This window comes from Amphiura filiformis, chromosome 13, assembly GCF_039555335.1.
Source record: "Amphiura filiformis chromosome 13, Afil_fr2py, whole genome shotgun sequence".
In the NCBI taxonomy this organism is placed as follows: Eukaryota; Metazoa; Echinodermata; class Ophiuroidea; order Amphilepidida; family Amphiuridae; genus Amphiura; species Amphiura filiformis.
This window is the reverse complement of record NC_092640.1, coordinates 16,572,031-16,644,119: the sequence shown is the minus strand read 5'-3', so window position 1 is coordinate 16,644,119 and position 72,089 is coordinate 16,572,031. Positions and strand designations below refer to the sequence as shown.

At 36.8% G+C, this 72,089-nt stretch overlaps 2 protein-coding genes across 2 annotated transcripts; one reads left to right on the top strand and one right to left on the bottom strand.

The window, feature by feature from the left end:
- Nucleotides 1–46,925: 46,925 nt before the first annotated feature.
- Nucleotides 46,926–70,518, bottom strand: LOC140168055 (fatty acyl-CoA reductase 1-like). Its single transcript, XM_072191359.1, has 14 exons — nt 70,397–70,518; nt 63,258–63,478; nt 62,699–62,874; nt 60,959–61,031; nt 60,202–60,308; nt 58,007–58,184; nt 56,880–56,924; nt 54,875–54,993; nt 53,521–53,588; nt 52,309–52,387; nt 50,918–51,007; nt 50,335–50,464; nt 49,662–49,789; nt 46,926–48,802 (listed from the first exon to the last, which is right to left on the bottom strand). The coding sequence occupies exons 2-14, from the start codon at nt 63,444–63,446 to the stop codon at nt 48,643–48,645; spliced, it is 1,542 nt and encodes a 513-aa protein (XP_072047460.1). The 5' UTR covers nt 63,447–63,478; nt 70,397–70,518; the 3' UTR covers nt 46,926–48,642.
- LOC140167450 (uncharacterized) lies at nt 63,738–65,968 on the top strand. The gene is made up of 3 exons (XM_072190756.1): nt 63,738–63,754; nt 64,866–65,329; nt 65,370–65,968. Exons 1-3 carry the CDS (start codon nt 63,738–63,740, stop codon nt 65,966–65,968), a joined length of 1,080 nt encoding a protein of 359 aa, XP_072046857.1.
- Nucleotides 70,519–72,089: the final 1,571 nt, after the last annotated feature.

Sequence of the window (72,089 nt, the reverse complement as noted above, 5' to 3'; positions counted from 1 at the left end):
ACAGTGATTTGCAGAACCAAAAAATAAAATTAATCAAAATTTAGAATTTTGGAACGAGCACAGATATGCATCTGAAGCTGAAAATGGCAAACGTGAATACAGTTTGATAAATCGGACTTAAAAATGAAGATTATAATAAAATATTGAATTTGGCATGATATCTCACTACATGTAGCAATATACACCGACTATAGCCACTTTCACTTTCAGAGCGGGTTATTTATTATTTTTTATGAAATAGACAACATATTATTGTAATCAATTTGGCCTATTTCTAAACACCTACCAGTAAGCAAAGTACCCCACTTAATGAATGACCATTGTTCCAAAACGGTTTTCGTATGCCACGACATATATTTGTGTTTCTTCGGTGTTTCATTATGTTGTTTATGCATATATTTGGTGATGCGAGGACACAGGATAGGCATTCATTATTATTAAAATTTATTGTTGAAACTTCAATTCAAGTGTGCTAGTCTGTTTGTAACGTATGTTTGCTTAAAACATGGCATTTTGAATCTTGCTTTACCACTGAAAGAACAACTTGCAATTGCAGGCCCTCCTGTTGGTCAGAAAAATTATTGAAACATTCTTGTTTTAATTTGAAATTACGTGAATAATGATCACAGATGTGAATAATGACATTGTTAATGATTAGCACATGTTTTGATCCACCAATTGAATGAAATAAAAAATGACAATCCAATGAGAGCTGACAGATTTCATTCAATGGATACTGAATACAAGGCAATGGGATTTTACTGCAACTGTTAGACAAAATGTGTTATAAAGAGAATCACTGACAAAACTTTTTATTTATGTCAACAACTTGTATAAAGACACAATCATTGATTCACTAAATCAGACAATATAAAGAGGTATAGGCCTATATAATGTGCTAGCTTAAAGGCAAGTTATGAGGTTAAAAATACAATTAAGGTTAACATTTGCCAGTCAATTTTGAAGGTTTTTGTCCATACCAACAATTACAGCATCACATAATTAAATAGAGCTTGACTGCTTCTTCAATAGCACTGGACTTTTTCGTCAATTTTTCCCATGAAAAAGTTCCTAAAGTGAATTGTAGACTTATCCTTCACATTTAGGATATTCCTAACAAATCTTATATTTACGCTTTAGCAGAGTTTATTAATAGTGGCTTTAGTCATTGTTAGTCATATAAATAGCATTGTACTTACCGGTAACAAGTTGTATAATGGGTGAATAGCTTCAAGATCCTACAAGAAAACGCTTTGGTTAGATACAGGTATCTGTTTAAACAAAGTCCCCAATCCAGATCCAGGATCCTTAGAGGAAAGACTGATGCAGCTTCTTATACTTTCAATTTCATTTATACACTATTACGTTTATCTTAGAACGCTGCTGAGTTGACCCGATTGATGTGACAAGCAAGTTACAGGCGGTTTGTGTTCAAGAAGAGAGAGCTGCGACTGATCACACCGCTTGCAAGCGCTGGTATTTATAGGACATCTGATACCGGATGCTATATGGCACCATCGTCACCACCACCAGTCTTGCGCAAATCATACCCTGGATTTCTGACAACGACACCTGGACGCTTTGTAAGGGCTATTCCATCTGAAGTCCAACCCTGTGGAAGATGAGTCGGCTATCTCAATTCCAGTAGAACTATAAATCCAAATGATATTGCTTGCCAGTTTCATGTTAAAATCCAGCTGAAAACTGGAAAATGTGAAGATCCCACTTATTTTTTTTTTAAATATTTTATAATAGAGCCGCTATTTGGATTTTTTTGTGGTTCCACATACTATCCACGATATTTTGATGAAAATTGTTATATCTGGAATGGAAAAAACTGTTGCATTTGGTTTTAATGTCAAATTCTTCCTCATGTGGGTTGTGATTTTCAATTGGAATAGCCTGATGTCAGTTGTATGATTAATGATCATGCATGATAGCTGGATGGAGCTGCAGGCATGGGGCACTCCCTGATTTTTCTGTATTAAAATAATGAGTTTGCAAGGGTAATTATTCCTACCAAGTGTTGCATCATCTTCCATGAAGCTTGTAAGATGAAGTTTTCATTAAGTGAACATTTTGTAACAGTCTGCTTTGTTTTACTATATCAAATAAATGAACTTTAGATTTATTTTTCCAGAGGATTCAAAGCGCTGTAATTTCACTGCCAATGGTGAATCACAATCAGATTGCATCAACTATCCCGCCCGGCGCAATCCTATGAACGAAGTTTTTGATAACCAAACAACTAATCACCGATTTTAAAGCAGGAGAAAACCGGAGGTCCTGGAGAAAACCTTGGAGAGCGAGCATAGATCGGGATAAACCAAGTGCACATACAGTACTTTGGGCACGACCGGGGCTTGAACCCAAGACTCAGTCGTGCAAGGCGAGGATCAACCGCTGCACCAACTCGATCTCTCATAACTTGCTGATGTTTGATTAGTTGCAGTAGTAAGGTCAATCGACAATTGGGACAGCCAAAATAAGGTACTGCATCCAAATAGATTAGATGTAATAAAGAAATACATAACAAATTAGTCCAATATTGGGGCGGCCATAACCTCCCCTATCGCTCGCTTGATACTGCTAATGTTTTAGTTTGTTACATGCCCCACCCTTCCAAAGGTTTTTTGACCTAAAACCAGCTCACTTTTTTAAACAACTATTTCAGATAATTTTTGCCCTAAACATGCTTCTCCCTGATGAAAATGGAGTCCGTCCCCCGGACCCTGGCCCGGATCCCAGGGTACAATTGAGACAGATTACACTTAGCTGGATAATATTTCACATTATGTTGTATTTGGAGTTTCAAGCTTCAAATATAAATATTTTTATGCTATTAGACCATACAAAATCATTGCCCTATGAAAGCAATTTAACGTCCCCTCGCACCAAAGACCGGATCCCGTGGTAGAACAGATTGCATTTGGCTGGATAATATTTCAACATTGTTATTGGAGTTTTCTGCTTGGTATATCATGATTAATTTAGTTGATTAATTGCATCCTAGTAAAGTTGAGATACAAAGTTGTTTGAAAATGGGAATAGAATGCTTTTATTTTAAAAGGCTATATTTTGCACCCCACGTTGACAATTGTATAGCTCCTATGCAAAACCAACCAGGGTGGTTTAACAATTGAAATGGCAGCCATGTTGGAGTTCAGTTCAAAGATAACAGTGGGACAGGTCTTTGGTTCGATTCCACACGTATTCATATGCCTAACACATGTTTTATTGTGAGGAGAAAATTTATTTAAATGAGGATGACTCTCTCACGAGTGATGTCGTAAGTCCCTATGCATACTTTCTATTCCTTTTGTTAAAATAAATCATACATTTTTTATTACAACAGGCACATTTTGATAGTGTAAATTGATATTTGGTATGGCTTAATTCGAAATGAGGGGCTCTCAATATCTTTAACGCTAGAATACGAAGACGGGGGTTGTTGCGACCCCCATAATTTTCTATTATAAACGCCATATAGACCTACCGTTATATTTGGTACTAATGTATAGCTATGGGTCTCCTCTATTCAGAAATACCAAAAAGTACAAACATTCCCCACATAATGTCGCTATGACGTCATAATGTGAAGGCGCCCATGCAAATTTGGGAAATTGTGGCTATGTTCAAAAGTATAGGCAAAATTCATTTTCGGCTAAAAATTCTACAAAAATGCGATTTTCACCAAATTTTCTGCTAAATACAAAAGGAAACTAGAGATAATTTGCGCTCACAGAGCGCAGACAATCGCAAGGCATGTAACCCTTTAATGACCGTTTGACCTGACCTTTGACCATAATGTTTCCCGGGTCACGAGGTTTGTTGTCACCGAAATTGAGCCCCCATACCCCTTACAGAAAATTAAATTACGGTATAAGATTTGACCCCAGATAACCTTTGACCTGACCCCTGCAAAGTGTTCCAACATATCCCCCTGGTCATTAAGTTTGTTGTCACCGAGTTTGAGCCTCGTACCCCTTACAGATGTCCAAAACATGCATTTCTAAAATTTGACCTCTGCATGACCTTTGACCTGACCCCTGCAAAATGTTCCCCTGGTCATGAGATTTGTTGACACTGAGTTTGAGCCCCATACCCCTTATGGATGTTGAGATAATGCAATTGTACGATTTTACCCCGTTAATGATCTTTGACCCCAATTCTTTGTACAACTTTTAGACACTGGCTAAAGGCGATGCAGGTATGCAACTGCAAGTGAAGACATTGTGTTATGTAATTTGTGAAAGAAGAAGCATTTTTAGTGAAAATCACATTTTGGCCATAATGACCTTTGGATGACCTATGACCCCGAGTTGGTCATGTAACCTTTGTGCCCCCATCCAATGGTCCTTCTGACCAAATATGGTTACATTGGCCTAAAGCATATGGCTACGATGGCTCGTTATAAGTTTGACAGAAGAAAGAAAGAAAGAAAGAAAGAAAGAAAGAAAGAAGAAGAACTGACCAAAAACAGAACACTCGCAAATTGGAAATTTGCGATTGTAACAAATTGGAAATTTGCGATTGTAAAAATTGGAAATTTGCGATTGTAATGACTATTTTTGCCTAACTAACAAGTAAAAGTCAGTAGCTCTTGAAATAATTTCACAAGAGCGAAATAAAAATCATTGGGGCCCCACCAACCCCCCTCTATGGTCATCTTTGATGGTCGGCCCTACCCCCGGGTAAGGTGCTGGGGTGAAAATTGTATCACCACAAAGGATGTATCTATGATTAGGTCGCTTGGGCGTAAACGCGTGCGTTTTTAATTTTATGACAGATAAAAAATCTTGCGTAGTTCCAGGGTTAAACACAAGCATTCCAGTGTTTCCAATTGATTGTCAAAGAGGTGGCAAGCTCATTTCTTGTCTTCCCAGGAAACACAAAACGTTTTCGACATCATTCGCAAAAGGTTATAAAAGGTTGTCAGAAAACGTTTAAATGTCGGGTTATATAAAGAGTATAAAACGTTTTCATAACCTTAAAAAACATTTTTTGATAATCTAATGCTCAGCAAACAAAAATGTTTTACAGAAAACGTTTAAATGTCGGGTTATATAAAGGGTATAAAAAACGTTTTAATAACATTCCAAAAAGATTCTTGAAAACTTGATACAAAACATTCTAAACAGAATGTTATTTTGGGGTTGAAAAAATATTTTGCGAAAATTGTTTGTCCAAAATATTTTCAATAACGTTTTAAAAATGTTTTCATGACCTTTATATAACCCGACATTTAAATGTTATTAAAAGGTTTTGAAAAAACATTTTAAGAACATTTCTGTGTTTGCTGGGTTCAAACATTTTAACATAATGTTATTTAAGTATTGACACAATATTTGGCAAAAATGTTTGCAAAAATAGTTTACTATAACATTTTTTGAAAACATTAAAAAATATTGTTGTAGTGTGTTTTCATACAAAACGTTTTAAAACGTTATCATGACCTTTATATAACCCGACATTTTAATGTTATTAAAACGTTTTTACCTAAACCAAAAGCCAAAATATAACTTATTTAAAACGTTTTTAAAACGTTTTTGTGTTTGCTGGGTTAGTTGCTTAAAGTTATATACTGCGCCAATAAAGTATCTTTACACTTTCAAAAATAATCACAATTTCAAAACTGAACAATATTGAGGTAAATTTGTTTTTTAACAGATGCACTATCTAATCCTGCACATTATGACACCAAATTGAAATCAATGTGACCTCAAGAAGTAAAGTTACAAGCAATTGAATAGACAAAGGTCCCGTTTTAAAAGTGACAAACTGGCCTATACAAGGCGCAAAAAGATTCAAACAAGCGAAACAAAGAGACAACACAGTTTCTTCAATGACGCGTTATTTAAAGCAGTTTTTATTTCAGTTTTTACTTCTCTGTACTTTTCATAACTATCATTTTATTTGTCAGTTCTTTTGTTTCAGTTTTCTTTTGTTCCTTTTGTTTTATTTATTTATATTTATTAACCATATTTAAACATGGTAACCTACTCAACAAATATTACAATGTTGATTTTCAGTAGGGCCCTGAGACAAACATATAAAAGCATTAAATACACGTAGATTATACATTATTAAAAACCATAAAAATTGAGCTTACATAAATATTACACAGCATTAAAATACATTATATAAATATTATACAGCATGAAAACCAAGTTTTTGTAATTAAAAATAATTGAAAGAGAAACACGAAGTATTTACAAAACATTTGATATGTATGAGCTGCAGAATTGGTTGTGCTACAATTTCAGGTCTTCTTTGAGTTTCTTCTTGAATTGCATTAGTGAGTTGACTTGGCGAATATCTTTCGAAATAACATTCCCATAATACGCTACCTTTGTATTGGAAAGAGCTTTTACCATAATTTGTATTGCACTTTGGAACATATAGAGCTATATAGATCGCCATTTACACTACCTCTAGTGTTAACAGAATGAATGATATTAACTGGACGAAACAAATCATTGAGGTAGGAGGGTGCAATTTCATTTTTAACTTTAAACATCATACATCCAGTTAAGAAAATAATACGGTCTCTTATATTCATGAAGCCTAACGTCGGGCCTAAAGTACGTAACATGTCGTTTATATGAGTTCTGTATGGTACACTTAGTATAATTCGCATTAAAAACCATAGTGTTGTAAATAGTAATCAGTGAACTTCTTGGGACAAACGGCTTAACTCTTCTCATGACTGCAAGACTTGTACACACTTTACGACAAATATTGTTGATCTGCTCTTTCCATTTCAAGTTAACATTAATTGAACACCAAGATATTTGAAACATGTGACATTTTCAATCTCAACATTATTCATATACACTTTGACGTGATCAATTTTACTAGTTTTAACAGGTGTACTAAGTAACATAACTTTTGTTTTCTTCACATTTGCTTTCATAAGATTATTATCAAACCATTTACAGAGCGTATTAAGATCTTCATTTAGGTTATTCTCTATTTCCTTAACATCTTTGCTACAAACATAAATCAAGGTATCGTCGGCATACATGTCAACAACTGAATGTTTTAGATCATTTGGCATGTCGTTAATAAATAAAAGAAATAAAAATGGCCCAAGGATAGAGTCTTGTGGAACTCCTGATGATATAACATGGGGCACAGAAATGGAATTATTAATAGAGACATATTGGGTACGTTTGGTGAGATATGTTTCAAACCATTTTCTTTCATTATCTTTAACACCCAATGCGTGCATCTTTTGAACAAGCAGTTTATGATTTACCATGTCAAAGGCTTTACTTAAATCTACAAAGACTGCGCCAACATAATTACCATTATCGATTTGTACTCCATTTATCAATCGTTTTAAGGAGAGCTGTACAGGTGGAGTGTTGTTTACGAAAACCAGATTGACCTTTGTACAAAATATTGTTATCGGTGACATAATTATATAACTGACTATGAACAATCTTTTCCAGTAGCTTAGAGCACACAGGTAAGATAGAAATGGGCCTGTAGTTTGAAAACTCATCTGACCCATTCCATGTCAACTCCAGGGATGTGCACCGCAGCACCTCTTCATTTTTTTTTCTTTTTCTGTGTGGTGGTAGATATTGATGAGAAAGTAAAATCCCGAAAATTTGAGCTTCATACTCCATTTCGTTTTCCCGTGGCATCAATTTGAAATTTAGGGGGGTCAGCGTAAAAAATGTTTGGAGGTCCATAAATGTATAAAGGGAACCCTTTACAACTTTGAAAAGTATGTATCCTGGGGTACTTATTTGTGTAGAATTAAAATCTGGCATCAGAAAACTTGTAACTCCTTTACTTTAAAAGATATAGGGCCCTCAAAATGCAACTTCGTCCATCCAGGACCAACTTTGGGGGGGTCAGAACTCCAAAAGTAAAAATAATTTTACTGTCCATTTTTTTGCCAGTCAGAGCCCTTTGGTAGGACATTACTCTTATCCAATATTGAGCCTATTAGAATACTTTTAGCTGAGATATTACCCATGCAAAACCCCAATTGTACATTTTTTGTACATTTTGACCCCCTGAAAACCAATGTCAGACATTTTGATCCACCATCAACTTCAGGTATGTTGAAAATATGTCCTTGGACAACATTTCTGAGAGATATTGGCTTGGGGTCTCGATGGCTTCAACACATCAGTTAGGTTTGCATTCTCCATAGAGTTGTACATAAGTCATTATACATGCGAAGTTTTACACATATGTCGTTTTAAATAAAAGCCAAACGCATAAATTAGCCATTCACCACTCTCAACCCAGATGTCTAGTCTGTGGAGTTTTGAATAGGCCATTTTGTCACTTTTAAAACTGGACCTTCGTCTAATCAAATACTTGCTTCTTGAAGTCACATTGGATTCAATGTGGTGTCAAAATGTGCAGGATTAGATAGTGCATCTATTAAAAAAACAAATTTACCCCAATATTGTTCAGTTTGGAAATTGTGATTATTTTTCCAAGTGTAAGGATACTTTATTGGCGCAGTATACTTATAACATACGATTTCGGAAATATAATAATATAGTAACAACTGCCAGGAAGGTTTTCTGGTCACTTTAAGCCGAAATATTAATTTTAATTTTAATATTTTGGCCGCTAGACTGTGGTACTCTATGGGGATATAATATCTTATTAAGACATTAATTCAAAATTGCTCTGTTGTCATGGTTGTCCTACATACACGACAAATTAAGTTGATTCCAGTAGCTTCCAGTCATGCCAATTGACTACGTAGTAGTGAACTTACTTTCATTGAGTAAAGACACATATGAATTTGCTCTGAGAATGTATTGTTTGCTACTGAGTTATATTTGAACTTACCTTCAGTTTTTGCATGTAGTTTTCGTTGTTTACTTTTATATTTTGTTGTCTGCATATCGATTGTAAGCGCTCTTTAGCAAAGTCATAGTTCATTGAATTTACAACCGTATGACAAAACAGGCGAAAATAGTAACTTTTTGCACAAGATTTGCAATTTAAAGAGAATTGGCCATTGCTCATCAAAATGAAGCTAGTATATGGATGCATTTATAAGAGAATCGTTTTTGTAGACAAAAGTGCTGACACTTCGGTGGGCTCTAAAATTGGCAATTTTTGGCAATCGAACTTTGCCTATTTTTGTGCCTACAGTGGTTGTTCGGTCTATCGTGTCTGTTTATGTGCATAGTGATTTTCATCACTTGTTCTAGTGTACTTTTGTGTTCCCATTGATCCTTAGGATGTAAAGGATAGTGAAGATATAGTGAAAGAGGAAAGTAGGGATATGATGGTGAGGATGGTTAGGATGTAAAGGATAGTGAAGATATAGTGAAGAGGAAAGTAGGGATATGATGGTGAGGATGCTTCGGATGTAAAGGATAGTGAAGAAATAGTGAAGAGGAAAGTAGGGATATGATGGTGAGGATGCTTAGGATGTAAAGGATAGTGAAGATATAGTGAAGAGAAAAGTATGGATATGATGGTGAGGATGCTTAGGATGTAAAGGATAGTGAAGAAATAGTGAAGAGAAAAGTAGGGATATGATGGTGAGGATGCTTAAGATGTAAAGGACAGTGAAGATATGGTGAAGAGGAAAGTAGGGATATGATGGTGAGGATGCTTAGGATGTAAAGGATAGTGAAGATATAGTGAAGAGAAAAGTATGGATATGATGGTGAGGATGCTTAGGATGTAAAGGATAGTGAAGATATAGTGAAGAGGAAAGTATGGATATGATGGTGAGGATGCTTAGGATGTAAAGGATAGTGAAGTGAAGAGAAAAGTATGGATATGATGGTGAGGATGCTTAGGATGTAAAGGATAGTGAAGATATAGTGAAGAGGAAAGTAGGGATATGATGGTGAGGATGCTTAGGATGTAAAGGATAGTGAAGATATAGTGAAGAGGAAAGTAGGGATATGATGGTGAGGATGCTTAGGATGTAAAGGATAGTGAAGACATAGTGAAGAGGAAAGTAAGGATATGGTGGTGAGGATGCTTAGGATGTAAAGGATAGTGAAGATATAGTGAAGAGGAAAGTAGGGGTATGATGGTGAGGATGCTTAGGATGTAAAGGATAGTGAAGATATAGTGAAGAGAAAAGTATGGATATGATGGTGAGGATGCTTAGGATGTAAAGGATAGTGAAGATATAGTGAAGAGGAAAGTAGGGATATGATGGTGAGGATGCTTAGGATGTAAAGGATAGTGAAGATATAGTGAAGAGAAAAGTATGGATATGATGGTGAGGATGCTTAGGATGTAAAGGATAGTGAAGATATAGTGAAGAGGAAAGTAGGGATATGATGGTGAGGATGCTTAGGATGTAAAGGATAGTGAAGATATAGTGAAGAGGAAAGTAGGGATATGATGGTGAGGATGCTTAGGATGTAAAGGATAGTGAAGATATAGTGAAGAGAAAAGTATGGATATGATGGTGAGGATGCTTAGGATGTAAAGGATAGTGAAGATATAGTGAAGAGAAAAGTATGGATATGATGGTGAGGATGCTTAGGATGTAAAGCATAGTGAAGATATAGTGAAGAGGAAAGTAGGGATATGATGGTGAGGATGCTTAGGATGTAAAGGATAGTGAAGATATAGTGAAGAGGAAAGTAGGGATATGATGGTGAGGATGCTTAGGATGTAAGGGATAGTGAAGATATAGTGAAGAGGAAAGTAGGGATATGATGGTGAGGATGCTTAGGATGTAAAGGATAGTGAAGATATAGTGAAGAGGAAAGTATGGATATGATGGTGAGGATGCTTAGGATGTAAAGGATAGTGAAGAAATAGTGAAGAGGAAAGTAGGGATATGATGGTGAGGATGCTTAGGATGTAAAGGATAGTGAAGATATAGTGAAGAGAAAAGTATGGATATGATGGTGAGGATGCTTAGGATGTAAAGGATAGTGAAGATATAGTGAAGAGGAAAGTAGGGATATGATGGTGAGGATGCTTAGGATGTAAAAGATAGTGAAGATATAGTGAAGAGGAAAGTAGGGATATGATGGTGAGGATGCTTAGGATGTAAAGGATAGTGAAGATATAGTGAAGAGAAAAGTAGGGATATGATGGTGAGGATGCTTAGGATGTAAAGGATAGTGAAGATATAGTGAAGAGAAAAGTATGGATATGATGGTGAGGCTGCTTAGGATGTAAAGGATAGTGAAGATATAGTGAAGAGAAAAGTATGGATATGATGGTGAGGATGCTTAGGATGTAAAGGATAGTGAAGATATAGTGAAGAGGAAAGTAGGGATATGATGGTGAGTATGCATAGGATGTAAAGGATAGTGAAGATATAGTGAAGAGGAAAGTAGGGATATGATGGTGAGGATGCTTAGGATGTAAAGGATAGTGAAGAAATAATGAAGAGAAAAGTATGGATATGATGGTGAGGATGCTTAGGATGTAAAGGATAGTGAAGAAATAGTGAAGAGGAAAGTAGGGATATGATGGTGAGGATGCTTAGGATGTAAAGGATAGTGAAGATATAGTGAAGAGAAAAGTATGGATATGATGGTGAGGATGCTTAGGATGTAAAGGATAGTGAAGATATAGTGAAGAGGAAAGTAGGGATATGATGGTGAGGATGCTTAGGATGTAAAAGATAGTGAAGATATAGTGAAGAGGAAAGTAGGGATATGATGGTGAGGATGCTTAGGATGTAAAGGATAGTGAAGATATAGTGAAGAGAAAAGTAGGGATATGATGGTGAGGATGCTTAGGATGTAAAGGATAGTGAAGATATAGTGAAGAGGAAAGTAGGGATATGATGGTGAGGATGCTTAGGATGTAAAGGATAGTGAAGATATAGTGAAGAGGAAAGTAGGGATATGATGGTGAGGATGCTTAGGATGTAAAGGATAGTGAAGAAATAGTGAAGAGAAAAGTATGGATATGATGGTGAGGATGCTTAGGATGTAAAGGATAGTGAAGATATAGTGAAGAGGAAAGTATGGATATGATGGTGAGGATGCTTAGGATGTAAAGGATAGTGAAGATATAGTGAAGAGAAAAGTATGGATGTGATGGTGAGGATGCTTAGGATGTAAAGGATAGTGAAGATATAGTGAAGAGGAAAGTAGGGATATGATGGTGAGGATGCTTAGGATGTAAAGGATAGTGAAGATATAGTGAAGAGGAAAGTAGGGATATGATGGTGAGGATGCTTAGGATGTAAAGGATAGTGAAGAAATAGTGAAGAGAAAAGTAGGGATATGATGGTGAGGATGCTTAGGATGTAAAGGATAGTGAAGACATGGTGAAGAGGAAAGTAGGGATATGATGGTGAGGATGCTTAGGATGTAAAGGATAGTGAAGATATAGTGAAGAGGAAAGTAGGGATATGATGGTGAGGATGCTTAGGATGTAAAGGATAGTGAAGATATAGTGAAGAGAAAAGTAGGGATATGATGGTGAGGATGCTTAGGATGTAAAGGATAGTGAAGATATAGTGAAGAGGAAAGTAGGGATATGAAGGTGAGGATGCTTAGGATGTAAAGGATAGTGAAGATATAGTGAAGAGGAAAGTAGGGATATGATGGTGAGGATGCTTAGGATGTAAAGGATAGTGAAGAAATAGTGAAGAGAAAAGTATGGATATGATGGTGAGGATGCTTAGGATGTAAAGGATAGTGAAGATATAGTGAAGAGGAAAGTATGGATATGATGGTGAGGATGCTTAGGATGTAAAGGATAGTGAAGATATAGTGAAGAGAAAAGTATGGATGTGATGGTGAGGATGCTTAGGATGTAAAGGATAGTGAAGATATAGTGAAGAGGAAAGTAGGGATATGATGGTGAGGATGCTTAGGATGTAAAGGATAGTGAAGATATAGTGAAGAGGAAAGTAGGGATATGAAGGTGAGGATGCTTAGGATGTAAAGGATAGTGAAGATATAGTGAAGAGGAAAGTAGGGATATGATGGTGAGGATGCTTAGGATGTAAAGGATAGTGAAGAAATAGTGAAGAGAAAAGTATGGATATGATGGTGAGGATGCTTAGGATGTAAAGGATAGTGAAGATATAGTGAAGAGGAAAGTATGGATATGATGGTGAGGATGCTTAGGATGTAAAGGATAGTGAAGATATAGTGAAGAGAAAAGTATGGATGTGATGGTGAGGATGCTTAGGATGTAAAGGATAGTGAAGATATAGTGAAGAGGAAAGTAGGGATATGATGGTGAGGATGCTTAGGATGTAAAGGATAGTGAAGATATAGTGAAGAGGAAAGTAGGGATATGATGGTGAGGATGCTTAGGATGTAAAGGATAGTGAAGAAATAGTGAAGAGAAAAGTATGGATATGATGGTGAGGATGCTTAGGATGTAAAGGATAGTGAAGACATGGTGAAGAGGAAAGTAGGGATATGATGGTGAGGATGCTTAGGATGTAAAGGATAGTGAAGATATAGTGAAGAGGAAAGTAGGGATATGATGGCGAGGATGCTTAGGATGTAAAGGATAGTGAAGATATGGTGAAGAGGAAAGTAGGGATATGATGGTGTGGATGCTTAGGATGTAAAGGATAGTGAAGATATAGTGAAGAGGAAAGTAGGGATATGATGATGAGGATGCTTAGGATGTAAAGGATAGTGAAGATATAGTGAAGAGGAAAGTCGGGATATGATGGTGAGGATGCTTAGGATGTAAAGGATAGTGAAGATATAGTGAAGAGGAAAGTAGGGATATGATGGTGAGGATGCTTAGAATGTAAAGGATAGTGAAGATATAGTGAAGAGGAAAGTATGAATATGACGATGAGGATGCTTAGGATGTAAAGGATAGTGAAGAGGAAAGTAGGGATATGATGGTGAGGATGCTTAGGATGTAAAAGATAGTGAAGATATAGTGAAGAGAAAAGTAGGGATATGATGGTGAGGATGTAGATGATCGTATAGTTTGGAAAGAAAGTATGGATATTACGGTGATTGTGGTTAGGATGTAAAGGATAGTGAGGATGTTTAGGAGAGAAAGTATATACATAAATATCTAATTTATTTCCATAAAAATACATGCAAATGAGATAAAACAGCATAATAGAATTATAAAAAAAGATGTTAAGGATGGAACAAAAATATGATGGTGAGGATGGTTGGGATGTTTAGGAGAGAAAGTATGGATATGACGTTGAGGATGTTTAAGGGGGTACTACACCCCTGTAGTAAATTTGTGACTATTTTTGCATTTTTCTAAAAAAATAATAACACACTGGTAATAAAAGTTATGTATATTATTGGTGCAAGGAATCCAATTACTACACTGAAATTTCAGTGACTCAAGTCAAGCGGTTCAGTATATATGATAGGAAACAAGGTACATCCTAGCGGTACCTTATTTCTTATCATAAATAATAAACCGCTTGTCTTGGGTCATTGAAATTCCAGTGTAGTAATTGGATTCGTTGCCCCTATAATATACATAACTTTTGTTACCACTGAGTTATTAGTTTTTGTGAAAAATGCAAAAATAGACACAAATTTATCGAGGGGTGTAGTACCCCTTAAGATGTAAAGGATATTGAGGATGGTTTGGAGAGAAAGTATGGAAATGATGTTGTGGATGCAGAGGATGATTGAGATGGTTAGGAAATAAAGTGTGGATATGACGGTGGGGATGTAAAGTATAGTGAGGATGGTTTGCAAATTGTTCAGTATAAGTTGGTTTGACAATGATTGATTGCACACAGCGGGCCAGGCAGCGGATAGCAGTATCATAATATTGCGATAATATCATCTCACATGGTGAAAAGAAACAACAAAAAGTTTCAATTATATTGGTTTGAGTGGATATGGTGATGACATCGGATCCTTTTGTTTTTGCAACACAACTACTGAAACGTTGACAATGAAATTGATCGCACAAATATTATTACTTAGCGGTTATAAGGTTACATCTACCATCAACAAAAAGGCTGAAATTGAATACAAGTCCTGTCATAGGAAGTAAAAACAAGTATGATTTATATCAAGGAAGGGAGTTCTACTATAATCTATTACTTTCCTGTTTATATTGAGTCTAGTATTAATCAAGCAATTAAACTTGACGAATAAAGGACTGTGATTCAAAGCTTGTAAAATATCCAGGAAGGAGTAGAAAATCTTGAAAAACAGTGTGAAATTGGGCTAAAATACCCCCAAACATACTGAAAATCAATAAAATTGCATACATTTTGGCCACAAAAAATCCAGGAAATCTGGATAAATCCTGAAGAATCACCCCTGCTAATATTCCAGGCGCATATCCAGAACTGCAGCAAACGGGGCGCGAATTTCTTGGCGAGCTAAGAAAGGATCATGAAACGTGAAGCTTAAATGGAACAAATTCGCATAAAGCGCGCCTAAATTTGCTTTTTTTTTATAGCTGAAATGGTCAAATATGAGATCAATTTCGTTAAAATCACATGCACACGTGCGTTTTTATACTCGTCATATAATCCGACATATTTGATGTTTTCTGGTAACTTTGGGAATAATATCCAAAACGGCTTGTTTGCTGGATTGTTTTTGAGTACACCCTCACCATTTCGACATGGTTTCTAACCTGCAAAACATATTTCCAGCCATTGCCAATACATGTATCTTCATAATTGTGGAATCTTTTTGGTCCACATATTAAATAGGTCTTAAGGTGGTACTACACCCCTGATCAATTTTGTGACTAATATTGCATTTTTCTCAAAAAAATAACTACACACTAGTAACAAAAGTTATGTATATTATAGGGGCAAGGAATCCAATTACTTCACTGAAATTTCAGTGATTCAAGACAAGTGATTCATTACATAATAAAGAAATGAGGTACATTCTAGCAGTATCTCTTTTCTTATCATAAATAACGTACCATTTGTCTTGAGTCACTGAAATTCCAGTGAAGTAATTGGATTCCTTGTCCCTATAATATACATAACTTTTGTTACTAGTGTGTAGTTATTTTTTGAGAAAAATGCAATATTAGTCACAAAATTTATCAGGGGTGTAGTACCACCTTAAGGGCAGTGTAATGGGAGAGAACATGGACCTTTCCGAGCTTCATTATTTCTGAATTGTATGTCCAAAGTATATAAAACTATACATTTTTGGAAAGGAAATGAGTCAAGGAATCCCATGGTGACGTCAGATTTGTTCAAAAATCTCAAGTTTTTGAAAAAATCACAAAAATTCACTTTTGTACCCCAATTTTTTTGTGACAACTTAGAAAAAAATCCGTTCGGAGTAAAAAAATTCAGTTAGCTTTTCATGAAGAAAAGACATGAACTTAGGGAAGGTTTTTTTTATTTTTTTGAAATTCGTCTCTTTTTTCGAAATATTGAAAAAAACATGTGAAAAAAGCCATTTTGTCACTCTATTAAGCTAAAAATTGCACATAATGGTGTATATTTTTGTTTAAAACTAATATTTTGAAAAAATGAAAAAACCTTCCCTAGACTTTGATGTACTCTAAAGGATAGTGCAAAAGTTTACCCTTTGCTTGCATATTTTTCGACTTATCTTGTCACAAAAGTCGCGCAATATTGTCAAAAGTGAACGCTGAGAAATCGACGTTTTAGTAAAAAAAATGTCAAAATTATGCACAAAACGTCCTTAAATTTTAAAACGGTAAGACTTTCACACTTGTAAAAGATGTATCTGGTGCATGGTCTAAATATGCATCTTTTTGCACCAATGAATCTATAATCTCTGCTTTCAGTGCGCCAAAATTCAAAATCTAGGCCTATATAAATAAAAGGAAGTCGCTAAATCTTGTGCGCGAATAGACTCAGAGATGATTTCACTTTCAGCTCTGATTTATTCGTACATTGATCGGGTACATATTGCCATTAAACCATCTGAGGTTCAAATCTTTGAACAAGTTCATTTGGATTGTTAGATTTCACTGTTGACATATTTCTTTTTGTACAAATCCAATAAAAATGAAGATGTTAAACTCACATTTTAGTGACGTTTCACCACTACACTAGTGGTTTCATCAGACTGGCAACTCATCACATCTGACTGCTTCCTTTTATAGGCAACAGGAACCGCTATAGAGGGCGTGATGAGTTGGTCAAAGATGTTGTTGAGTGAGTAGGCCCCCTCGTCCTTGTTTAGAGTGTCTTTTCCTTTTCGGCGAATCCAGATGGCTTCTTTCAGCCATCTGGTGGTCTTGTCAGCTTCTCTATCGATGACTTTTGAGTCCTCCCAATTGATGGTATGGTTTGTCGAGGCAACGTGATCGGTGATAGCTGACTTGTGAATGTCTGTAATTGATGACTTGCGGCTGGCTCGTGTGTAGGGCTTAGTTTCAAATTTCTCCACCTCTTTTTGGTGTTCTTTGAGGCGAACACCGAAAGGACGGCCGGTTTCTCCGATGTAAGTGCCAGCACAGTCCCCGCAGGGGATTTCATAGATCGCCTCTGCTTTTTGTTGCGGGAGGAGTTTGTCCATCTTTGACCAACTCATCACGCCCTCTATAGCGGTTCCTGTTGCCTATAAAAGGAAGCAGTCAGATGTGATGAGTTGCCAGTCTGATGAAACCACTAGTGTAGTGGTGAAACGTCACTAAAATGTGAGTTTAACATCTTCATTTTTATTGGATTTGTACAAAAAGAAATATGTCAACAGCATCTGAGGTTCATTTTTGCAAAAATTGATGGTAACTAAGAGAATAACATAAAAAACTGTCGTGTTGCTATGCAAAATCGCATGCAGTGGCATTGTGGGTAATAAGGACAGTGTGAACCGCGTAATAATATTTCCATTAAAAAAACATACGCAGAGCAACATTGCCCTGTTTTCTGCCAACTGCGAGGTGGCAAAGAAATGATTCAGGCTATCTATAGATGCACAACATCGCGTACTTTAAGAATGATCTTACGAGCTTTTCGCCCCTACGCAGAGCTACGCACCCCATTTTCCACCACTGCACCGAAGTTGGCAGCCAAGAGATTAAGGCTACGTCGCGTGAATTTTATTATTTATTCTAGGCCTATAATGAATCGTCGTTTAGTTTTACAGCCACATTCATACGGGAGATTGAGGAATATACGGGGAACGCATTGCACTTTATTTGGTTGAAAACGGTCAAGACCAAGAATTGGCCTCAAAATCAGTGAAAATATGGTTAAAACCGGGGTTTTTCCCGGATTTTTGTTGTCAAAACTCAGTGGTAGCGCGTACCGTAACTAACTGGCAGCAGGGGTTGGCGTTAGTACGTCGGCGTACTGAGCAATGTGACGCGCACGTACGGGGTGCATAATATGCACAGACCAACTCTCCGTGCCAGAGAAATAGAAAAGAAAAGAAAGGAAGACAAAACTGAAAAGGTAGGCCTATGGATGGGTCGGGTTGTCGATTATATGCACTAGCGGGACACCCGCGCTACGCGCGGGTCCCCGCTAGATGAGTAAATGGGAGCGTTCACTAACAGGAGGAATTACTGAACAGGTAGAATCATTGAAAAGGTAAATTTTATTTATCTGAACCTGACCCTCTTTAAGCCTACGTTTCCATTTTAACTTCTTTCTTTCTTTTTAGTTTTTTCTACATGGGCCAATTTTGTTCCATTTACAAAAAAATTCTGCTGCTAAGCTTCCGATTTTCCGTTACCATGTTTTTTTATTTATTCAACCCCGTTCCCGTTATTTTCTAAATCTGTCCTTTCTTACATTTCCATTTTAGATTCTATTTTATTTGCTGCATAGCTTGTGATTTCCCGTTTTCATGTTATTTATTTAATTCTGTCCTCAGTTTAATAGCTTTTTTATTTAAACTTCATGATTTTATTATAGCTTCTTTTTTTCTTCATTTCCTGATTAGTTTCTGTCCTTCTTTGTTTCGTTCCCGTTTCATTTAGTTACTTTAACCCGTTGGCCTAATTACTCGTACCTTTTTGTCCTCATTTTAATTTAATTTTTCTTTATTGTACCACTTCATGTTGTTTATACAACACACATCTTTTTCCCGTATTTATTACGTCCTCTCATAGCGTGTCTGCGGACGTGTTCACCCGGTATCCCGTGACCCGTCCATGTAGCCTACCTTTTTGTCCTTTATTTTTCCTTCTTTCCGTATTATCATGTCCACTGGTCTCTGGCTCGCAAGTCTTGTGGCTTTGCGTGTGGCTTTGCGCCGTTTACGCGCCCATTGGCGTAATGCGCATTACGCACGCAGCGCCAACGCGCTGCCGGCCAGCTGCAGTGACGCGTAGGCTGGTAACCGATTTTCATAACAAAAACCCCGTTTTTACCCATATTTTCACCGTTTTTGCAGCCAATTCTTGACCGTTTTCAACCAAATAAAGTTTAAACACGTTCCCGTATATTCATCGATCTCCCGTATGAATTTGGCGACATTTGGATCGAAACTGACGGAGCCTTTCCATGATACATAGATACATAGATAGATAGATACAACATTTCCCTATTTATAGTAAGACTAGCGGGACACCCGCGCTACGCGCGGGTCCCCGCTAGATGAGTAAATGGGAGCGTTCACTAAAACAGGAGGAATTACTGAACAGGTAGAATCATTGAAAAGGTAAATTTTATTTATCTGAACCTGACCCTCTTTAAGCCTACGTTTCCATTTTAACTTCTTTCTTTCTTTTTAGTTTTTTCTACATGGGCCAATTTTGTTCCATTTAAAAAAAAAATCTGCTGCTAAGCTTCCGATTTTCCGTTACCATGTTTTTTTATTTATTCAACCCCGTTCCCGTTATTTTCTAAATCTGTCCTTTCTTACATTTCCATTGTAGCTTCTATTTTATTTACTGCATAGCTTGTGATTTCCCGTTTTCATGTTATTTATTTAATTCTGTCCTCAGTTTAATAGCTTTTTTATTTAAACTTCCTGATTTTATTCCCGGTTTCATTTTGTGACTTAGTATAACCCACATACTCGTACAGCCTGTTTGTCCTCATTTTGTTTTCTTTTTTATTTATAGTAGGCCTACCTCTTCACGTTGTTTGTACTTTTTAACACACATCTGTTTCCCGTATTTATTACGCTACGGTCGTTTACCCGTAATATCATTCATTACGTGACTCTGCGTCGTTTACGCGTGCCATGGCGTGGTGCTGCGTTACCCGCGCGGTATCGCTGCGCTACGCGAGCGGCTTGGCATTAGATACGCCCGTGCGACGCGCAGGCCTAGCTTAGTAACTGACTCCTCTTTTTGTTTACCTTGGATAGCAACGGACCACATTTTCACTGATTTTGAGGCCAATTTTGACCGTTTTCAACCAAATAAAGTTTAAACACGTTCCCGTATATTCATCGATCTCCCGTATGAATTTGGCGACATTTGGATCGAAACTGACGGAGCCTATACACGATACATACACAGATACATACAACATTCCCCTATTTATAGTAAGACTAGCGGTCACCCGTCTTTCGCGGTTCGTAAATAAATGCAATTTTACAAATGCATCACCACCCTCCGAATTTTTATTGCGAACAATTTTACCAACTCCCTAATTTATTACCGATTGATCAGTCGTTTCATTTAATTCATTTTAGTCAACTTCTTCTTTGTTGCCCCCACCCCCGTGTTGTCCCCTATCCTCCCGTTCTTTCCACTGTTCCCCCTTTAGCTCACATCCCTCTCCTCCCTCTTATCCGCTCTGCCTCATATCTGTCCCTAGTAATTATCATGGTTTTAGTACTTCTTCCTATAGTCAGTGGACTTCGGTTGTATATATAAATGCGCATATATAAATGCGCACGTGACATCTACAAGTCGCCATACCGTATTAAACGATATAAGGTACCCGGATGTACATAAACTCCCCGTGCAAAAGTATAGGGGAAAATGACAGGTCGCAAGGAAAATTGCTTTTGCAAAATAGTGGCATTGATTGCAAAGGGTAAAATAACTTGACCCGAAAGATAAACTCTTTATTAACGTTTTCCATCACGGAAAAAAAAAATAACTACGGAAAAGCTAGATATAGCTGATTTACAAACTTATATTTCATAATTTCCGTGCTAAATGGGCGTGCCAATTGGCCATGACGTAGCGCTGGTTTCATACTATCATGCTGCTTGCCGCCGAGCGGCGTGACACACGCGCATTGTAGACAAACAGACACAATCAAGACTTGTGAATGGCTGATAAGTCATGCCTCTTGTCGCAACGGCATGAAAGTATGAAAGGGGACATGATTGGCTTTAAGGTCAGAACTGTGCAGGCGGCGGATGACATGATCGAGCCGGCAACTTGTGAAACCGCCCGGCCGTATGGCATTTTCCAATATAGTCGGTTAATTTTGTGGGGTTCATTATCGAACCCCAACGGTTTTAGCTTGTATTTATATTATTTATCAACATAGGCCTATTTGTTTGTGATATTTCAAGCGTTTTAAAATTTCAAAATAATCCCATTCAATTACACGGTTGACGATGAAAATTTACTGAATTTAGAGAATGCAATGGTAACACGAACATGGCACTGGCCATCTGGTCACGTGCGCATTTATATATGCGCATTTATATATACAACCGAAGTCCACTGATAGTCAACTGCTACAAAAGTTGTGAATGTGAAACATATCGCCAACCCATGGCACCCATGCACTCTCCTCACTCATTTTGATTTTCCCGTGTTTATTATTCCCCCTTGCTTGAGAGGCAGCGTGTTGATACGCGATGTTGCGAGATGACGCGAACTAAATGATACGCGTTTTTTGTTTGACGCGGCGTGTTGATACGCGAAGACGCATAATTTTTATGTTTGGCGCGATGTAGTTGTTAGGTGGACATAGTAACTGATGCTCACTATTTTGAGGTCCCTGGATATTTTTAAAGGTATTTTTGCTCATTTTTAGACTTTAATCACTAAGATTGAAAAAAATGAGGTGAATATGCAGCGTAACTCGGTAAATGATTAGGTTTGCAAAAGTGAAATTTGCAGTTGCGTCACCTCCGTTCGAGTTTTTATCCCGAAAAGTTTTGCAACTCGGTAATTTGTTATAGATGGTACTGGATTCGGTTTTAAAAGAGATTACCCGCCAAGATGATAAAAATCGTGAGGATACGAGAGGAAAGAAGGAAGCTAAAAATGAAAGAAAGAATAAATAAATAAATAAATAAATAAATAAATAAATAAATAAATAAATAAATAAATAAATAAATAAATAAATAAATAAATAAATAAATAAATAAATAAATAAATAAATAAATAAATAAATAAATAAATAAATAAATAAATAAATAAATAAATAACTCATGTAAAAAAAAACTAAAATAATGAGAACAGAATTCAATAGATAAAATTCAAACGGGAAATCACAAGCTAAGCAGGAAATCTGAAAAATGGGAACAAAATGTAGAAAAAAAGCCAAAACTAAAAGGAGAAATGTAAGAAATGGTAGATTTATAAAATAATGCATGGGAACGGGGCTCAATAAATGAATAACATGGAAACGGAAATCACGAGCTAAGCAGCATGGGAACAAAATAGACCTATGCAAAAGAAACTGAAGAGAAAGAAAGGAGCTAAATGAATAGAAAAAAAAGAAGAAGACAAAAAGGTAGGCCTACGGTAGGCCTATTATACACAGGTTATGATTACAGTAACTAAATGAAACGGGAGCAAACTAAAGAGGGAAGAAAGAAACTAATCAGGAAAATTAAGGGAAAAAAGAAGTTCAAATTAGAAACTAATCACGAAAAATAAGAAAAATAAATAACAACTGAAGGAAACGGGAAATCACAAGCTAAGCAGCTGATAAAAATGAAGCTATAAAGGGAAACGTATAAGAAAGGATAGATTTAGAAAATAATGGGAATGGGGTTAAACCTAGATAGATAAATAACATGGAAACGGAAAATCACAAGCTAAATAGCATTTTGTTTCAATGGAAACAAACTAGGCCCGTGCAGAATAAACTGAAAAGAAAATGGAAATGCAAGAAGGGACAGGTTTAGGAAAATAAAATTTACCTTTCAATGATTCTACCTTTTCAGTAATTCCTCCTGTTTTAGTGATCGCTCCCATTTACTCATCTAGCGGGGACCCGCGCGAAGCGCGGGTATCCCGCTAGTAATAATAAAAATGGGAGGCATACCCAATGTTGAAATATGAATGAAGGAATGGCTAGTAATTAAAAAATCTAAGTGGCATTTTGACTGCAAATTTTTGTTTTGTTTACACCACATTTGCTGGCGTTAACAACATACCGAATGCGCCTTCTCTGCGTTGGACACACGCGCAGAGTTGCGCCGCGTCAAGCGACGCGAATCGCGCGCGTAGTCACAATATTTCGCATTCGCGCATTTCTGACTCATTTATTTTATTTATTTATTTATTTATTTGGAAAACGCTTTTATAACAGCGGCACCCACCGTCTTGGTGGTGCATCCATATAAACAAAAGTTAACAAGAATTAAAAGATGATACTGAAAGTATTTACAAAAGTTAACAATACAAACAGAAATACTAAAAAGAATACTTAAAATACTAAAGTTAAAATACTAAAAAGAATACAAAGTTGGCTTGCATTCATCGTCCGCCCGTGGGTCAAATGAAGTGAGGAAAAAGAATGAAGCAAATAAAGCCAGCATCAAAAGCCAATTGGCCCCTGGGTGGAAGCTGAGTGCCAGCCACTTAAAACTACATCAACTGGATATATGGTCGAATCCAACGAAAAGTGTACACGGCATGTTCAGGGCCATAACTTAAAAGTATTAATCAATTGGCATTCGTTTTTGTATTGTGTTTATTCGCCTTGATCATACGCTTCGCGCCATATATAATAAGACCACCTACTGTGAAAAACTTAAACACAGAGACCCCAAAACATGCTATTTTTACCCATTTTTTCAAAATATTTCTTAAAGTATTTTTAAAAACATCTAAATCAGTTATGAAAAAAAGTCATTGGATTGAATCTAAATTGATTTCCTGAAAGGTGTGTATTCAAAGATTGCCTGTTCAATTTTTCACATATTTGTACATAATTATGAATTTTTGTGATAATTTTTGAGTGGTATTTTTTTACATTACCTACGAATACAATTTTTCATAGCACTAGATATATCTTTAAAACATGGAAATCACTAATAAATGCGCAATTGATACAAGCTTTGATATGTCCAATAGTGAAATGCATTGCATTCAGACATCTTTATTATTGTGTTTAGCTGCCAGAAATTCTAAATGGCACAAAGGTAGGTTTGGTAAAAAATATGCATTACCTCCGAATACATGTTAAAAGCTGTGTCATTTCCACAAACTGAGAGAATAGTAAACAATAGTTAAGCAATAGGTGCAGGGTAATACACTCTTTATTTCTACCAAGTTTTAATAGCCTGCGTTTAAATATTTCTGAGATGTCAACAATAAAAGCAAGTATTCGTAGGTAAATTTCGGTAACCGAATGTTACCTACGAATACAATTTGACATCATGACAGTATTGTGAAACACCGCCATTCATGCCAATGCCCATATTGGTACATAACGAAGGCCTGTATGTTTGCTATCAAATCATATGTCAATGAAATTTGCGAATTCACATACATGCCCACCATGCAAAACTGAATACGGCTTACTTGTTGAAAAATATGTACTGAAATAGACGACGGTCTGCTCATTTGAAAGAAAAATCAGATTCGAAGAAGATTAGGAGGGGATAAATACTTGGATTTGTCAACTATCATGTGTGCTTCATTTTAAATGTTTACCGACCTTCTGGTTTCTGAGTAATTTGTGTCCAAATTGATTTATTCGAAGGTAACTTTTGACGTTTTCGCTAAGGTTACCTACGAATACCATGGAAAAACGACTGTTCTCATTGTCTCATGATCTAGACAACACAGTGATGGACCCTGGTATAAAGCTAATTGTAGTTGCCCTCAAACGAAAGGCCACAAGACGTAACTGACTCCAAGATGGACTTCACAAGTCTGCAATAACGGTTTTAAGCGATTTGTGTGCAATTAAGCAAATTAAAGTCACTTTAGTGCCTTTGTTTCTTACTTCAATCCTCTTTCAACTGCTGTGAACCGACATTATTAATACATGATAGGGTCTCAAGTATCAATAAACGCACATAAAGAAAATAATACATTCAAAGTGCTTTATAAAATGAAGTTTTGATTGCAATATCCACCAAAAGTCTAATTCTTACCTACAAATACTGAAATGTTACTTACGAATACAGCATAATACGTGCCATGTGTAATGAAGTGTCCATACCAATGGACATTAATTGTCAAAAACTTTAAGCGGTACCCCAGGACACTATTATTACCCATATACGGATTCATTCAACAATTATTTATTATGTAAAATTGCTGATTAACTACTTGTATATCAAAATGAAGTGTTCAAAATCTTGCTAAAAGCATCAAAATTTTTTGATCGAAGGTAATAGCATTTATTCATTTGGACGTACCATCTGAAACAGATCTAAAAACTACCATTTTATTAATTCATTACCATAATAGCAAAATTTAAACCTCTAAACTCAATATAAATATTGTTAAATTGCTCATGTTACCTACGAATACCCGGGTTTCTTCACCTTTTCATTTTATAAAGCGTTAGGTGTATGCGTATAATTCCAAATTTTCCTGAAAACATATATCCCACTCGTTCTTATGCAATGTGTAAATTGATTCATACTCATTTGATAAATAAAATACAGAAACTGACCTAAACTTCATTTTCAAAAATAGACTAGCATAAATTGACTAAGATCATATTGATCGCGTTATAAAAACAAAAACAAATATTTTTTTTTTTTTGAGCTAGCATTTTCCTGACACCCTGTGGTCTACATTACACGAAAAAAGCGTTAATGGGAATATTCCACTTGTTTTAGGTTGATTAGTATTGCGACAGTGAAAGCATCCTAGTGGTATTCGTAGGTAACATTGGGTTTTGATATCACATTTACTATCACACGTCCTGGATTTATTTTTCAAGATTAGTAATGGCACTTTTGGTTCCTATAAGGCCAATATGTCATCAATCAATGGGCAAAAGGAAAAAATTGTGGAGACATTTTTATTTCGGACTTTTATTTTTGGCCCGTGGACACTTTTGGTTGGATTTGACCATATACATTATACAATAGACAAGATTGTAGTCAGTGTGGTGAAGAATTAATTACTTAAGGAAATCATTACGTGCCTTCCATGTTCTTTTCAGTAAAGATTTACATGTGACATCAAAACAAACAAACATTAGCAGTGTGAACTAAGTCACTAGGAAAAGTTGGTAAAAATTGGGTGCAGTCACCCCCAAGCAAGATAAATAATTTCTCATCAATGTTGCTTGTAATAAATAATTCCCATACATATAATAGACCATTCCTTTCTAAACTTTCCTTCAATCTTTTGAATTCATTAGAACGAATATCATTGTACACTCGACAAGAAAATATAAAATGCCTAATATCTTCTATATTACTATGACACAAATCACATAAACCAGAAGTTTTACTATTATGCCAAGAGGCAACTCTACCGTTTAGAGGCAGTGTATTTGATCTTGCCTTAAACTTTAAGGAGGCACACAGGATCACTAATTATCCATTATTATTCACCGCATAACTCGAAAACTATTTATGTAAAGTATATAAAAGTATACATTTTTTGAACGGAAATGAGCTCATAAATCCATTTAAAATGTCAGTTTTGGGTCAAAAAGTACAATTTTCGAGAAAATCCCAAAAACGGCTTTTTTGACCAAAAATTTTTGGTCCGCCATAAAAAAATTATTTGAAAATCAAAAACTGTAAAACATGAATTTTATTAATTTAGACAAATAAATCTAGAAAGTGTTTTTTTTTTTTTTTTAAATTTTGCTTAGTTTTTAAAATATAGGCAAAAAATCAGTAAAAACGTGTGACCCGTGTTCAAATTTTTGAATCATGTGTGATAAAAAAAGTTCTAGGCCCTAATTTAAAAAAATGAAAAAACACTATCTAGATTTTGGCCATATCTAAACGTTTGACTTAAAAACTTACCTCAGTGATGCTTCATTTAGACGCTATGGCGGACCAAAAATGGTTAAAAGTGGTCAAAAGTGAACTTGCCGAAAATCGCGATTTAGAAAAATACAGCGGATTTTAGGTCCATTTTTGAAGATTATTCCATAAATATATAATCCGGTGACTTGTGACGTTTGGTCAAGTTAGAAAATGAGAAGGGGCGTCCAACTGCAGCAGATTGGCATTTTTTTGGTGATTTAGAAGTTAAAATATACAATATGACAAAATTATCCGTGCACATTCGGCTGATGTTTATCCACATGGAGTAGCCATTTTATTTACTGCAGTCTTGTTTCCATGGTGCAGCAAAGCTTCCGGCAAGGCCGCGGCGTCGCGTCGGCGTTTGAGGAGCGACAGGGCGCCGGGCAGGGCGCGCGGACAGACAGACAGGTTACGCGAATAAGTTGCACAGTGCATGGTCGTGTTGCCGTGAACGAAACCATGATTATTTTAAGCACAATTTGGTCCTGTTCCGTATTAAAAAAAAGATCATGCTCTGTTAGGTATTAAAATTTGCGGACATCAGAACATTAAAAGTAGCATAGAATAACTGACAAGCAATTATTTTAGCAGATAATCAGGAAGTTTTATGAAATGAAGAATACTTTGAGACATAATCATGATAATTGCGATTTCTGTTTTGTCCTAATTTTCATAATTTTGCTTCAAAAAGGCAATGTTTTAAATTTATCGTTTTTGGTGATTTTCTTTCTTTTTTTCTTTTTTTTTTGGTGTTGACAAAATTGCATTTTTATGTTCAATGTCCTTTTCTGGACCGCAAACATGATGTTGTTACTACTCGTTGCTTTTTCTTTTTAGTTGGTGCTTGAGAGGCACCACAGCGGCCCGTCCGCGCCAAAGATAGGCATTTTAACGCCCGTTATAGCTAGGCCTACACCACAGGAATCCCAAGTATAATTTTAAAAGATTCTGATGTGTTGCATTACTCAATATTCCGTTTTTGTTATTGTAATTGTTTGTTGTTATCATATTTTATTTTTAACTTTTTACGGAATATCAAACACGTACAAAGGTCATAGGCCTATTATATGCCTAAAGCCACAATAAAGTTGTAAAATATTTTGTATAAAAAGTGAGTAAAATACAACAACAAAAATAAGAAAAAAGTGTGTCTGTTGTTGTTTTCAATCAAATAAACGTGTAAAAAGTGGGGTAAAAGTTGTAATATGTCTTGAATAAACTTCTTGTAAAACGGACAAAAAGTATGCCTATATAGGCCTATATGTTAAACGGGCAAAACACGGAGAGGTCACAAGAAAACTGAAAAACACGGAAATTGACATAGCCTAACAAAACCGAATTTCAAAAGTAGAAAACGGAACACTTATGGCTTTAAATTAGATTGTGGTTTATGCAGTAGGCCTACCGTATATATATATAGGCATCATGCTATAAAGAGCGTTTTAAAACACTGCATGAAAACATTCACGAAAAATGCTTTAAAGCAGTTTACCTTTTAAAGTAGGCTATGCAGAAAACATTATAAACGTGAAAGTTGAAAGCCAGACAAACATTGCAAATAAAAAGGCATTCGGCCAAAACATTTCGCACAAAGAGCTTTTATCGCAATCATGGCATAATTATGGTAGACCTAATAGGCCTACTAATGGAAATGTAGTTAAAAATGGGTTATGAAAAAAGCACGAAATTGCGTTTTCGATTATATTTCTCGTTTGAAATTATTATTTAGCATTAAAACATTCATGAAAATGCTTTCATAAACGCGTGCTCGCTATGCCGATTTCAAATATCGACATTTTTGACATAGAGTTGTAGGCCTATTGCTAGATGGTCGATATGATGTATTGAAATGTCAACGTTTTTGACATTGCGTTAATGGTCAATCAGGAGTAGAGAACGTGCTTAAATCCGTGTTTTAATAACACTTTGAAACATTATTCAGGGCCTTAGGTATCTAATATAGGCCTACCGGTAGTAACTGCTTGCCTATTTTTTATGGTCTTCAAAAATAAGACGTCGGAGACTGAACGACCGCAGAGGCCCCCGAACCAAGGCTGAGACTGCATAAAATATAAGCTAATATAATAGGCCTATATTCTTGTCCAACTACACCAACTTGGTAAATCAAATAATAACAATGAAATGAATGAATGAACGAATGAATGAATGAATGAAATAAAACAAATTTTTAAACATAAAATAATAAGCCTAATGATGAGTACGGGCTAAGTCTAGCCTACTAGCAAAATATTTAGGGCCTACGTTTTCTATTGTATCTACCAGATTGCGTCATCATTACAGGGCTTCTTACGGGTAACTACTTCTTACAGATAAATTTCATCTTTTCAAGTTCAGAATGAAACTTGAAAAACAAAACAAAAACAAACAAAAAATCACTATTATGTTCATATAAAAAAAAAACCTATAATTTATACCACTATATCAGCACTTTTTTGGCGAAATTTATCGAGTAGGCCTACTGATTCTGGGACGCTGGTGGTCTGTCGGCCCGCAGTTTCGCAATGCGATGGTGCAAGCTTTACCTACCTTGGAAGAGATCAATACGATAAAATACGGTAGTAATCGCGATTGGCGACTCCAGCGCCTCAATCAGCAATCACCTTACCCATCCAGTTTACCATGTGTGCGTGTCTTTGCTAGCTGTACGCCGCAGTACGCGTTACGAGAACGCGATCTATTGCGGGAAAACAATGATTTATTTGCTTTTGCATTTTGACGAATTTGTAATGAAAAAGGGTCTTTAAAATAGCTTTTCTTATGGTTCAAATTTTAAGATTTCTTTAAAATCTATTAATGACAAGATAAAATACGGTTTGAAGATGACATTAGTGATGAAAACTCAATTTTGACCATGTAACACTTCAGTGATCCTGTGTGCATCCTTAAGCTGGCACCATAAAAATCCAATTTATCTTGAAGATAATTCTCCAGGTTGGGCTTATTCTTAAAACGTATGTAATCACACAATGAGGATTTATTACAAGCTGTATCGTACCAACTTCTATTGTAATGATCTTGATTTGCATCTTGAAACAATCTAATCCACGATGGTTGATGAATATACACAGACCGAAAGATTTGGTCAAAACCACTGTCATTTAAAGTCTCTTCAATGCAACCGATCCAATTCCATCTTAAGGTTTTACCGTCGTTACTAAACCTATCGACGAAATTTTTTTAAATTGACATATTTTGTACATTAATATGTGTAGATAATAAATCAGGAAAAAAAACAGGGGGTGCCGGACCTCACTTTTGAGCTACAGCCGTTTTAAAAGAGGTGTACATTTCCAAAAATCTCTGTACGCTTCAATGGTAAAATCAGCAATTTGCCCAAAATATATCACCTTTTGCGTTGTATAAAAAAATTGTCGAGACAAAATTTTTTTAATTTTATATATGTTATGAAAAAGAAAAAGCTCTGTAAAATCGCGCAAAAAAAATTGGGGTACCGGACCTAGTTTTCGCGTAAATTGACCAAAATAGGTCAAAATTCATTTTTCTGCGACACCATGCGTAGTTAATTGCGTACATGGATATTTTGGTGCGTGCCAACGCGCTGGTATGAAGCGCGATCTGATGCCGGATCAGCGTTCATTTACGCATATGGCCACAAAAAAGGAATTTTCTGTTTACGCAGGAAATTTTTCACTGTAAAAAAAAAGTTACCTAAGATAGGCCTACTTAGGCTAAAAAGTGTCCATAATTAGGAACAATTATAATGATGTCGACTATTAAGGCTAAGAATATCAAAAAATTCTTAGCCTAATTCTAATTTGGTGTATTTTAGTCACAAGCGGGTGTAAGAAAGACTCCCATTCTGCAAAGATATTGGGCCAAAGAGTTATCAAGTTACACAAAGTGAGTTATTTTCAGCTTTATGTTCACCTGACTCGAATGACCAAAAAGAGGATTTATTAAACATGTTAAAGCGAAGCGTTTGACACCATGGGCGGAAGTGTTTGACTATAATAGGCCTACAATTATTATAGGCATTGGCCTACTTAGCATGCTTAGTGCCTTTACCGAGAGGAAAACTTTTTGGTCACAAAAACTATAGGCCTTCGGAATTATCTCGAGGTGGATTCATATCATCAATTGTTGCAGTTCAATTTAAACCAAAGTTAAACGCTGGGTTGCCTATAGCTGTAGAAAAACGTTTGGCCAATTATGATATCATTTTTGTAAATGTAGGCCTATGACACATTTTTTTTAAACTGAATAGTTTTGATGGTGTTGTCTATATCGCATGCATTATGAAAATAGCAATCAAAAACATTGAACACTTGCTGCAAAACATATTCTTAGTTGGAACAATGGTGCCAAAATAATATATGTCTACAATAACATTTTCACATGTTTTTAATTTTGTTGTAGCGTGTTTCATTATGAAACGTTCTACAAACGTATAACCTTTAATACGCCAATATACCGTAGTGCTTACCCAACATTTAGGCCAAAATATTATTAAAACGAATTAACCAATTTACCCAACACTCGTTTAGGCCTAATGTTAAAAAAAAACCTGATTCTGTGTTTGTTTGGTAGGCCTATAACTTCATACCATCTATTGGACCCTACTGTCGTATAGGCCTACTTTGGGGGAGGGGGTCCAGGTCCGTTATTACTGGAAGCACGCTGGCAAGATTTGGTTTGTAGGCCTACATGTTGTATTTAATATATTAGAAGCGACCACTTTTTTGCGCTCAGCAAACATTGTTTTCTTTATTTTTGGCCCTAGTTATCGCCGGTGCGCAAAATAGCATTGACACGCACAACACGCATCGTTCTCTGCGATGTCTGCAACGCAACGCAGAACACGACGCGGCGTACGCACGCCTTGAAAACAGGCGCAATAGTCAAGTCGAATCGGCTGACGACGGTAAAACCTTAAGTGCTTGTTAGAATTGGGAATTGTAAAAATTGCATTGAAAAGAAGTTTAGGCCATCTATGAGAGTCCATATTAATAAGACGATCAAAGTACTTAACTTTACTAATCTTATGTGAATTTTCAATCGTATCCCAGCCTAAGTCTCCTAATAGTGTTACTGAGGGCGTATTTCGTGGGGCCCTAAGAACTGACCTAGCCATTTGAAGCTGAAGATTTTCAAGTCTCTTGTAATCGCTCGTACTGTAAGAGGACACTGAGCATGCGTAATTGATGGCAGGTAGAGCTAGGGTTTTCCATAAAATATTACCATAGTACACTCTGTTGAAGTTATCTTGGCTATTGATAATTGATTTGATGTAGCCAATTAACCTGTGCCCTTTCTTGATCATTTCACTTGCATGAATATGGTCTGAAAGATTTCTTGAAATGTAAAACCCAAGGTACTTATAGTGATCGACTTCGTGAATACGACTATTACCCAGGTTCCAAATTTTGTTTTCATCCTTACGTTTACCAACAATAACAACATTAGATTTGGAGTGATTGAAATCAAGTTTCCAACGTTCCGAAAAATTACTCGCAATATTAAGCATTTTTTGAAGATCTGTTTCATTATCTGCAATTAAAACTACATCATCAGCCCAGAAAAGACAATTTATTTTGACATTAAAAATACTTATACCAACATTTTCATCGTGATGAAACATTTTTGTCAACTCATTAATGTAAATACAAAATAAAACAGGGGACAAAACACATCCTTGTTTCAGGCCTTCTTCAATATCAAATAAATCAGTTTCGATATCACCAAGCTTTACATTACACTGAACATTTTTGTACAGGTTATCCAGAACATTCCAGACTTTGCCCCTTATACCAATATTCCAAGCGATTGAGAGAAGTCCTTCTCTCAAACAGTGTCAAATGCCTTACGAAAGTCCAGGAAGGCTAGATATGTTGGTTTCTTCTCCGCCGAACGTGTGGCAATAATGCTCTTAAGTGAGAAAATATGATCATCGCATCTGTGGTCTTTCCTAAAACCTCCCTGAACTTCCGTGAGGATGTCATTGTTTTCAATAAAAACTGAGATTCTGTCACACACCAAACGGTTGAAAATTTTTGATACGCATGACGTTAAGGTAATGCCTCTATAGTTGTTCAAATCATTTTTGTTACCTTTCTTAAAAATTGGAACAATAATACCTTGATTCCAGTCAACTGGAGAATTTTCAAGGAAGAGAAATCTATTGAACATATCAGTCAAACTGTAAATAAGGTAATCACCACCATTTTTCAGTAATTCGTTTGTTATACAATCTATACCAGGAGCTTTATTGTTCTTAGCTCTACTAATGCTATCTTTAACTTCTTTAAAAGTAAAGTGCATATTATTCAAAACGTTTGGTGAATCAATATTACAATCATTGTTAAATTCCTTTCTTACGTTACTGACATGTGTCTTTATTGATATGTCGTTATCATTCAATTCTCTATTCATTTTTCCAAGAGTGTTCCAATAATTCATAACAGAACTTTTTATCACCTTTTTGTCCGTTGTAATTTCGTTGGAATTAGGGATTTTTAAAGAATTAAATTCATCCCTGTTCTTTTTACCCCTTAATTCCTTCCAGAAATCTCTACAAGAGGGACCCCCTGCCTGAGCGATTTTGACACTCCTGTCAAATCTCATTTCAGTAATTTTTTGCTGAATCAGATTTTTTGCATGAGTCTTCTTAAGTTTATAATCTTCCCAAAGGGCGTCTCCTCTTTCTTTGTCTTGCCGCTCATCCTTACACCACTTACGGTGTTCTTTACAAGCTCTTTTCCTTTCTTGAATTGCCATATCAATTGATTTGTCCCACCATTGTTTACCCGTCTTGTTTCCTTGTTTACAACCAATAGTATCAAGTGCAATTGAGATAAGTGTTTCTTTCCATGAATTCCAAAGAGTATTAGCGTCGTTGAAATTGGCAGCGTCCCATTGATCAAAATTATTGGAAATTGATTTTTGATAGGCTGACCAGTCTTGATCGTGAGAAATATCCCACGTTTTACAACCCAGGCCTACTCCGGATTCAGATCTATCGCAAGAATTCAATTTTAGGTGCAAAAACAAGACGTTATGATCGCTACCCAGGTGAGAGTTTCTTTCTTCATCGACAGTCATTTTTTCAATGTAATCGTTCAAAACATTTGAACACAGAAAGTAATCAATGCAACTCGAATAGGTGTGTCGAAACCAAGTTATTTTCCCGTGACACTTTCGAGAACAATTAACTATATCCAAAGAAGCATTATTTCCCGCCAATTTACTAAGCTGTCTTGAGCCATGTGACTTTTTAGAGTTGAAAAGAGTGAAATAAATCAAGCAAAAATACGAATAAATATTAGCAAGTTGTATTTTATCAGTTTCAAGTGAAAGAATACATCTTAGTGTTGATAAATATCAAAAAATCTCAAATTCGGTCGTGGACGAATGTGTCTTCCATTACTCTGGCCTTAAGACGTATTTAATATGTGGACCAAAAAGATTCCACAATTATGAAGATACATATATTAGCAATGGCTGTGTAGTAACTGGATTCCTTGCCCCTATAATATACATAACTTTTGTTACCAGTGTGTAGTTATTTTGTGAGAAAAATGCAAAATAGTCAAATTTATCAAGGGGTGTAATACTTTTTAAAAACAACCATTAAAATGGTTGTTTAATATTTAAGTACTGCATTGTTGTTGTTTTTTATGTATATTTTGTACAATTGCATATCGTTTCTGCCCTAAACAAACTACAGTGGAAACTCATTATAACGAAGTTGTCAGGGACAGAGAAATTATTTCATTATATCCAAATTTCGTTATATCAGGGTTATAAAAACAATAAATAACAAAAGAATTTTGTATCTTGGTTCTGGAAAAATACTTCTTTATAATTTCAGGGTTTTTCTTGTATCAGATTTCGTTATGAGGTTTTACTGTATTTAGGCTAGAACATGTTACTCTTTTCGATTGAAAGTCACCAGGAGCCCAAAACACACCCAGGGTTGCCAATTGGACAACGTATGAAGATTTTCGACACATTAACACTATTGACAATTGAATTTACTGTCCATGTCCCATAGAAACCAATGATTAAGAAAAAAAATTGTGACTTTTCAAAACTGCCTCCCACAAGTCTCAGTAGTTTCCTGCCCCATAGAAACCAATCGTCAAGAGGAAAAATTGGGTGACTTTTCGATTATGACCTGCGATTTGGGCTGAAAATTTTTGCCAATCCGAATACACCCAGAAAGCTGATTTTTAGCCCCAACATGGCACCACTCATGCAGTGATCTAGTGGTGTGCTGCGGTCCATTATACTCTTGAACTAAGACTAGAAAATGTAACCCAGAGATAAAAACAGCAATACATTTCAATTCTAAACAAAGGACACAATTGATTTTAATACAAATAGTTTTATTTCAAGTCCTACTTTGAAGTTTATGTAAGTGAATTAGGCCCAGAATTCAATATAATACTGGACCCAAATGATAATTGGTTTTGGTTCAGAACACGTAAAATTATCATGAAGTTGGCATTATGTGACCTGCTCCCAGTGGCGTAGTCAGGGGGGCAAAGGGGGCACCTGTCCCTGTGAGATGTCTCCCCACTCCCTCAGAATTTTCATCAAAGTTTGCCCCCCCTCCCTTAAAAGTTTGCTTGCCCTCTTTGCTCATCCTCTGTGCTGGCTATGCCACTGCCTGCTCCCACAAAATTATCATAAATTTACCAGAGCATTAAAGAAAATACAGTCCATTTAAAATAAGTGGATTCTGGGTTTCCCTACCGAAAGTCTTTGCATATCCTGGAACAACCCGCATACATCGCACAGGAACACAAACTGTACGCTCTGCCGATGCGTGGGTAGGGTGCTAATGGATGTGATGTTAACCCCCACCCACATATTTTATTGTGGGGAGAAATTTTGATTTTGTTCAAACTGATTTTCCGGTAGAGAAACTCAGGAGCTACTTTTTTTAATTTTTTTATAAAATACTTGAGTGAACAATAGCCCATGAGGAGTGACACAAGGTCAAGAACTTCTATGGGCACCTAGGCACTATAAAAGACAACCACATGGGCCAATCAGTAGTTCACAGCTATATAGCAAATCAAGTAATTTATTTTTGTAGGAAATGCAAGGAGCAAGTTAAGCCTGACATGTTTGGTATGCTTAAAGATACGATACACGATTTACCGACAAGTTACTCCTTTTTGAAATGCTCGGCCACGAAGGCAGATGAACATAAGAATTTAATAATAAAAGAAATCTCATAATGCTATCTTTAGCCTTTTGTTTACATAAAAATTATGCATTTTGTAAAGATAGATTGGTCGTTTTATGCATAAATTACGGAAGTAACTAAGGGCCACTTGAGTTCGCTTTGTAACGCAAGAAGTCAGGATCTTGTGATCACAAATCCCGACTTCTCGTGTTCCTGACTTAGCCAGTTTGAAATAAAGAGATAGTAAAGATATCCAAATAAAGAAATAGTTAAGACAACTCAGGATCTCAAGAACTCATGAAATCTGTTCAATTTTCACGGCGTTAGTAGTTTAATTGTAAGCCCATCCACTTTAGTTATCTCGAGATCCTATTTTCGTGACTTAAAGTCAAGAACTCGTGAACTCAAGCCACGCTTGAGTTCCTGACTTCCTGACTTCAAGTCAGGAACACAGGATCACGAGATCCTGACTTCATGACTTTAAAGTCAGGAACTCATGAACACAAGCCGCGCTTGAGATCCTCAGGGATGTAAGTAACCGTGAAGAAAAAAATACGGAAAATACGGAAAAAGCGCCAAATTAAGGGCTAAAAAGCCCAAAATGGGCTGAAAATAAAAGAAATTGCGTAAATCTGGACTACAAAAATTACAGAATTATGTAAAAATACAGAAAACTTACATCCCTGGATCCTGACTTCACGACTTTAAAGCCAGGAACTTGTGAACACAAGCCGCGCTTGAGTTCACGACTTCCTGACTTTGAACTCAGGAACACAAGAACTCAAGCGCCGCTTGTGTTCACGACTTCCTGACTTTGAACTCAGGAACACAAGAACTCAAGCGCCGCTTGTGTTCACGACTTCCTGACTTTGAGAGAGAGCCCAAATGCATGCATTATAATATCAAATGATGGCGCTAGCAACACACGTGCTGAAGTCAGGAAGTCGCGAACACAAGCCGTGCTTGAGTTCTTGACTTCCTGAGCTCCACGTCAGGAAGTCGTGAACTCAAGCGGCGCTTGAGTTCTTGTGTTCCCGAGTTCAAAGTCAGGAAGTCGTGAACTCAAGCGCGGCTTGTGTTCACGAGTTCCTGACTTTAAAGTCGTGAAGTCAGGATCTCAAGCGCGGCTTGTGTTCACGAGCTCCTGACTTTTAAAGTCATGAAGTCAGGAAATCAAGAACTCAAGCGCGGCTTGAATTCACGAGTTCCTGACTTTAAAGTCATGAAGTCAGGATCTCGTGATCCTGTGTTCCTGACTTGAAGTCAGGAAGTCAAGAACTCAAGCGTGGCTTGAGTTCACGAGTTCCTGACTTTAAGTCAAGAAAATAGGATCTCGAGATAACTAACATGGATGGGCTTACAATTAAAATACCAACGCTGTAAAAATTGAACAGATTTCATGAGTTCTTGAGATCCTGAGTTGTCTTAACTACTTCTTTATTTTGATATCTTCTATTTCTTTATTTTGATATCTTTACTTTCTCTTTATTTAAAACTGGCTAAGTCAGGAAGACAACAAGTCGGGATTTGTGATCACAAGATCCTGACTTCTTGCGTTACAAAGCAACCCGCATGGCCCTTATTTACTTCCGTAATAAATAGCATGAACGTTTGGAAAAGGCTTCAAACAAATAATAAAGACACTGATACGATGATGAAATTGCATAAATTGGGGAATATCTGCGTCGCAATGTTTTGTTTTGATTTTAGGAATTTGACCTTAAAATTTACGATGTTAAGACATTTCATTCGCAATCAACAAAAGATATTTCTGCAGTATATGGCCACATTCTATCCCTAGTGTGTTTTGAACATGTATGTGAAATAGCTTCAACAATGGTTCGCTGCATAATGGTCAAAACAGCCTTGACCTAAAAAAGGGCGAGAGGTGTCATATTCACTAAATTCAAAATTGGTATAAAACGTTTGGTAAAGTAAAGAATTGAAACTTTGAATATCTTGGAAAACAACTAAATGGGTAGTGGAGAACTGAGCTATGTTTAACAGAATCGTGTAAATACAGCATGTCATACTTCTGATTTCATCAAACAGCTCCTTTTCAATTTATAATACCATATACATTTTTTTATTTATTTTTTTGTGAATATGTGGTTTCAAAGACATAGTTGGTCAACTTATGATGTGACCAGTCACATGAGAAGGGGGACATGTCAGAAAATTTTGAAATACCTCATGAATTTTATCAGCTTTATTGAGGCCTCCCTTGTAACGGCAATTTATGAGTGAACATACATGATATTTTTTCATGCATGCCCCTTTTGATGTGACTAGTCACACATTATTTGAAATGTGGACTGTTTTAATACATATATACTGAAATTCAAATGCCAGACTGGGGTTGACAGGAGATAGAGCTTAAATTTCTCTCTATTTTGATTGGTTACTGAGATGATATATCATGTAATTAACCAATCAGGGGCATTGAAAGAAAGGCAGTTCTTTAGCATATACAGACATGTGCGCCCTGTATAGAAAGTATTCCACCACCCAACTTTGCTTGTTAGCGGTACCGATGTATCATGATGTGATTCAATCCCTTTGGGATCAGCGGCCCCTGTGTGTGTTGGGGGGGGGGGGTCAGGTTGCATCTTCCACAGGGGGTGGTATTGGTTTTGGCCGGAATGGTCCATTGATCCAGCATTCTATTGATGCCGCTTTTGGTCCACTCGATTATTAGTATTGTGAAAAACCTGATTAATATGTTACTCTTGCTGGTATGTCTGTATTCTGTAGTGCTGTTCTTGTTATATACTGTTTTGTGCATGTGCTATTAGGCCAAAAATAAAATTAGTTTGCTTACCCTCCAGTGGGATTTTTGAGGTTGGTCGTAAGTTCTGCGTAGTACTGTATTGAAATTGTAGAGTCGTAGATAATAAGTAAAAACAGTATAGCAATGGATTCAATTAGAACGACTGCATACTTACAGGCATAAGACGCCCAAGTTTATTGGAAACATTGAGCGTGTTTATAGTTAATATAAACGATAATCCTTGTATATGTACCGATACCCTTGCTGTTTATAGTGAGACACAGTTACCGCACAAATTATATACCAACTAACATTACCGTACATTTGCAATGACCCCGAGGTCACACAGGGAATGTGTAAATATTGTGGCGCGAGCTATAAACAGCCCATTTTAGAATATGATAATGGCGGCAAACATGTAGCTTCTGTTTTGATAACTATTGGGGGTGAGAATCGTTCCGAATGTCCTGCGCGCATTCTACGCATCATGAAGAACCTCCTACTTCCGGTAATACCGCACACAATTTATACTGATGTGTTTATAGTGCAAATATCTCGCGACAATATCCTTCGGTTGAGAAGGATATGGATGTACCGTACATACATACTGCTAGTGTTTATAGTGGGCAAGTATCCGGATAATTTCTGACCGGATAGAAATTATACCGCAATGTACCGCACATCTGCTCCCACTATAAACACGCTGATTGATGTAGGAAAGCTCCGGAATGGACAGTTTACAGTAATGATTTTCTTCTTAAGAAAAATGCTGATGGCCAAATTAAGATTTGAAATGAAATTTAGACACAGAAAAAATGTGACGTGTCATGTCAAAAGGAGACACTTTTGGGCAGGATCGTAAATGGAGAAAAATCCAAAAATCTGCCCGGAGAATATTTTTTCACAATTTGGGTTTGTTGCGAATTTGTGATGTTATTAATGTTAAAAATATTGTCTGATAGTTTCAGACCGGAATATAACTGGCATCTTGTATTTTTTGAGACATTTTTCAAGGTAAATCCTACTCTCAACATTGTCAATAATATTTTTAAAGCCCGATATCTCAATTTCCAATTTTATAATACCACAACTTACCAACTCAATATCTTCGCTTAGGAATGTCCGATTTCATTGGGGAAAACGGCATTGTGGAGCAAAATATCTCTTTATTTAAGCTATGTAAAAACCTCAAAATTGATAACCTGCCCAAAAGTGTCTCCTTTTGACATGACACGTCACAAATAATTAAAAAAACATTAAAATTATAAACTAAATTTTTTTTTAAGGACCAACCCTGATTTTGGTCAATTTTGGGTCGGTCGGTGGAGGGAAAGCAAACAAAACAAAAAATTTTGGCTGTATTGTATTTGTTTATCTACAAGAAAAATAAAACAAAAGTTTTTGGGCGTGAAATACTAAAAAAAAGAAGATTTAACTCATCTACAGGACTCCGCTTCTATGTTTAAGAAATACACGCAATACAGCATCAAGAAAATGCAAATGAACTCCGCTTAACAGTATAAAATACAAAATTTATCTCCCGTTCAAGATGATATACACACATATATATATATAATATACATTAGTCACCAAAACAAGTGATGTTTTGCTTAACCCCCTGAGCACTACCTGACGATCTAACATTGCCTCTGATTGGTCAATTACATGATAATTTCAATTTAATCACCAATCAGAATGGAGCTTTGCAAATAATTCACCCCACTTTTTTTGTGTGGCGAAATTGTTCCAACAATGTTGCTGATTGGTCCAATTGATAATGAAAACTTCTTTTAGGCCAATCGGCAGGTAGTTCTCATGGGGTTAACAGAAGCAGGGTTAAGACCTAAAAAAAACACAAATTGTGTGCTTTCAGGTGAATTTTACAATACATTTTCAAAATAAACGCAATATCATTTTAGTGCTTTTTTCCCCTCTACCTTAAATATTGTTTTTTCTCCCAAAAGTATGATAGGCCATATTACACCAATAACAATACCTTTATCTTTGACTCGGTTATAATTAAAACTTTGTCAGCTATCATAATAGCATGCATGCTAAAGCTGAATTTAGTTATTTACACTTGAATCGCTTTTGCAGAAAACCATATTTTGCACACGCTATTTATTAATGTTTGACATTGCTTTTGTGAGTTGAAAAATGCGAGTGATCACATACACATAAGGCTGAAATAAATTTGTATTGTCCTTTCCTACCGACCCTAAAATCTGAAAAAAATGTGTACGGGTTGTATGCGTCCATATAAAAAGCGATGATATTTTGTCGTTGTTACATGTGTCTCATTTCACAAAATAGCTAGGAATAAATACCAGACTCATTAAAAGAAAGTGGAGGTCACTTCAAATCATCCCAAGTCACAATGTTTAGGAATACAGAGATACATTCCTTAACCATGTGGCTTGCGGATGATTTGAAGTGACCTCCACTTGAGATGAGTCTGGTATTTGTTCCTAGCTATTATATGTGAAATGAGACACATGTAGCAGCCGACAAGTGCATCGCTTTTTAGGGTTGCATTTTTTTAAATTTATTTTGCAAGTGACTCGTCTGTATCATCAAAAACTTTCAGAAGTGAATTCATCCATAGCAATAATTATCAAAAATTCTACTTTTATAATAATTGCACAATCGAGGAACCATGCGTTGCTTGTAACAATTGCCTATTTCGCTTTTCAAAAGTGATGTATCGCAATTGCTAAGCCGTCATTAGATGCAGTCATTTCAGACATTATTTAATTATGTTTCTGATAATCATTCTGCAACCTTATTTCAAAGTGAAATCATGTGTAAGACTTATTTGCAATTTGCCCATTGTATACCATAAAAACTTGATAGTTAGCACATGTGCTTACTATTGAGCGCTTTTGAGAACATGAAATTGTACCAAAGTTTACCAACTGAGCTAATGGGGTTGAGACACACATTTGCAGGTTTACTTGTTCATATATAACTATGTGTATTGATCAATTGCTCAAAACCCTTTACACTTTTGTGGATGGGGTTCTTCATGTTTGCATGTTTCAAAAGCGCTCAATAGTAAGCACATATGATAACTATCGAGTTTTTACAGTAGCTGTGAACTGCCTACCTATAAATCACTCAATGATATGAATAACAACATATAATTCAATATATCTGCATAATATTTAAGATTATATTTACATAATTATTATTAGTCAAAATACTGAGTAATCAATAAATACACAAACATGATGTACAGAAGCCGAGAGAACTTACTCTCAAAAATGTCATTTCTTCCCTTTGGATGAAATTTTTAAGGGCCACGTACATAGCTTGCAATTTGTATGTGATTTGACACCAGTACAAGTAAATTGCATACTACACTGTACTAAATTGTACAATGGACTATTTCAGTTGAAATCCACATATGTAACCTGCTACCATGAAATCAGCTTAAAGTCGCAAGCTGTTAGTCACTCAAAATGCCCTGGCTACTGCTTTGGTGTTCACTCATCTGTTAAAGCCATTTAGTATGTCTGTATGTCCTTTGTGAATGGGGGCACAATGGGACATTCATGAAGTATAATACTTCTGGCTTGTACAGGTGGCGGCTAACAAAGAACATCAACTTAGTCAGACCGATTATCTCTAAATTACCATTCACATGATAAAATAATACAATTTAAATTATGCTCACTTTAAGTACTGTGATATTTTGTTTCTTGCTTGCTTAATTTCATTTAAAGGAGGATATTCCAATTTGATAATATTTTGATTCACTTCAGTTGAATGACCTTCACCCCCATTCTCCCACCTATGGAGATATATGTGACATGATCAAGGGGAATGAGTCACATGTCGGCGCTGGTCGAAAATGAGTTTTACATAGGTTTCTAAAGAAGACATCTAGAGCTTCCAAAAACTGAAAACCCCATGTTGATACGACTTTTCTTTGTGAAGTTACGTCAATTTATCAATTGTTGAAAACAATATAAAACAAAACAATTTTAACACTTTCTTTGCCAATATCTCAAAATAAATATTAGCGACATCCGACTCATTTCCCTTGATCGTGTCACATATATCTATTCCTTTTGGTATGCGAGGCAAAATGAATATGAATTGGATTCACCTATTTTGACACAATCAAACAAAACCGCATATCAAAATATCCAATTTGATGGTGAGAAAGTGGTCATTTTGTATAGGACCATCCTCCTGTTAACTTGCATATAAAAAAGTGGCAAAAAATATCCCAATTTTTAAAGAAAAGTGCTTAAATTCAATCCTGTTCTACATAGGTGTTATAATTGTTTAATTGCATCACAATAATATTACACACATTTACAATAATACAACATGCATTTCTGTAATTTTAAATATTTATTATCTATTCCACCTCCAGTGACACCTCATTAATTTCCCTGGATCTTTGGATGCATTGAAATAGGTATAAGCATTTTACTTTGTGCAATCAATATAACAGGGCTGTAGTGCTAGTTTTCATGCCTCTCCAGTGAACACTGGTATAATCCTACCCAGGACAATATGCATGAGGTGTCACTGGAGTTGTAACAGGTAATACTTCCTAGTCCTTTCCGCTGTACAGGAAAATCTAGCATCAGTATAAAAGAAAGTCTTGATATACTTATAACTGTATTGGTCAGACAGACTGTTATGGTCCTTTTATGAGGTAAAGAAAGTAAGTTCGCTTGGACTACGACGCCCTCTAGCGACCACTAAGCTAAAGCCATAATTTTTCCACAATATGGAAACCAGACAAAAATCACAAGTACAAAACGAAAATGAGGTCATCATTATATATTGTAAAACAAAACACCTAAATTCAACAAATCACCCTTTTCAAAAAAACACACAATTGTGATAATTTTACTGACGGCTCATATGACCTGGTTCCCAACAATTTATATGTGCCTATTCAATTACTGTATTGTTTGCAATAAACGCTCCCCCTCTAATAAACGCCCCCTTCAATTTTTCTGTGAAAATTGACAAAAATTCCATGCTATATCGTGTGAGTAAGCTGAAAACTGGCATCAGTCAGTCGGTCTTGTCAGGGACGATCGGTAAATTGCATGGACCAAACCTGCTATGACTCACACTTCCATCCATTCCATTGCCTAATTATGGTAGAACTTCACTAGATTCTTGCTTGATGATGTACTTACGGGTGTAATTTTGATGCATTTACCACGAAAATGATATTTTCCAAGGGCGTCGCCATTAGTATAGCCGTAAATCCCTCTTTTCTACAGGAGCACCATCTGGAAATAACCTGATTTTAAAGTTTTTTCACTGACAATTCACCTTTTAATAAACGTTCCTTTTGGAAAAATGTAACGCCCACAGGGCATTTATTACAAACAATATGGTATGTATAATATAATAAGTGCTATCGGGAGTCGGCAAAACCCACAATCAAAATGAGCCAGTGTTGCCAGTGCAAAGTTCCATTGCACAAGAGAAGCAAGATGAAAATATCACAGGATTTTTTTCTGATCTTCTACTGTTTTTTTTTTATAAGAAAACGGAAAATGGCAAATTGAGAAAACAGAATTTACAATTTAGAAAATGGAAAAATTATGGCTTAGCACTAAGCGCAGATAATGATTGCGATATTGTATTGGGCTAGAGGCTGTGTATCAGTGCTACTACACTTCTCTTGTAATGAGGTATACACTGCCCAAGTTAGGAGCATAACCAGCCAGGGAAGGATTCGGAGGGGGAGCAAATGCCCAATTATCATCAATTTTGTCCAAGTTCCAGAGGACACAGTATATGTATCAATCCACCCTTCCACCACTCCTGTATCTATCAATCTACCCCTCCACCAGCCCTAAATAATGATTATGTCTGCAGCTATCTACCACTCTACCATACCTGGTTAATGGTTATGCCTCTATGTATCACTCTACCCATCCCCTGTATGTATCAATTCACCCCTCCATCACCCTCCCCGCCCCCCCTCACCTGTGGTTGGTCATGCCTGTATGTATCAATCTGCCTTACCCTCATCTGCGAACACTGTGTTTGGCAAAACAACATAAATATCAATATTTATAATAATAACATATTGTTTGTTTTTCTTCTTGAAATTGTTTTTGATCACTTAAAATCTATTAAATACATCACATGATCTACTTCCACATTTACATAATTATATCAGATTACATTACTGTCCTTCCACAAACACACTGATCATATTTGTTGTGATCTGTCATATTGCATAATGGACTATTCAGGCAATCCCATTTGAAATATATATGTGACATGATCTGGTCCATGGAGACCAAAGGTAGCAAATGTGAAATTCAGATACAGGCAAAAATATGGAGTAAAAAACAATAAATACCTAAGAAAATAGACATCACAAAACTTCATAACTTTAGAACTAAGTACGGTATGCTACACGTTTGGAGTTTTCAGTAAATGATAGCCTAATATATGTTTAGTAACTCAATTTTCAAACATGCGTCATTTGGCTCCATGGACCAGATCGTGTCACATATGCACTCCCTATGTGGGAAATCAGGGTCATGCCTTCCACAGGGGATGTATGGATTTCAACTGGAATAACCCAACAGAATCCACGGATGCCAGTAGCTGTTGACTCCCAATAGGAAGGCTTTATGATATCCCTTGTAACTGTGTCTTGCATAGTGACATTGGGCTATCCCAGTTGAAATCCATACACCCCTACGGAAAACATGACCTTAATCTTCCACACAGGGGGTGTGAATTTCAAATGGGTTACCTGAATGACTCAAACTTAAAATCTACACCCACTGTGTAGAAGATTAAGGTCATGTCTTCCATAGGGGGTGTATGGATTTCAACTGGAATTGCCCATTCTGCAGAAACTTAGAATCACACATTTTTGAACTGAAATAGTTTGGAATTAGCAAAGCGTGAAAACTTGATCCCATATACACATTTCTACTTCTACAGTACACGGCATACATGTACAAATAATTTTGGTAAATTCTTCACAAAAGAATGTGTATAATTTGGACAATTATTGCACAAAAATTGTGACATCTTGTAACAGGTATAGCAAGTAAAACTTCAGTTTCTACTTACATAATGCTGATCATTATCAACTTAAAACTAGGACTAATCTACCACAACAATGATGTCAACCAATCTGAGAACCTTAATCAATTTCCCTAGCACACTTGTTTCAAGATGTTTGATTTGTTATCCATTTCAGCTCATGTGTCACTGCAGGAACCTGAATCTCGATCTACTCCCCTAAATCTTTATCACATAATGAATACAGAATAAATCGCAAATGTGTAGGCGACTAGATCGGGTTGGCGGTTACTGCCATGTTACCCAATCCATACTCAGTGTGTGTTAATGTTAATTTAATTAATTATTAACTCAACCTGAATACCTTAACATTCCTTAAAACCTTTATGCGGACACTAAACATTGGTTAGCCTCAAGTTTGGTAGTGATGTATGCGATTTTGCTGGGCACAGTATGATCAAATTGCATGCATGCATACAAGGGCATTTTCTTGGCATGTTTGCAGCACAAATGCAAAAATGCACCTACCGAATTTGAGGTGAACCAAAGAATACGGCATCTCATCCAACACTTTAGTCATGGGATAATTAGTTTCACATCTGCAACTCTTGGTAAAAAGTAACTAACATACTCAAAAACTAGCCTCATTTTCAGCGGCATAGTTCAATCATTTGTATTCAACAATAAAAGCCTAAAGGTTGACCTCAAGGACTTCAAGGATGAGTTTTTTGTACCCAACATATAAAGGTCAATCTATGAATTTAGAAACACATTGGGGTTAAGGAAATGTGTCCTGATAAAGATGCTGGAAATCTTAGTAATACATGTACAATATAAATTTCACAGACTACTACAGACCATGTATCAACAGTCAAAAGTACCAGTGCATTGTATGCTGTGAATTCTCGCGATATTCATGAGGGCCGATTGTTTGATCATGCCGTGTCAAACAATCATGCCAGCATTATGCGTGCCTTTTCAGCAGTATACACAATAGCGTGTTATGCGTGCCTTCATGGTTAAGAGATAGACCATAAAAATATGCAGTAAGTACGTAGCAGTTTTGCCTGTCGCATTTCATGGAACAATCGGCCCTCATTATCGGGTGATGCTGAGACTTTGACTGCTTGCATGCAGTCTGTTATCTTTTTCGTCCATGGTATAAATTTACTGAGACTACAAGGTTAAAACTATATCATGAGTGGCGTAACAATTTACCCACATAATTGCACATTTACGGTGCAGATTGAGAGATCAGCCTATCAGGGCTGGCCAATGATGACAGGTATGCTGCCCTCACATGACAAAAAGGAGGTTATTTTTTTCTGGTTTTTCGATTATTACGGTATACACTGCTATTCTCATGATTTTCAATTTCAGGAAATTGTGTGAGTTGATTTTCCCCCCATGTGTCCATATCAAGTATAGTGTAACCGATCACATAAATAATTTTGTTTGTTTTCTCATTTCTATGACAATTTGTGAAATTTACGAAAATAAAACCCTCCTTGCGAAAAATAACAGCATACATAGTATTACAGGTGGGTGATGGGAGATCTTATAATCTTTAGCTATGATAGATACCTAAAAAACCTTGGTTGTGACTAACAAATCCTAAATATACCAGCTCAAAAAGCAAAATAATTTTTTATATACATGTCCATTGAGGATTTAGCACAGTTTTTATCAATATTTTTAAATAATCAGTTGTGCCTTTATGTCATGAAAGGGCAGTATGGGCTGTCATGTATACAAGGGTGAAAATAGAAGGTTTACCAGGACTTACTTAGGGAAAAATGTGTCCTGGGTTCACCTGAATTCTGCTTGAACCAGGCAGAATTAGACACACGAGAACTCACTTTCTTGCAAAGTAAAATGTTGCCAATTTTGCACATGCTCCACAAATATTCAACACATTAGGGCTCCCATCTATAACTGCTCATATAGATGTATGTATGTTCTGTTTGTAATGTTAATTTTACAACACGCCCTGACACACAGGCCATGCTTCATGAGCTGCAAAAGTTCTATTACGCCTGTGTCAAACTTTCATGCTGCAGCCAATGACAAGCCTCGATGTGTCCGTTTGTCTGCAATGCGTGTGCATCACGCCGCTCAGCGCCAAGCGGTATGGCAGTATGAAACCAGCATCAGTTCTTGCATTGGCAACATTTGGTTAGTTCTTAGTGTGAAGCAATGCCCGCCACCCACTTCTTTCCACCCTTGCATGGGCATAGCCACATGGCATCATATCACTCTGCTTGCTGGGGCATCAATTCTTGAGCTACTTCCTACAAAAGCACACTATCGCAACAAGTGACCCCAACAAGCACAAACAGCAGTCAAAGTATGCCCTGAAATCTTGGCACCATATTCATCGAGATAAATACTCAATTGCATTTTGTAGGGCGATGACTTTTCAGAATTACAGACATTCGCTCATATCTGTTCGATCATTACCAGCATTTGACTGCAAGTCTAAAATGCAACAACTGTTGGGTTCTGGCTAACAACACTTGATGCTTAAAATTTCAGGGCCCTTTAACATTTGGACCTATTTGGAGCACTGAAGTGAGCACGCTCACAGTGAGACCTTTCATTTTTACAAAAAAACTTGGTCTACGTGCACATTGGCAAATAATAAGAAATAATGAATGCACTGATTTGTCTACACTATATAGACAGTTCCTTACTGGGCGAGGCTCTTCCCGTCAGTGGCTAGTACTTGGTGATCGGAAGTAGCGGAAAAATTTGAAGAATAAATTGAGGACCAAGTACCATGTGTTACGCGCAAGTTCCGATTTGGCGATGAGGACTCTCCAGAGGGCTACGAGTACCACTGTGTTGAATACCCAACGGATGTTACGCAATCTGCAGAGAGAAAATGGAGGAGAACATACGATTGGTTATTAAAGCGGTCAAATTGGTTAGCAAAGCGGTCAATTTAGTTAGCAAAGTTATAAAAATATCAGTGATTTGCTAAACCACAAAACCATAAAATTCAACAAAATTCAGATTTTCTAGATGCACTAATGTGGAAAACAAATGGGCTCTTCTAGTTGAAATCCATACACACCCTATGCAGTCACTCATTCAGGTAACCCCATTTGAAATCACTCTCCCTATGTGGAAGATTAACCCTAACCGTACCAAACATCAAAAACCTCAATTCCAACCGCATATGCACGGGTCGGGCAGGTATCCCATGTGAGGTGAAGCCACATCCCTGTGGCAAGGTAGGCCTGTGCACATCTCTGGCAACCGAGGGGTCGGTGGTTCAAAACCGCACCCGGGAAAAAAAGTTTTCACTTCTTCTTTCTTTCTTCCTTCCTTCTTTCCTTCCCCTCGCCAAAATGCAACTAGGGTGTTAGGGTTAAGGTTGTGTGTCCATAGTGGGTGTACCAAACTTCGGTCAAATTGCCCCAAAACAAACTTTTTTTTTATACCTAAGCCTGTACCAATAATTGGGTCAAGTGAAGCAAACAGGATTAAATGTTACTCAACACAACACATTGGCTGTGATGTGAATCAAAACTCACAACCTTTAGATAACTTAAATGCTAAACCACTGTGCTCCCCTATGAGTATGAATGTGATACAACAATATAAATGGCATGATCAGATACACCAGGGCCTTGTGATCAATGTAAAACAATATATTTAATAAGGGTTATTTCGAACATAAGATTATCGTAAAGCTTTGTTAAGTGGACCCTGATGTTAAACTTACTTCATGATATGTCTCTTTGCCGCCGGTAATGCTGCCAGATCTTCATTCAATACATATTGTTTTGTGCCAACACAGTAGGTCTCCAAGTACTCCTTCCAGTCCAGAGGTCTTACATCCAAGAAAAAGACCTGTAAAGGACAACAGAAACAATGAATCAGTATACTTTTGATAAATTTCACCATTTTAACCAAATACCAAGTCGTCAACTACTCAATTTTTTTTGTCTAGTGTGGTCACCCAGCAAACAAAATAATCTTTTTTCAACATTTTAAAACAATATTTTTGTTTTGGTAAAAATGTTTTAATAACATTAAATGTCGGATAATAAAACCCTCATGAAAAAATTTGAAAATGTTTCGTATGAAAAAACACTAAAACAATATTGATGGCTGATATGTTCCTAAACATTACCAGTTATTTAGTTATGTTTGGTTTATGTGTTAAAGTACCCCAAAAATCAGTTCCCGACGATACAGTTCTTTCAGGGACACCCTGTATGTGTGACACCCCATTTCTGTGTTTTCTGGTATCTACTCCAGTTCTGTCTTTTTTTTCCCTTTACTTTGATGTAGCATCTTTTCTCATAGTAATCGATCAAATCAATCAATCAATCAATCAAATAACAAATTAATAATCAATCAAGCAACAAATGAATCAATGAATCCAATCCTACCTTTCTATCTGTGTCAGGCAAGGCATTCATCAAGGCTTCACAGTTCCTATTACTCCATTCCCAATCATTCTGTGTGAAGTATTTCAGTGTATACATACTCTTGGCAATGCGGTCATATAGTCTAACCATCCTATAGAGAAAAGGAAATGGAAAATGATTAAGGCAAGTGTATAGTTCGTCTACCCGACATCTTCTCCCTAGCTATGCCACTGATCACTGGCATTTTTTCTGGTGACTGCTAGTATGATATGGGCGTTGGCACTCACTAAGGGAACAAACCAAAAGTTTGATGACATCCAAGGAAAATCCTTTTGTTATGAGGCTGACCCCTACAATTAGGAGGCTGACACCTGCTAGGGGGCTGACCCCCTCTCCCTCCCTCAAACGTAAGTGTCAATGTTGAAAATATCACCCTGAAAATTCAACTAGTTAATCTGAACATAAATCAGACTTTTTGATCCTCTCCCCCCAACAAAAGCACTTTTCTAGAACGTCATCAAAGTTTTGGTTTGTTCCCTTAAGTACATGAGGCACTAATTATCTTGAATACACTATAGATATTTTAACATTTATTCTGACTGACCTTGCTTTCTTTCCTGTGAGTTTCATGTAGAGATCCGTCACCATGCAGGGAATCTTGCAGCCGATGAAATTCCAGTACGAGAACACCCAACTATTAAAATAAAAATTATAAAACAACAATAATATATATGAGAAAGGTTTTTAACACAAGTCTCCACATACATAAATGACAGCCAGTGAAAAATTTTTCACTGACCATCCAGGATTTGAACCTGGGACCTTCGGATCACCGGACCGATGCTCTACCAACTGAGCTAATGAGTCAGATGGAGAAGAGCAGTGATGCTATTATCTATAGGCCTTCAGTTCAATACCCGCCCTCTATCATCTTCTCATCCAAGATATAATAATATAATAAGTCCCTTGAGTTACAACGAACAAGAAGATCTAGGCTATTATATGAAACACTGCATGTACCTCAACTCCAATGATACTTTGTGAATAAAAACACTTGTGAATATGGCTTAGCAAGTCACAGATATGCAGAAAGTGGATAGATTCTCCATCTCAATTTGGTATACTATGCTCAGATTGGGCTATTCCTGTTGAAATACATACACCCCCTATGGAAAACATGACCTTAATCTTCCACACAGGGAGTGTAAATTTCAAATGGGGTTACTGTAAAGCATGATATTTTCACGGTATTAAATTTTCGCAATTTGAATAGTTGGGAGCACTGAATGGGAGGCGAGGCGCCATTTGAAATCTACACCCCTATGTGGGAGATTAAGGTCATGTCTTCCACAGGTAGGTATGGATTACAACTGCAATAGCTGATTATAATGCGTAGAGATTTTCTGTACAAATAGTTTGCCTAAAATACGCTAGGATGCTAGGTGCACATGTTGGGTGTACAACAATAAGTCTTACTCAAAAAGTGCAAAATATGCATGGTGCAGTGCGGACAATGGGGCTGCAGCTACGGATAAATGTTGACAGAAGTGAAAATTTGAGCCCATTATGGTCACCTTGCTTTTGAAATCTACCCTAATTTTGCTGCAAGGCATGAATCATAAAATGCTACCTTAGGCCACCTTGATTAAATCCGGAGTCTCAAAGATGCCGCGCACATTTGTAAAATCCTCTTCAACTCAAAATTCCCTTTTGGTTTCAAGTTTTCAGCAAGTTTTGAAGTTTTCAATAAAGAGAAGAATTATGTGACTTAAATTTGTCTACTATTCCAACATTTGCAACAGACTTTCTGCACAAAATGCTTGTCCCAAAGCCTGTACTGACTGACACATAAAAAAAGAAAAGGAAAAAAATAAGAAGAAAAAAACCCTGCATTCCGCATTAGGTTTTCCATTTCTCACAAACTTTGAGACTAAGGATTTACTTAAGATGGCCTTATTGTGCTGACTGCACATTGATAATTAATGGGAGACTTACGGATGTGATGTGATGCAGGCATTGGGTCGTCTGAATGCTATTTCTAAAGGCGTCTTCAGGTAATAATCTGGAATATCCTCTGAAATAGAGACAAAAAAGAGAGAAAATAAAGTACCTGGTTAGTGGAGACCTATGTTTATTTATTTATATGCAAAATACATCCTTTGTGATAAAGTTACAAATGACATTGAGGAGGCGAATGTACAATCAATGTCTGTTGCCCACCATGACTTACCTGGTCAATAACTTAAGATGTGTAACAAACACAACACAGACAGCCACCGAAAGACGAATGCTAAACATAACTTTATGACATAGAGTCAGGCACAGTGACATAAGAAGCGAAATGGAGATGGGCAGGACACGTGGGAAGAACTTCATACTCTCCCTGCGGAAGGTATTTCCAAAATCTTCCACAGGGGGAGTGTGAACTTTAAATGGATTAGCCCATTCAGTGCCTCTCGCTAATTAGCCATTAAAATGGTATCTTTTTGCATAACCTAATAATTTACAGTGGTATGGGCTCTGCCTTACAATCAGAGGATTGCGAGTTCAAGCCCTGGCAGTGCCATCGTGTTGCGCACTTGGGCAAGGCGCTTTACCTCAATTGCCTCTCTCTACCAAGGGGTGAAATGGGGGGATGTTATGAATATTGCCCATTGAGCACTGCCCAAAGGTATGAGCGTACCTTGGGCATTGTATGGCAGTTGACATATTCTAACAACAGAATAAATGTAAAGCACTTTACATGCACCGTGCTGTATAAATGCCAACATTTTTAACCTAACCATATGTATTAAAAAACATCCAATAACAGGCAGCCTTGGGATACTCTACACCAGACCTTCTCAACTAGTTTATTTGAAGTGCCAACTGGGAAATTTTAGTGATCAGGAAGTGCCAACATGTTATGGGAGGATTTTGCGAGGGAGTGTGTGCGCGACCGAACGCATATCGGGTGGTCCAGGGGCCTGGATGGAGGGGTCCAGTGTTGAAGCCCTGGCCGCGGGGGTCCAGGGGCAGCACCCCCGGAAGCTCTGAGATTTTAGGGCTTTCTAAAGGCTCAGATGTGGCATTTTCACCCCTTTTCTTTATGTGATAGTAAATTTACCGTGCGCCACTTCGACTTACTCCAAGCGCCACTAGTGGCGCGCGCCCCCCGCCAGTTGAGAAGGCCTGCTCTACACAATTATGAAATTGATTGAAACTTACCCACATCTCGCCACCTGGTTGGGTTAGTTGGACTGGACACACAGTTGTATATTGGCACTGTACTAGGTCTGCAAGGCAAAAGAGCAAACAAACAGAAAGATGTTAAAATTGATGCTATACTAGACACACAGTTGTATATTGGCACTGTACTAGGTCTGCAAGGCAAAAGAGCAAACAAACAGAAAGATGTTAAAATTGATGCTATACTAGACACACAGTTGTATATTGGCACTGTACTAGGTCTGCAAGGCAAAAGAGCAAACAAACAGAAAGATGCTAAAATTCATGCTATAAAAAGGGTTTATCAGGTGTGTCTTGGGCCATAGTGGTCAGCAAATTCCTTGTGGCTTGTGAGTTTATAATTACATGCTTATGCGTAGCACTCTATAAATCACTGCTTTTTTTCCAATGGGTGCAGTCACTGAGAATTTTGTCCTAGGAAGATGGGAGCATAAAAAAAGGAAAATTACTTTCTCTTTCAGAGTCCATCAAAACCCTAGATGTTGCCACAAAAAAATCCTTCAAATAGAAATTGTTTATACTGTGTAGTAAAGTATGTAATCGGGATACGCATCCTGCACAAGAACAAATGAACACAATGGGGAACGATTGCTCGCTACAAGAGAAAAATGAATATATTTAATAAAAAAGAATGAACAGTTTACCAACCCAAAGTGTTACAATTAAACATGACAACAAATAAACACAAACCCCGACCAGCACACAACCCAACTTGATAAAAAAGCAAGGGAATGTGCCGGCATGGGAATCGAACCCACAACCTTCCGTTCTCTAGATGGACGCCTTATCCATTAGGCTACCAGCTCCCACTAATAAACGGTGGTTAAAGCTGGGTCTAATGTTATAGCAATCATGGTATACAATACACACAAACAAATATTATGCAAGTACACAAGTGAAGGAGATCATTATTGATGCTTAATCGTTTCCCCATATGCCGGCACATTCCCTTGCTTTTTTATCAAGTTGGGTTGTGTGCCAGTCGGGATTTGTGTTTATTTGTTGTCATGTTTAATTGTAACACTTTGGGTTGGTAAGCTGTTCATTTTTTCTTATACTGTGTAGGTTTCTGAATTGAAAGATTATTAACTTACTTGTAAACTATTGTATGCCAGCCAGCACAGATCAATGCGATCATCATGTTCACTACATAATCTATGGTGAAAGATTATCAACTAAATTGTGAACTATTGTATGCTGGTCAGCCCGATCATCATATTCACTACGTAAAAGATTATCAACTTACTTGTGAACTATTGTATGCCTGTTATGCCAACTAGCAGCAATCATAATGTTCACAACATAATCTGCCAGTAAAAGATTATCAACTTACTTGTGAACTATTGTATGCCAGCCAGCCCCAATCATCATGTTCACTACATAATCAACCGGTGAAAGATCGACTACCGCATCTGCATCAGCTATCATGGCACGTAACATTCCCATACCAGTCTGCAAAGCAACAATGATTATATATGTTACTGAAGATACAGTCACGGTTTATAAGAGTGTAACTTTTAAGGCCAACAATACCATTACCTTACCACAAGGCTTTAAGGGAAGTAGACTATGCCATAGTCGAATTTTATTAAAAATATGTTATTATTAGTCATGATGAACCCATTTCGTTGAACTCAAAATTATACTGATGTTTATTAAAATTAAAGTATTCAATAGTAGAATGGTCATAAAGAGTTAAAAATATCAGACGATTAGAGAAAATAAAAGTAATTGAATGCAACATTATCTTGCATAATTATAATGGCTCACTTAAATACTGAACAATTCTGATTTTGGAATCTACCAGTTTATTGATAGCGAACCCAAATTTCGACTATGAACTTTGAATTGTAAGCAGAACTTTACCCCTGGACTTTGCTCTCTAAAACACACTGTCAAGCATACTTGTTTATCAGTCCATTAACCACAAGTACGCGCCAGATGTTTGATGAGAGATTAACTTTCGCGTTAACACAAAGGCGCCGCAAATACCACAGACAGTTGTTTACGGTGTAGTTAATGGTAATGGCGCGGGCCCAGACGATTTAAACCATAGCGAGGTATGGGCGACCAATCACAAGGCAGATCCATTTAAAGATGCATTACATCATGGATAATTTTAGTTAGGCCAGAAATTGGCCTAACTCTCCATAGAGTCCCGTGTTAAAAATCTTAACCGCAAGGCAAAGTCAGTAGTCTACTTGGGAAGCTAACAAACAGAGGGAGTAGGGTGACTGATCAGATGTGAAAATCTATCAATTGTGCACACATTAATTAAATCAGAGTTTTAAGCTTAAATACAATATCCAGAGTATGCACAATGGGCAAGTGGACTACGGGGTAGTCTATAAGGGAAGGGGTATGAACGTTTGGACAGTATTTATTGTGGCACATTAGAGCACATCAGACATATCGAATTGCATTCTGAATACAAAGAATGTTCTTCTGATATCAAATAATTTTGATTTTTTGAAATTCGCAATGTAAAACACATTTTATGGCAAATCATTAAAAATTGATATTTAACAGTACTTGAAGTAAACTTTATAAATCTGATGATTTATACTTAAAGTGTATGTAGGTGGGATGAAAAGCCGACGATCAATTGAAAATTCTGACCTTTTCAGATTGAAGATATGGATTTTTTTCCCAAAACACACACAAAAAAAAGGTCTTTTGGGGAAAAAAATCCATATCTTCAATATGAAAGGTCAAAATTTTCAATTGACCGTCGGCTTTTCCTCACTGCTACATACACTTTAAGAATATATCATTAGATTCATAAAATTTATTTCGAGGACTGTTATATATCAAAAATTTGAAAAATATCAAATTTTAATAATTTGTCATAAAATATCGTGAATTTCAAAAAATGAAAATTATTTGATATCAGAAAGACATGCATGCTTCGTATTCAGAATGCAATTCGATACGTCTGAGGTGCTCTCATGTCCCACCAAAAATACTGTCGAAACGCCATAAATGCTCATTCTAGATCCCTTAAGCGAATGTGATGGCAGAAACCATATTTCCTGTTTCCTGCATGAAAAATGCATCAAAATGAGTACAAACAAGTCTAGCTTGAGATAGAGCTTGACATTTAGAGAAAATATCCCAAAACTTGATGTTGAAGCCTATGGACAGCACACAGAGCATTAAAGAATATAATGAAGAAAAGAAGAGTTTTGAAATCGGCAACAGGATCAGGTTTTTTTAATTACATATTCCTTCAAAATATTGATAAATAGGTCTTACAAATATTACATGTTAGGTGTCAAAATTAAATGACTATATCCCTTCATATATATCCCCTTATTTTGTCTTAAACTAATACTTACTGCTATAAATAGCCCACTAGGCCCATTGAAGTTATCAATCCATCCCTGGAACAAAATGAAATAATAATTATATGTATTGAACTAAACCAACATCATAAAACATGTATTCTAAAACAAATGTACTACGGACACCACGCTTGATATAAGAGTTGGACGATTAATAGGCCTACATCATTGGGCTATTCCATTTGAAATCCATACACCCCCTATGGAAGGCATTACCTTAATCTCCCACACAGGGAGTGTGAATTTCAAATGGATTCACCCATTTAGGTAACCCCATTTGAAATTCACACCCCTTGTGTGGGAGATTAAAGTCATGTCCTCTATATGGGATGTACGTATTTCAACTGGAATAGCCCATTGTTACACTTAACCTCATAAATAGTGATGCGTAATTAAAATGTATTCAGAATGAATGTGTATTCAACACACCGTCCTTGGTCAAAGAGAATTGGTGTGTGGGGGTGTGTGTGTATGTTTATAATACAGAGGTCCTTCCACAGAGTGCATAGATTTTCGGCAAAATTGGTGGGCTTTCAAGTTTAGGACCTCTGACATGTATACCGTAAACGTTCGCCTAATGGCGCTATGGGCTCCCTGTACTTAACTGGAATTTTAGACGCAAAGTAAAAGTGCCCTCCCATAAAATCCCACAAGCAAATAAGGGGACGTACCCTTAATTCTTGTTGGGATTCTTAGAGGAGGGAGCTCTCTATTTGTACATGAAATTTACCCCAAGGCAAAGGAGCCCAGGTGTGCCATTAGGTAAACGTTTACGGTAGTTTAATATGTGCGTGTGTACACACATTCACCCACCCCGCACAGGCGCACACCCACAAAAATATGTTAAAATGCCCACCCAAGGGATGCAATCTTAGCAAGAATCAGAAAATAGATTCTCGCAATGATTCTCCTAGAACTCAAGTAAAATATTTAGTACACAATATGTGGGTAATAAGATGAGAACCAATTGATTCTCATAAAATTCTGATGAGAATCAAGATTTATTCTCCTTCGCTGCAACAAAATTGCACCCCCTGCATCAGCACAAGCAAACACATTGTCAAGAGATAAATATCACAAGTTTCAAACAAAAATGTGTTCAATTGAAATATAACACTCACCGGGAACGGATCTTTCCATGTTGCTCCTACAATTGACGGTCTGACGATGCACAGAGGTAAACCGGCGCCCTCTTCTACGAATACATATTCTGCGATGGATTTAGTGAAGGTGTATGTATTTGGTCTGTTTCCTATGATTTTTGGCGTCAGCATTGTAATCATCTCATCCGACATCCATCTGAAAAGTATATCAAATTTTATTGAAAAGAACTTGCAGAGACTTACATTTTTTTTTTCAGTGTTAAAAATAAGCTAAAATCTTCAAGGGCTTGAGATCGATAGGCCCTCAGCAATTTTCATGGGCCAGAACTCAAATTGTATAATTTTAATGTTACACTGATCCACATTTGTGACATTTTGCAGGGGTTCAAATTCGCAATCAATTGCGGGAACCTGTTTGGGTTCTTGCAAAGGGCTTCAAAACCAGGCTTTTGATTCTTACAAAGTATTAAGAAAAACAGGTAAAATCATTAGGCTGTCACCGTGCACCTTCCCCTCATGTATCTGGCCTTATTTTTTTTTTGACAGACAATGCATATCGCTTTCATTACCCTTTCACAAGTTCAAACTTAAAACTAGTTCTAAAGCTTTCTAAGTTCATCTGGCTAATTGGCCACTGTTAACTTTCTGATTTAATTTTGCCTTGGAACAAGGGGCAGATGATGATGCAGACATATCAGAGATTGTATAGCATTGTGCAAAAAATAATGAGATTATCAAATCATATTTCCGTTCTAGTAAAGGAAGGTCAAATATAAACACAGCAGAGACTTACATTTTTTTTTTTTCAGTGTTAAAAATAAGCTAAAATCTTCAAGGGCTTGAGATCGATAGGCCCTCAGCAATTTTCATGGGCCAGAACTCAAATTGTATAATTTTAATGTTACACTGATCCACATTTGTGACATTTTGCAGGGGTTCAAATTCGCAATCAATTGCGGGAACCTGTTTGGGTTCTTGCAAAGGGCTTCAAAACCAGGCTTTTGATTCTTACAAAGTATTAAGAAAAACAGGTAAAATCATTAGGCTGTCACCGTGCACCTTCCCCTCATGTATCTGGCCTTATTTTTTTTTTGACAGACAATGCATATCGCTTTCATTACCCTTTCACAAGTTCAAACTTAAAACTAGTTCTAAAGCTTTCTAAGTTCATCTGGCTAATTGGCCACTGTTAACTTTCTGATTTAATTTTTGCCTTGGAACAAGGGGCAGATGATGATGCAGACATATCAGAGATTGTATAGCATTGTGCAAAAAATAATGAGATTATCAAATCATATTTCCGTTCTAGTAAAGGAAGGTCAAATATAAACACAGCATGCGATTGAGACTTGGAAAAGTTACAAGAACCAATTTTGGTTCTCCTAGTTGTAATCCAGCGAGAACCTTCAGGTGAACCGGTTCTCAGGTTCTCATCGAATTTGAATCCCTGCTTTCCAAGACTTCAGACTTGACAAATCAACAACAGACAATGCCATGGATTGATGTTTAAGTCAACAGTGATGAGTCTGTAAATGGGTAGCATGTCGGCGGGCCCACAGTGATATTCCTAGGGCCCACCTTATTTTGAAACACTGATAATTTTGTATCATTGTTTCACAAACACTTTTTTCATCATGTAGTGACACTCATATACTGCCTGTGGCCCTGTGCAGCAACTATGATCTTGCCCATGTTCCCTCAATCTTTATCATGTGACCAAATACATGTACAGAAACAAATTGCAAATATTAGGAGAGTAGGACAAGATAGCACTGTCTGCACAAACTGGTCATCACTCATCAGTTTGCATACCTTTTAAGCTTGCCAAATTTGTTGTAGAAGATATATAATAATCGGATTAACTACTATAGCAAAAGGTTCAAACAATTTTTGAATATATCGCTGCACTACAAGCAGGTTGCACTCATCACCTGTGTATGTCTGCAATCATAGATTGAATACAATACCGCTCTTTTCAAAGATACTAATCTTACAGGTGCAAGTGATCAGCATGATATGGTACAATACAGAGGTACAGCGTGAACGTAGTAGTGAAGTGTGATATATTCAAAAATTGTTTTAACCTGTTGCTATGGTAGTTAATCCGATATTATTACATCATTTCTACCGCGAAATGATGTAATTTTGCTACAGCAAAAAATGATCTTGCAGCCAGAAACAACCTCCGAAATACTGTAAATGAAAAGACTTACTCTGTTGAATTCATAAGTTTGTAGGGGTCAACTGGTGGGGGGTAGACAATTTCATCTATGTGGGTTCTGTCACAGTGGGCGTATGCTGTGGACACATGGACAAACACCTGCATTGGAATAGACAACAACCGAATTTAACAAATCAAGTTTTAACACTTTTAAACAGTTCAAACTCCCATGTACGGACCAATTTTATCAGGATTTTTCTGTTATCTGATCTTATGATCATAGGAAAATGTTTTTAAATGTTTTGACATGTGAATCTCATGCTCTGAAGCATTTAGAAGGGCATGTTGCATACAGTTCTCAAATACCATTGATGTCCCAATTTTAACACTTCAGACATTCAATGCAAAATTACATACACATAATTCACTTATCCAGATTGTTCACTAATCCGGCCAACACTTTGTACAAGTCTTTGGGCTTAAGTTCGAAAAGTTAAGCATTCGAAAAACACCTTAATTGTTTTTGGCCCTTTTTCCAAACATTGGTCAATCATTAAAATTTGACAATTATTGCCAGTTAAGTAAAGGATTAGGATTGAGCTATGTATCATTTGGCAGAAGAGGATAATATTTTTAATCCCAAATAAAATTAGTGCTACATTTTTCTGGAATGGAGAGTAAAGCATAGCTCATGGGTGGTGTACCTTATTGTGAAACCTAGCCATTTTACATTACAGAGGACTGATATTCTTCATCATGTTGATGCAAAATTAGGACCATAAAATAATCTTTTGACAGACAGAACATACCTCCAGTTGTTTCATTCCTTGACAAAGCTGTAACATCTTCTGTATCGTCACAACGTTCAATTTCAGTGATAGGCTGCAGAGTGGTAAAAAAATAATGAAACAAAAACAGTTTCAAAAATATATTAAATACTACTTGCACATCCACCCCTCCCTGGCTAGTGGCAAGGAAGGAGAAGCATGGAATAAAATAACATTGTCAACTGCCTGACCTTTGTAAATCACCTTTTTGCTAATTCAGGCAACAAAAAAATTATTGTGTACCGGTACTTGTGTTACCCTTGACTGTTTAAACACGCACACACCCCCACTCGCGTAGGCAGGAAAACGAGGACCTCATTTTTCACTTGGTTTAAAACATACTAACCGAGGACTCACACATCCGTTCTTAATCGCCATACCGTGGACCTCACGAACACACACACCAGACCACTATCCAACCGTGGCCTGCCCTATACCATCCATAGGTGGACCTGTTTTAAATGTATTTTTACGTTATTTGCGATATATTTAAAATACCGAGGACGTCCACGGTCACCGGGTGTCCTCATTTGACAAGTGTGTATCCTTGTGTGTGTCCTCGTTTGCCTGGCTACATAAACGCACCCCCTCACACACACCCCACACCCATCGGCAACCAAGAAGGTCATCTCACCCTAGTGAGTAAATTAATTCAAAGTAATCAATGGCCATCATATGTTATATACAGTGTTTCAATTTAACTGTAAATTTTGTATTTTAATTTTAATTTTAATTTAAATTTTAATTTATTCAAAATTTAAAGTACAATCCTTGTATATATAAAAGTTTAAAATGTAAATGAAAAATTTCGAAAAAAATGTCTTGCCAACTGCAACAGCAATTGAGTTTATCATCACAATTTTATAAACATAATACAATAATGACAAGCGATGCATTGTTTTATGAATCCCAATTGCTGAGAAATCAAGTGCAAAATAAATTCAGCTTATTTCATGTAATTCCTAAATTCTAAAACAACATGTATCCCATTGAACTGGTGATGTGTAATAAATATTCACATATAATAAAATCCAATGTTTAATTAAACAAATTATCAATTACTTGAAAATAAATCAATAAAATAATAAGCTGCAAAATATTATTTTATTGACTGTATTGATTTTGGTGAATTTCCTTATCAAAATATAGTAAGCTAGCCACTGTTGAGATCAACAAACACAATATGAAGGGAGAATATAATCCTACAAAATTTAAAAAATACATAGGAAGACATGTTATGTTTTCCAAATTAATGGGGATTTACTACAGGGACTCTTGTAAAGTTACGTCTAGTATTGGGATTTTGGAACTTTAATGGTTACTTGAGTTTTCACTGAATAGTTTAATCAGCTCGTAATAGGCGTTTTAACACTGGTCCACTACGCCGATAAGTTGACCCACGTTAAAAATGCTATTAGTTGACCTGTATATTTTGTGTGTTAAAGAAAGTAGCCAAAGTAAAGGACTTTGTGATGCTTCTGGCGAGTTGTTACAAGAAAATTCTCAAAATAAAATATTTTGATATTAATCTGTGATATTATAAGGCCCGTCGATTACGAGCTGATCAAAATATAGTGAAATGGACTCCAGGTCATTACAAACTTACAATATGAACTTGAAAATATAGGTATGGGATTTGAAAAAAACATTTTGTGTTAACAAGTTTCCACTGTATTAAATGTGCAACCGTGCAACACCATCAACTCAAAGAATAATACTCACTCTAATTTCTCATCAAATTTGATTGTAGCTGCTACGTGAAAGACTATGTTGACATTTTGTTGTAAAATTTTTGCGTTTTCTTCGTTTAGGCCTAGTTTTGGTTCCAGCATGTCACTGCTTACTGGGATGATCTTGTCCTCAAAGTTGGGCTGCTCCGATTTTAGTTTTTCAAATAACTGGATGTAGGAAAGAAGAAAAAAATCAAATTAGACCAAGTGTAAGAACATATGGTAATAGGGATTTGAAATACATACCCCATAATGGAAGACATGACCTTAATCTCCCACACAGGAGGTACTATAAATTACAAATGGAGGCATCCAATCAGGAAACCCCTTTTATTCACACTCCCTCTGTGGAAGATAACTTGCGTAATATCTTCCATCTAAGGGTGTATGGATTTCAATTGGAATAGCCCAAAACCTTTGGTACATACATACATTGTGGTGTTTGTGGTCAAATTTCTGGGGTGGGGTATTTTTTTGACATATGGTTCTCCTTAATGGGCATGTTAAAGATAATTGATTTCATAATTAAGTAGTCTCCGTCACAGACTTACCCTACATTTAACAAGTTCTTCCACTCTTGCACTAGGTGCTTGCCCAGCTTTAGGCCTCACCAACAGATATAAGGACTTGACATCGGGACAACATCGCAGCAACTTCTCCACTAGGACCTTGCCAATGAAACCTGTTGCACCTGTGATAAGCACTGATTTACCCGCATACACCTCTGGGATGGTCGCCATGGTGATGGATGTTTGTATTGATTGTGGTCAATCTGTAAGAAAGAGAGCAAAATTTTGTTATTTTACATTTAACTCAATTCAACTTTAGTTGGCCTATAACCAATTATTATTGTAAACAAATCACTGTAAATTATGTATTGCATCAATACATACACCCCACTGCACTGTGTGTATGTTTGCCGCCAACCGAGGACAGTGTGTATTGCTATCTAACCGCGGATGTGTGTATCGTGTTTTCATCGCCTAACCGCGGACTAAAATAAAAGGTAAAGGTAATTTGTATGATACGAAATGGAGACTGAGACTGAGTGAGGACTGTCCTCGGCTACTGGTAAGTCTGCAGTTTAGAGTGAAAAATCTTGTGTCGATTTTGCAGGCAAACACCCGACACACACACACACCAACACCCCCACACAAAATACATGTACAAATCACTACTATGAATGCACAATGCAAGTTCACACGAATACACACTGACACTGGGAAATCCAATTTGGAAAGAAATTGTACAATACCGATGCCTAATAACAATGCATTCAGCGATGGACACATGACATACGAACTTCAATTATTATTAGCATAGTATCAGTGCATGGACTTCGGAATGTATATATTTGCATTCAAGTTGCCAGCTTAATCACTTTTGAGGTCAAGGTGGACAACAAGACCAAGGGGCAACAATGTACTGTTTGTCAATCCTCTTGGTTGTCCACACCTATTTAGTTCATTCAACTTTTGCTGAGAATTATGTAATCTGGCAACACTGCCTAAACTGTCATTAAGTGGGCACGTGGATATAAATGCTGCCAATGCCTTGTTTGATTATGGGCAAAGGTTACATCAAATCATAACCATCGCTAGAGAATCTGTCACCAATAACTTGTGCATATCACAGAGCAGTAACATACAGGACGTAGCTTTGGGTGGATACGGGCTTGAATCAAGACTATTATTTGATAAACTTAAAAACATTGCCCGTCTTTTTCTACATTGTACTCACTACTATGTGTACATCTTTTTGTGTTTTTAATGTAAAGTATCATGTTAAATTGTTATTTACAGAATTATAAAATTATTATCTACCATAATTTGTTATTTATTTCAACGTAAACGCCAGGTAGACCCAAACTGGATCATCAGGGGAAAAAAACTAGTCCTGAAAGTACCGCCTCCTATTCCAGATCCCCCGCCGTCAACAGGCGTGGCAGGAGCCGTGGAAGACCAGTAGACTGTAAAGAAGACTACGCACCGCACCGCGCTACAAACAGCACCTTCAGCACGCGCACTACTCACATCCACAAAGGGAAAGAATTCAACCCTCTGAAAATTGTTCATATGATTATGAACACATTCAGCGTCAAAAAATAAGTATGCTGAATTGAATGAGTATTTGTTTGATAATGACATTGACATTTGCAGAGTAACTGAGACATGGCTTGATAGTACAATTGATAGCAATGAATTCACTCCTGATGAGTATCTTTGTTTTCGTAAAGATCGTAGACTGGACTTCTATGCTGAGCGTACATATACCGAGGAAGGGAGAGGTGGTTCTATGCGATTAAGCGAAAACTTAAACCCAATTTTGTATACCAAAGGGGATGCGGACGCCGAGGTCGTTTGGTGTAAAGTTTTTCTGAATCCCAAGACTGAGCTTCTTATCGGGGTAGTGTACAGACCTGAACGTGGAGGAGAGCCAAACTTAATTAAGATCTGTAACTCCATCAACGCCATTGACTCTGATAACACCATTATTTTAGGTGACTTCAATTTCCGTGAGATAAATTGGACCCAGTGTGAAGCACCCTCTGCTCTTGGTAAGAAGTTTCTTTCCTGTGTGGAAGATAACCTGTTGTTCCAGCTAGTCAAGAAACCCACCAGGGGTGAGAACATTTACAGGCAATCCAGACATTGTCCACTCAGTTGATGTAGGCGAGAAATTAGGTGCCAGTGACCACAGGAGTGTTAGCGTTCAGCTGAGAATACCGGTTCCTCGTATTGCCTTAACCGATCGTAAGGTGTACCTTTACTCCAAAGGAGATTATGATGCTTACTCAGAAACTGTGAAAGCTACTGATTGGGAGAGTATTTTTGCAAAAAAGAACTTTGACGACAAGTGGAGCATTTTGCAATCTAAGTACGATGAGTGGAGAGACAAATTTATACCAAGCAAACTGGTTAAAACTGGTCAACGTCATAAACCACCTTGGTCCAATTACCGATCCGTTAGACACGCTAAGAAGATGAAGAGAGCAGCTGAGGTTAAGGCCAAAAAGACTGGTCTAAATGTTCACCGTGAGCAGTTTAACGCAGCTAAAACCAATGTAGACTCAACAGTGCGCAAAGCCAAGTTAGACTACGAATCTGCACTGGTCGACCAGATTAAGACTGAACCAAAGAAATTCTATAATTATGCCAGACATTTTACAAGATCATCTGCTACGGTCGAGGTCCTTGAGCATGAGGGTCGTAAAGTGACAGGTGATGACAGCGAGAAAGCTGAAATCTTTCTCGCTATTTAGATTGCAAGTTGGCAGCCCACAAGTTAGCACCCATACTCAGATTTATTTTCCAACAATCTCTGGATACTGGAGACCTTCACCTTCCTCTTGACTGGAGAAGAGCGAATATCACACCTCTATACAAGAAAGGGAGCACAACAGAACCTGCAAACTATAGACCAGTGTCACTTACCTGTACATGCTGCAAGCTTCTAGAACACATTATTGACAGCCAGATGATGCGCCATCTTAGTAGACACAACATCATTGCAGACAACCAGCATGCCTTTAGGAAAGCTAGGTCCTGCGAAGTCAACTCATCCTTACATCACATGACCTCCTTAAGAATATGGACAATAAAGTTACAACCGACGTGGGGATTTTAGACTTCTCCAAAGCATTTGAAGTTATGCCCCATAATAGACTTCTACTGAAACTGGATTTCTATGGAATCAGAAGTAAGACAAAGGATTGGATAGCCTCCTTCCTCATGAAAAGATTTCAGCGAGTAGTTGTCAACGGGAGCTCACCTGACTGGAACCCTGTCCTGAGCGGTGCCCCCCCAAGGCACTGTTCTTGGTCCTCATTTATTCCGGTTACTAATCAATGACACTCACGAAAATATTTCCAGCACTGTGCGGTTATTTGCCGATGACTGTCTTGTATATAATACTATAAGATCTTCAGAGGATGAACAACAACTTCAAGAAGACCTTGACAAGATGGTCGACTGGTCCAAGAAATGGGGGATGCATTTCAATCCATCAAAATGCACTACGATGAGGATGACCCGTAAATATAACCAGGAGTATACAAACTACAACATGATGGGCGTTAAACTTCAAGAGACCAATGACACTCAGTATCTTGGCATCAAATTTCAACGTGACTTACGATGGAACAAACAGACCGACCATGCAACCAGCAAAGCCACCAGAGTACTCAACTTTGTTAGGCAAAATTTCTATGACTGCACCCCATCCATAAAAGAAAGACTTTACCTCACCTTAGTAAGACCACACCTTGACTACGCAACAGCCGCCTGGGACCCATACACAAGCAAAAACATCAACAGCATCAAAGGAATTCAAAAACGTGCAGCGAGATTTGTCACCAACACATATGGCAGGGATACAAGCGTTACAGCCTTGATGAAAAACTTGAACTGGGTGCCGCTTCAGACTAGGAGGAAATGCCATCGTCTGACCAGTCTTTACAAAATGATCAACGGCCAACTAGACATCAAATATCAAGACTTCATCCAACCCAAGCCACTTAGATCTCGCCGCGGACACACACTCCAATTCCAACAACAACACACCAGCACTGACGCATTCGCCAACTCCTTCTTCATACGTACCACCCCAGAATGGAACCAACTTTTACCAGACACGGTCAACCAAGCAACACCAGCCTCCTTCAAGTCATCTTTAATCACGGACCCCACAATTTAACTGACCACTCTCTCCCTCCAGTTAAAACTCTATTCTGAGTATTTTGGAGGATCACCAACCAAGTACCAAGTACCAAGTGACTGTGCATGCCTGAGTGTGAATGAAACGAAGCATACGATATCGCCCAGGGATATCCAATTGCAAAATCCAATCTTCTGCGCATGCGTGATGGCACTAATGTAGCAATTTTAGCGATGAATTTGAACAATTTAGTGCCTGTGATTATTGTTAAAATACTACGGATTTGTACATAATGAGAGTTTAAAATGTAGCTCTAAATATTCATATGATGGAGGTTGATCGAAAAATCTATCTTTTATGCACGACGACACGATAGTTGCTGTGTGCATAAGATAGAACTTGCTGCAAGTTGCTGGTAATACAAATCTCGTCTTTGTAGCGTTTACATTTCTGGAACGCTTTTAAAACAATTGTTCCGAATGTCTAATTTGGCTACAATTTTGCTGGACTATAAACAATAGTAACATAATGTATCTTTGGTCTTATGTTTGCTTACTTTTACAAAAAATACGTCTCTGGAGCCGCTCTGAAGTAAATTCTGGACCAGCTTTTGTGGACTCGGAAACGCGTTGATCATGCTTGGTACATGTCACCGACGGATTATTTAACCTTCGCTAGAGATGACCTTTTTTAATTGAGTTCATCCGGGTATATTCTACGGTTCATCAGATAGAACAGGTGTATCTGAATATTCATCAGACCATACCACTTATTTAGGAGGGATGATTATTCTTATATCGCTTATAAACTGCGCCATCATATGTAAATGGGCTGTTGAACAATTTGACAAATCTTATTTAGGCAGGCGGTGTCGGCGAATAAGTGACAATCTCTTTGTATCGGATATGCCCGATCGCATAACCCGGGATCGCATAAGCTTGAAAAATATTTGTTTTCATTTCTACATGACTAATGATACGGTGTGCTCGAATCAGAAACGATAACAAATTCCACTTTAATTTTATTTTTGGATCCCGAAAGTTGACAAAAACCGCCAGAGTTCAAACATAATTCATTGGACATAAATCGCATAAACAAGTCCACAGATGCGATATCATGAATTTTTTATAATATGGGGGTAATTTAAATCCTTCGGAATATATTGTGACCATTCTCATAAAAAACTTGACATTTTCAGTTGTGAACATTTTCAATACCGTTTTTATACATACACTTTTAGGCCTATCAACATCAAATCACTGTGACATTCTACCAACCCCTTTCAGAAGGTGCTAAAGCTCCCTGTACATTGTATGTATTTAGTCCAGACGATCAAGATACAACAATAATACCTCCAGCAAGTGCAACAGTATACAATCATGGGTTCAGAACAATTGTAATAAGTATTTTTATTGTAAAACACGTCCGTTTTCTATTCCAACATATTACCGTATTCGTCCGAGTATAGTCCCACGTTCGAGTATAGTCCCACCCCCCATTTTTCGAAAAATTCCAGAAATTTAAAAAAAGAAAGAAAAAAAGACCTAGGTCTTGGTCCAGGGACACTCCAAAACCAAAAAAAAAAACCGTCTAGGTCCAGGGACACTCCAAAACCAAATTTTTTGAAATTCGAGTATAATCCCAACCCCCAATTGTGAAAAATGTTCACCTAAAAAACGGGTGGGACTATACTCGGACCAATACGGTAAATTTACTTGTGAAAAGTATTTTGAATCGTTGTTGGTTCGATAAAACATTTTTATTGGCTACATAATAGAACCTTTCATTCTTTATGGGTTCATTAAAGCTATATTGTAACATTCTAATAAGAAATCAAATGGAATTTTGTTTTACATAATGTTAGTTTCCGGTGTCAGATGCGTCCTCTTTTAATTTGTACCCAAACAGATGAGGCAGTAGAGCTGCAGTGGGTCAAGAACCATGAATGAAGGTGGTGGCTTCTGATTTTCATGAACTCTGCATGAGATTGAATTCCAACCATTACCGTACAAATGTATACTACTCTCATTATGTGTTTGCCCTGATCTATTATAGCTCAACAAATATTTGGTATGACAGTTTCAAAAACGAATCTCGAATTAAAGTTTTTCTTATTTTTGGGGGGTATAAGTTGTTTCTTAAACTAAGTATTGAATTAAGAAATCATTTTGGTGAGTTCAAAAGTACACAGCATAAAATTGCCTCTTTCATATAGGCAGCTCCTGCAGTAAACATCACAAACGCAGATGTGACTCGTCTGCTCGGGTTAGAAAACACGTTCGTGCAAATGTTTTCTAGTCAGAAACGAGTCTCCCGGCGAGTATTTCTACTTGTTAGAAATGGGGCCCGAGCACTGATGAACACCTCAGCATCGCTGGATGCAGATGTTTTTGTTGGAACTTTTGCCGTGTTCAAGGATTTTGTCCGACACAGCATTATATTTAGTTACAAATGACTTTTTAATTAGAGAATAAACGATAGGAATTTTTATTTTGCCTATCCTCTACCGTGTGATAGACGACAGGCAGGTCCAATATTTTGAGTAGTGGATGCCGGCACAGCCGGCAGCCGGTATCCACTACGATACATATATCGTAGTACGGCATATATAGGACTGGCAAGCAAGTCTACAATGATCCCTCGAAATCTTATGCTAGTCCTCCTCTGACATTATTTAAACGTAGATTGCCTGGCGATCGGAGTGACTGAGAGTGTTAATCGTCAGAGCACCTCGGACTACATGGACTAACGGAGAGGCTGATGGTAAAAATGATAGATGGCAATCAACTAATGAACTGTCTAGAATTTATGTATGAGTGATACATGTATAAGATACAATCATTCATCACTGCATGACTGACATCATGCATCAGCAGAAGTCAGCATTTGTCATGTTTGTACAGTGCCAGTGCTATGCCTATGTCACTAGTGACAGTGGATGTATGCATGTGTGTGCTTCATGTTTGAGGAAGTTAAATAACGTCACAAAACCTGTTTTTTAAATCAAAATTTTACCAATATATAAACAACTTACTTTTACATTAAACTGCAAATTTCCTTTGTGATATATTCAAGGAAATAATGATTTACCAGGTGTTTACAAGAACGTCTCCGTGCGATTAGCCACTCCCATGTGTCGGAAAAAATCGCCGGTACACATTGTTTTGTTTCTAGAATATTATTTTCAAAAATTCCATTAATAATCATTAAAAAACGATAATTTCAATATTTAAGGATAAAATTAACAAATGTGAATTGTTGTATAAGTGCTTGAATAAATGTATTGCGCTACATGAACATTTCATAAATTATTATCAACAATAAACATAATTATTTTATTACAATTTGTTTTCCTAAAATTAGAATCACCACAACCATGAGCAACGGCTCAGACATAAGGTGAACGCACTTTTCAATCAGTGGCTGAGATGTCAGTAACGTTAGTTTTGATTGGTTTTGTCGCTGACACAACCCAATGAATTAATAACGTTCGATTTGATTGGCGTAGAGTCGTGGTACGATTGGTAAATTTATTCAGTCTGGTTTGGGTTTTCAGATGACATTACTGAATGCATGCAATTAGGTGGAATTTGAAGCACATTAAATATATAATGTCAGCCGTATGAAAAAAGTAATAATGATTTTTGCTGAGTAGGCCCAGTCATTTCTCGTCCATGCTGTGTTTGTCCTTTAGATTTCGAACTTTTTGTCATAGAATATTGAATTCAACCTCGCCTCACTGATAATACAAAAATGACAAATAATTGAATTTTTTTTAAAGCAAAGTATTTATTCAGAAATTACAGAACTTTAATAATATAATAGGCCTACTGAAAATATGAACATATTTCTTTTCAAAATGAATCGGATATCCGGGAAAATTTGATAGGCCCTAATTGCCTTGTCATTTAAAAAATGAATAGGTTCTTCTTGTCATATGATCGGTTATCATGTTATCACAAATGACCAACAAAATTTAATTTGAATAGTTAAACTTCTCCGAAGGGGGATGTAATAAATAAAATATTTGATTGATTAATTGATGGATTATTTGGTTGATTGATTAATTGATTGATTGAATGATTGAATGATTAATTGATTGATTGAAGTGATTGATTGATTGATTGATTGATTGATTGATTGATTGATTGATTGATTGATTGATTGATTGATTGATAAATAGAACCTATTCAAAGTGAAATGTCAAATACCGGGTAATGAGTTGGAGATCTCTTCAATTTAAATTTGTTAACTTGTTAAAATAAATTTTGATGAACAAGAATCAGTCTTATCAAAACAAATAGTACGGGATCCAAAATAAATAGGATTCTACTCAGAAAAATTTATTAGTGTGAAATTACTCTCCATTCCAGAAAATACAGCATTAATAAAAATTATTATCAAGTTCTGCCAAATGAAGCATAGCTCAATCCTAATCATTCATTTAGTCCTAACTGGAGATTAAAGAGATAAAAGAAAAAGTTCACTATTTTACTAATTTCTTGAAAAAAGAGCTAAAAACATGCATTTTCGGCATGTTTTCTGACAATCAAATCACAAAAATCACAGACTTGGAACAAGTCTAAGTATTCAAAATCTTGAGTATATGCCGAAATCTTGCTCTAATTCTCACTTTTTTGTGTTACTCGGTTAAAGAATGAAACATGTCTTTTCCAAAAATTAGAATGCATAAATTTGTCTTAGTACAAGTCTTTGGGCTTGACCCG

Coding starts and splice junctions, on each gene's coding strand:
- LOC140168055 (XM_072191359.1), bottom strand. CDS start 63,446: ATGGCGACCATCCCAGAGGTGTATGCGGGTAAATCAGTGCTTATCACA. Junction 52,388..53,520: donor AACCAGGTGGCGAGATGTGG/GTAAGTTTCAAT, acceptor TCTCTATTTCAG/AGGATATTCCAGATTATTAC. Junction 50,465..50,917: donor CTCACAGGAAAGAAAGCAAG/GTCAGTCAGAAT, acceptor TTTTCTCTATAG/GATGGTTAGACTATATGACC.
- LOC140167450 (XM_072190756.1), top strand. Junction 65,330..65,369: donor AGTCAAGAAACCCACCAGGG/GTGAGAACATTT, acceptor TTGTCCACTCAG/TTGATGTAGGCGAGAAATTA.